This window comes from Bos taurus, chromosome 8, assembly GCF_002263795.3.
Source record: "Bos taurus isolate L1 Dominette 01449 registration number 42190680 breed Hereford chromosome 8, ARS-UCD2.0, whole genome shotgun sequence".
NCBI classification, from domain to species: domain Eukaryota; kingdom Metazoa; phylum Chordata; class Mammalia; order Artiodactyla; family Bovidae; genus Bos; species Bos taurus.
This window is the reverse complement of record NC_037335.1, coordinates 22,579,262-22,651,350: the sequence shown is the minus strand read 5'-3', so window position 1 is coordinate 22,651,350 and position 72,089 is coordinate 22,579,262. Positions and strand designations below refer to the sequence as shown.

Genomic DNA, 72,089 nt, shown 5'->3' with positions numbered 1-72,089 from the left:
CCTAAAATAAACATGAAAGAAATAAGTTTTTCAATGATTCTAAGCAGCTTTGAATGACTTTTATATATGTCTATACTTTGGTGTTATTATAAAATATTTATCTAAATTTTACTTGAATATGTAATTTGATAATTCCTACTTATATAAGTAAATATGTTACATCAAAAGTCACTCTGAAAACTTAGTTTTAAAGTTAAATTAAAATTCAGTAGCTCTCAGATTTAAGTTATAGCTGAAATTTTAACTTTGCACTGAATTTAAAGAGTAAGATTTGCACTTTCTTTTTCTATCTATAGAGTAGAGATATCCATAGGTTACATAAATACATACACAATATATCAGTGTTATCAAAATTTCATGGGGTGGGAAGGAATTAGGAAAAAAAATATCTAAAAAGGCTTTGTGGGCAGAAGAAATAAGGGTAACATGAAAAAAAAAAAAAGGTTGAGAAATTCTGCCCTAACCCACTTGGAGAGTACAAAATGAAAAGCAAAGAGAGAAGTGGGAAGTAAGAGGGAACTTTCATAATATGGAACCCATGGGCTCCTATTTAAGACAGGCCTGAAGGAAGGTTTTCAGGGAACCTAGAAAGCAGGTTCACAGTCACCCACCTCCCCAGGCCACAAGCATCTGCAAGGTCCCCGATGGCCCCAGCCTGGTCCCTCCTCCTGGCCCTGCTGCTGCTCAACTGCAACGCCATCTGCTCTCTGGGCTGCCACCTGCCTCACACCCACAGCCTGGCCAACAGGAGGGTCCTGACGCTCCTGCGACAGCTGAGGAGGGTCTCCCCTTCCTCCTGCCTGCAGGACAGAAATGACTTCTCATTCCCCCAGGAGGCGCTGGGTGGCAGCCAGTTGCAGAAGGCTCAAGCCATCTCTGTGCTCCACGAGATGACCCAGCACACCTTCCATCTCTTCAGCACAGAGGGCTCTGACACCACGTGGGATGAGAGCCTCCTGGACAAGCTCTGCGCTGCACTGGATCAGCAACTCACTGACCTAAAAGCCTGTCTGAGGCAGAAGGAGGGGCTGCGAGGGGCTCCCCTGCTCAAGGAGGACTCCAGTCTGGCTGTGAGGAAATACTTCCACACAATCACTCTCTATCTGCAAGAGAAGAGACACAGCCCTTGTGCCTGGGAGGTTGTCAGAGCAGAAGTCATGAGAGCCTTCTCTTCCTCAACAAACTTGCAGGAGAGATTCAGGAGAAAGGACTAGCACACACCTGGTTCAACACGGAAATGATTCTCACGGACCAACAGACCACACTTCCTCCTTCGCTGCCATGTCAAGGACTCTCATTTCTGCTGTCATTGCGCCCCGAAATAAATCAGGTTGTCAAATGTTTTCAAGAAGTTTAAGCTACATCATGTTCTATTCTACAGGCACTAGGCCCTCACAAATGCCCAAGCTGATCTATTTATCTATTTATCTACCTATTTATAAAGATTTAAATAACTTTTGTTCATATAATAATATGTGAATCTTTACACAGTGGTTTCAGAAAAAAAAAATACATACTTTGTATTTAGTCAATTTATTATTTTCTTTGTTCATTAAATTTTTGGGGTATAGAAAATTTCTATTTTTTATTATTATTATTTTTAATTACATTGTGTCATATATATATAGGGGGTTCCCTGGTGGGTCAGCTGGTAAAGAATATGCCTACAATGCAGGAGACCCTGGTTTGATTCCTGGGTTGGGAAGATCCCCTGGAGGAGGGCATGGCAACCCACTCCCGTATTCTTGCCTGGAGAATCCCCATGGATAGAGGAGCCTGGCGGGCTCCATGGGGTCGTAAAGAGTCGGACACGACTGAGCCACCACCACTTTCACACAGGGCTAAACTCTCCAGTGGCTCTGGAAGCACAGATGCCTTTGGTGACTTTAGTAAGATCCGGTTTGGCAGAAAAGTAGGGCAGAAACTAGACTGGTGTAGATTGAGGGATGACTAATACTAGTGTGGTAAATTGTTTCCTCTTTTTAGTTAGATCAGTCTGGTTAGAGTTCTATAATTTATTAAACTTTTTCTTTAAACAAATTCTTGCTTTTTCTTATTTTCTTTATAGATTTCCTATTTCCTTGACTTTTGCTATTCTCCTTTTATTTATTTTATGTTTAATTGTTATTGTGACTTTGTTCTCTTAATTTCCTGCCCTCTCTTGGATTGTGGGTATTGTGTGTGTTAGTTGCTCAGTCATGTCTAACTCTCTGTGACCCCATGGACTGTAGCTTACCAGGCTCCTCTGTCCATGGAAATCTCCAGGCAAGGATACTGGAATAGCTGTTCCCTTCACTAGGGCATCTTCCCAAGCCAGGGATTGAACTTAATTCTCCCTCATCACAGGCCAATTCCTTACTATCTGAGCCAGCAGGGAAGCCCCCTCTCTTGAATTAATTGACCTTAAATATGATTCTATTTTCTGTTTTATCTCCATTGGCTTAATAGTTGTTATCTTTTGTCTCAATTTTAGTATTCTTTATCAGTTCAGTTCAGTTGCTCAATCGTGTCTGACTCTGTGATCCCATGGACGACAGCATGCCAGGCTTCCTTGTCCATCACCAACGCTTGCTCAAACTCATATCCATCGAGGTGGTGATGCCATCCAACCATCTCATCCTCTGTCGTGCCCCTCTACTCCTGTCTTCAATCTTTCCCAGCATCAGGGTCTTTTCCAAGGAGTTAGTTCTTCGTATCAGGTGACCATCAGGTGACTGAGCTTCAGCTTCAGCATCAGTCCTTCCAATGAATATTCAGGACTGATTTCCTTTAGGATCGACTGGTTTGATCTCCTCTAGTCCAGAGACTCTCAAGAGTCTTCTACAGCACCACAGTTCAAAAACATCAAGTCTTCGGCGCTCAGCTTTCTTTATGGTCCAACTCTCACACCCATACATGAATGCTGGAAAAACCATAACTTTGTCTAGATGAACCTTTGTCAGTAAAGTAATTTCTCTGCTTTTTAATATGCTGTCTAGGTTGGTCATAGCTTTTCTTCTAAGGAGCAAGTGTCTTTTAATTTCATGGCTGCAGTCACCATCTTCAATGATCCTGAAGCCCAAGAAAATAAAGTCTCTCACTGTTTGCATTGTTTCCCCATCTATTTGCCATGAAGTGATGGGACCACATGCCATGATCTTAGTTTTTTGAATGTTGAGTTTTAAGCCAGCTTTTCACTCTCATCTTTCACTTTCATCAAGAGGCTCTTTAGTTTCTCTTCACTTTCTGCCATAAGGGTGGTGTCATCTGTGTATCTGAGGTTTTTAATATTTCTCCTGGCAATCTCGATTCCATCTTGGGCTTCAAGCACTGGTACAGAGACCAGCCTCCTAAAGGAAAGTTGAAAAAAAAAAATATATATGTAAAAATAATATATAGTATATAATGTTTGATGGCATGCATTACTGTATAGAACATATTAAAATATATATCTATTTGCAATAAACAATTCTGAAACCTGCCTTACTTCCCCTTTTCCTCTCTGTTTTCCTGGATCCCATTCTTTCACTCCGTTTCATAATTGCTTCCTTCCTCCCAGTGAAGAAAGGCCCTGTGTGCTCTCCTCACTCACTCTGCAGTAACCTGTAATATCCTTTCATACAGCTGTTTCCTATTCCCTTGTGGTTTCTTGCTGTCTATTTTGAAAGTGAAAGTCGCTCAGTCGTGTCCAACTCTTTGGAGATCCCATGGGCTATACAGTCCATGGAATTCTCCAGGCCAGAATACTGGAGCGGGTAGCCTGTTCCTTCTCCAGGGGCTCTTCCCAACTGCGGGATTGAACCCAGGTCTCTGACATTGCAGGCAGATTCTTTACCAGCTGAGCCACAAGGGATGCCCAAGAATACTGGAGTGGGTAGCCTATTTCTTGTCCAGCAGATTTTCCCTACCCAGGACTTGAACTGGGGTCTCCCTGCATTGCTAGAGAAGGAAATGGCAACTCACTCCAGTATTCTTGTCTGAAGAATCCCATGGACAGAGGAGCCTGGCAGGCTACAGACCATGGGGTCGCAAAGAATCAGACCCGACTGAGTGACTAACAACAACTCCTGCATTGCAGGCAGATGCTTTACCAACTGAGCCATCAAGGAAGCCCGCTGTCTATTTTACTTGAGCATAAAATCTCTAACTGAAATAAAAAATTGTGTGAAAGTTCTAGGTTTCTCAGAAACTCTCACGTGACAGGAATTTTTCTTTTCTTTTTCTCATGATGAATATTTTTGGAAGTGAGTGAATGTTACAATGATGTAATGGTAGCTGTAGGAAAAAGGAAATAGAAAGCAGGATCCATTTCACTTAGACTATTTATAAGGGAGGAATGCCACCTATTGGCCAAGATAGATAATGTCATCGACCAATGTGAAAACCTGGTTTCTGTTCTAGGCAAAAGTCTTGTCCTCTAGCAGGAGATTTTTCTTCAGAGTTAAAAAGGTGTTTTCTTGGAAAGAGCTATCTGTAATAGTCGAGGAAGCCTACTTTCCTAGTTTTTAAATATTATTTTTGATAACGGATCTTTTTAAAAAGTAATTTCTATTGGCGTATAGTTGATTTACAATGCTGTGTTTCTGCTGTACAGCAAAGTAAATCAGTTGCTGCTTCTGCCGCTAAGTCGCTTCAGTCGTGTCCGACTCTTGGCGACCCCATGGACCGGAGCCTGCCAGGCTCCTCTGCCATGGGATTTCCCAGGCAAGAATACTGGAGTGGGTTGCCATGTCAGATATATACACATACAGGAGGTGAAGGGGACAACAGAGGATGAGATGATTGGATGGCATCACTGACTCAATGGACATGAGTTTGAGTAAGCTACAGGACATAGTAAAGGACAGGGAAGTCTGACATGCTAGTCCCTCAAACATGCCCAAGACAATCTTTTTATTTATTTATCTACTTAAGTATTTATCTTTAAAAAAATATTTATTTGACTATTTAAAAGAATTAAAGTACTTTTATTTATATATTTGTGTACCTTTACACTGTAATAAAAATGTGTCCATAATTAGCTTATTGTCCTTCTGTTTATTAAATTTTTATTATAGAAAACTTCTTATATTTTTGATTTTTGAAGGAAAAGAAATTTAAAAATAGCAATCATACTTAATGCAATAATGGGCTTCCCAGGTGGCTCAGTGGTAAAGAATCTGCCTGGTAATGCAGGAGATGGAGGCTTGATCCTTGGGTCAGGAAGAGCCCTTGGAGTAGGAAATGACAACCTGTTTCAGTATGCTTGCCTGGAAAATCCCACGGACAGAGGAGTCTTGTGGGCTTGCAAAAAAGTCCATGGGGTTGCAAAAAAGTCGCACATGACTCAGCAACTAAACAAAAATAATAACAACGAATGCAATAATAAGAAGAAGGAAAAACAAATGAATTCTCTCAGTAAGAGCAAGAATGGAGAATGTCAGGAAACAAAAGCAAAAGCAGTAGATACCCTCTCTAGTTGACTGGCAGACATTTATATGCAAATATCATTTGCTAGTTAATTGGATGTGTGCGTTTGTAATTTAAAAGGATGTGATGGATTCTGAAATAACAAAAATTATACTGAATATAAAGACTGAGACTTTCTTCAAAAAGGAAAGTGGGAAACTGGATCAGGCAACCTCTTTCTCAAAACTTCAGGTAAAGGAAAAGAAAATGGTCAAAATCAGCTCAAAAACAACATGAACCATCAAAATCTGTAGAGCGAGAGAGTGTTGTGTTTAAATCAGGAGTAAGAACAGATTTAACAATTGGAACAGAAATCCAGAATACAAAGCTCACAGAATCACCCATAACTCACAATAAGGCATTTTTCACTGAAATTCCATTCTGTTTGGACACACGTGTGATGTTGAGAAACCCACTTAATCTAAGCCTCAGCTTTTCCATAAATAAAACGAGTTCAAAATATTTATAGAGTTTTTGTGAATATTAAATAAACTTAGGCATTTAAAGGCATTTAGCATCATATATTAGAGTAAGGAATTAAAATATGGTAGGTATTTTCCTGTTTTCCTTCAGACAGCTATATAAGTGAATATTATTTGTCTCTATAAAGTTCTCAGGAACTGTGACCTACTTTTCAGTAACTGACCTCCAAAGGAGGCAGCCTAAAAAAAGAATTCTATAATGAATTCTACAGAAGGCTGAAAAAAATGTCATTTTTTCCCCTCATTTCAAAGAAGTGTGTCATTTATGTTCAGAGGTGAAATGGTGGCTTACGTTAACATCTGAGAGAGGGGTACAAATATTTAGATAAAGGGCAGAAGAACACGTTATCTAAAGGTCTGGAGCCTGGTGCATTCTCTTCTCAGCATTCCAGGATACATTCCCATTTCACAATATTGCCTTCCCCTCCAAGGTAGAAATCCCCATACCACCCTTCTCATTCACTTTTTAACCTCTCCACCATTCACACAATTGCTTTCTGCTGTTTGGTTTCCACTTAAAGTTTTCCCCGAACAACACGAATAGAAGGCAAATATTAAATAAAATGTCTAGGCTTTGTAGAAACATTTGCAAGAGAGGTTTTCCTTAATTTCTGTTGAGTATGATGTCATAGTGAATGATGAATGAAAGTCACTCAGTCATGTCTGACTCTTTGCGACCCCATGGACTGTAGCCTGCCAGGTTCCTCTGTCCAAGGGATTCTCTAGGCAAGAATACTGGAGTGGGTTGCCATGTCCTCTTCTGTGGAATCTTCCTGACCCAGGGATCGCTGTGTCTCTTTACATCTCCTGCACTGGCAGGCAAATTCTTCACCACCAGTGCTGCCTGGGAAGGCCTCTCCTAACACTGTAGCTGTAGCTAAAGGGAAACAAAGTAGGACCCAGCTTTTGGGTGTAAGAGGAAAGTCCTTTCAGGGGAGACAGCCCTCTGGCAAGTGCAACAAGGGCAGTGACCAAAACCAGAGAACAAGCTTCTGAGCTATGCAGAAATCCTACCACTTTCTGGGGATGTCCCTTCATGGTACAAAATGGCTTTCTTGGCACTAATAGATTTTGATGCTATCATAAGCTGTTTCTTTATTCTTTGTCTGTTACTACCAGAAAGAGTCTCCAGAGTCTCTGGCTTCAGACAGGGCATGGACTCTTTGGGATGGAGTAGTTAAAGGCACAAAGATGTGTTCGTGGTCTACAAACTACTCTGCAGACCAGAGCCTCCCTTTGAATCACTCCCCTGTACTGCACAACAGGCAGAGCTGCCAACCCAGACATGGAGTTCAATAAGAACCAAGAACACCTCAGATTTACAGTGCATTAAACAATTCAGATGTTCAAGCTGGTTTTAGAAAAGTCAGAGGAACCAGAGATTGCCAACATCTGCTGGATCATTGAAAAAGCAAGAGAGTTCCAGAAAACCATCTATTTCTGCTTTATTGACTATGCCAAAGCCTTTGACTGTGTGAATCACAATAAGTTGTGGAAAATTCTGAAAGAGATGGGAATACCAGACCACCTGACCTGCCTCTTGAGAAACCTATATGCAGGTCAGGAAGCAACAGTTAGAACTGGACATGGAACAACAGACTGGTTCCAAATAGGAAAAGGAGTACATCAAGGCTGTATATTGTCACCCTGCTTATTTAACTTATATGCAGAGTACATCATGAGAAACGCTGGGCTAGAGGAAGCACAAGCTGGAATCAAGATTGCCGGGAGAAATATCAATAACCTCAGATATGCAGATGACACCACCCTTATGGCTGAAAGTGAAGAGGAACTAAAAAGCCTCTTGATGAAAGTGAAAGAGAAGAGTGAAAAAGTTGGCTTAAAGCTCAACATTCAGAAAACGAAAATCATGGCATCCGGTCCCATCATGGGAAATAGATAGGGAAACAGTGGAAAGTGTCAGACTTTATTTTTTGAGGCTCCAAAATCACTGCAGATGGTGACTGCAGCCATGAAATTAAAAGATGCTTACTCCTTGGAAGGAAAGTTATGACCAACCTAGATAGCATATTCAAAAGCAGAGACATTACGTTGCCAGCAAAGGTCCATCTAGTCAAGGCCATGGTTTTTCCAGTGGTCATGTATGGATGTGAGAGTTGGACTGTGAAGAAAGCTGAGTGCCAAAGAATTGATGCTTTTGAACTGTGGTGTTGGAGAAGACTCCTGAGAGTCCCTTGGACTACAAGGAGATCCCACCAGTCCATTCTAAAGGAGATCAGCCCTGGGTGTTCTTTGGAAGGACTGATGCTAAAGCTGAAACTCCAGCACTTTGGCCACCTCATGCGAAGAGTTGACTCATTGGAAAAGAGTCTGATGCTGGAAGGGATTGGGGGCAGGAGGAAAAGGGGACAACAGAGGATGAGATGGCTGGATGGCATCACCAACTTGATGGATGTTGAGTCTGAGTGAACTCCGGGAGATGGTGATGGACAGGGAGGCCTGGCGTGCTGCGATTCATGGGGTCGCAGAGAGTCAGACATGACTGAGTGACTGAACTGAACTGAAACAATTCTCAACAGTAAAATTTTAGTTTTACAGATTTATTACAAATATAAGGCTTCAACTATCATTAAATAGAAAAATGCTCTCATTGCTACTTTGAATAACAATCTTTTTTTAAATAAAAACCTCCCATGATAAGACATATTTATGCCTGAGCCTGCTGCATTAGATATGCATATATCATATTAATACCTCTCTATGAGTCAGCATACACACTTGCAACAATTCTGCATCCTCTGAGCATTTTGGAGTGATTTTTATAGGTATTATGAAAGTAAAAGTGAAGTTGCTCAGTCATGTCCAACTTTTTGTGACCCTATGAACTGTAGCCTACCAGGCTCCTCTGTCCATGGGATTTTCCAGGCAAGAGTACTGGAGTAGGTTGCCATTTCCTTCTCCAGGGGATCTTCCTGACCCAGGGATCAAACCCACTTTTCCCACATTGTAGGCAGATGCTTTACTCTCTGAGCCACCAGGGAAGTAAAATAGGTATTATAGTTAAAGTATAAATTCAATCAGTGCTTCATCATTTACCCATCCAAATGACAAACTAGGGAAAAACACAATCATAATTTTCTGACTTACAGTCAAGATGAATAATAATCTTGACATCTGTTTTACCCAGTAGTAAAAATCCTGCCCAGATAGCAAAAGAGAGATGTGTGATATAAGCTAAGGAGTGTGAATTAACAGTATCAGTTTTACTGGGAGCCTAGTGACATTTTCTTAATTCAAATGTATTAAATATGGTATAAGCTGAGAGCTTAGTGACATTTTCTTAATTCAAATGTATTAAATATGGTATAAGCTGAGAGGAATTTCTGTTATCAGTATTTTCAATGAGGTATTTCACTGGGAAGTGTGTGTGAATTGCTAAGGTAGCAGGGGCTGTAACTGGGTGTACGTGTGGTGGAGGGGCTGAGGGGTTGTCTCCAATCTTTTCCTGAGGTTACTCACTCAGCATCTGGATTTGCTGCTCTCCAGCTTGGGGCTGGCCAGCCACTGAGTAAAATTTCAACAGACTTCTGTCCTTTGCTGTCTTGCTCTCCCTTCTGGAGGAAGGGAGGATGGGGAAATTTAGTAGATGGAGAAGATTTGAAAACATTTGGCTTCCCAGCCTGTATTGGTCAGGGTTTTCCAGAAACAGAACCAGCAGGGACCAAAGAGAGAGAGTAATTTTAGGAATTTGCTTAGGTGACTATGGAGTCCTGGCAACTTCAAAATTTGCAGGGAAGGCCACAGGCTGGAAACCCAGGGAAGAGCTGTGCTGCTTGAGTCCAAAGGCAGTATCTGGAGGAATTTCTTCTTATTCCTGGGAGGGTCAATCTTTTTCTATTAAGGCCTTCAACTGATTGGATGAGGCCCACCCATAATATGGAAGATAATATGCACTACTCAAAGTGTACTGATTTAAATGTCAAATTCCCATAATCTCATGTAAAACCTACTTTCCAGAAACATCTAGAATAATGTTTGACTAAGTATCTTGGTACTGTGGCCTAGCCAAGTTGACATAAAATGAACTATTATACTATTCTTCCCTAATTCAAGACCGAATGCTTTTCAAATATTATTCCTCTCCTTTCTTTGATGGCTGCTTATGTATTTTGTATATTTTACTTAATTTTCCTTATTTTATTGGTTTCTGGGTGAGGAAATTCTGAGATCAGGCTTCATTCAGTCAACTTGCCAGATAAGTCTCTATAGCCATGTCCTTTATCATTTGAAGTTAAAAACTTATATATATTTTTTAAAAAACCAACTTTTTTTTTTTGGTTAGCTATTTCTCATGGTTACAATGTTACCCCTGATCCCCTCTCTCCTTTTTAAACCCAATCTCAATGCCAATTCTCCATTCCATCAAGATTTCACTGTCATATATGATATGTACTCTTATATGCAGAGTACATCATGTGAAATGCCAGGCTGGATGAAGCACAAGCTGGAATCAAGATCACAGGGAGAAATATCAATAACCTCAGATATACAGATGACACTACCCTTATGGCAGAAAGTGAAGAGAAACTGAAGAGCCTCTTGATGAAAGTGAAAGAGGAGAGTGAAAAAGCTGGCTTAAAATTCAACATTCAGAAAACTATGATCATGGCATCTGGTCACATCACTTCATGGCAAAGAGATGGAAACAATGGAAACAGTGACAGACTTTATTTTCTTGGGTTCCAAAATCTCTGCAGATGGTGACTGCAACCATGAAATTAAAAGACGCTTGCTCCTTGGAAGAAAAGTTATGACAAACCTAGACAGCATATTAAAAAGAGGAGACATTACTTTACCAACAAAGCTCTGTCTAGTCAAAGCTATGGTTTTTATAGTAGTCATGTATGATGTGAGAGTTGGACCATAAAGAAACCTGAGTGCCAAAGAATTGATGCTTTTGAACTGCGGTGCTGGTAGAAGACTCTTTAAAGTCTCTTGGACTGCAAGGAGATCAAACCAGTCAATTCTAAAGGAAATCAGTCCTGAATATTCACTGGAAGGACTGATGCTGAAACTCTAATGTTTTGGCCACCAGAGGTAAAGAACTGACTCCTTAGAAAAAGACCCCGAAGCTGGGAAAGATTGAAGGCAGGAGGAGAAGGGAACGACAGAGGATGAAATGGATGGCATCACTGACTTGATGGACATGAGTTTGAGCAAGCTCTGGGAGTTGGTGCTGGACAAGGAAGCCTGGCATGCTGCAGTCCATAGGGTCACAAAGAGTTGGACACAACTGAGCCACTGAACTGATATATGAGATGAGAAGAGTAGCTCAGATGGTCAAGAATCTGCCTGCAATGCAGTAGACCTAGGTTCAATCCCCGGGTTGGGAAGATCTCTTGGAGAAGGGCATGGCTACCCACTCCAGTATTCTTGCCTGGAGAATTTCATGGACAGAGGAGCCTGGTGAGCTACAGTCCATGGGGTCGCAAAAGTCAGACACGACTGAGTGACTAACACACACACTCAATTTCTAGATTACTAAGTATTCATCTTGAACCATCTACTGAAATTTTTTTTCATCATGTTAATAGATATATATTTTATCTTAAATCTAATTAATACAGATATTTCAATTTCAGAATTGAAATTTAATCATTTGTTCACCTAATTTCCCTTTATCACACTGTTTTTAGCATTACTACTATAATCTCATTTCATTTTCTAGAAAAGATAGGTATGCCAAGAATTTTTCTATTCCTAACATTATTTGCATTCTTCCTTATTAAGTTTATTTATTTCATCCTTAGTGTGGAGCATCAATTTTATGAAAATCACAAGCTCCTGGGTAAGCACAGATAACCAAATTACAATGATTATAATAGTCTGGGGTGATTCCTTCATAAGATGGAGGAGTACAACTGGATCAAGGAAGTTCTCTTTTACAAAACTAAAGGTAAACAATAGGTTAAAACAGCTATATATATTTATAATAGTATGCACCAATAAAAAGAACACAAGGAAACAAGACATTTATTTAATCTGGGGATCAAAGCTTATTTTAAAACTTGAATTCTAAATGAAACTGATGAATTCTAAAACTAAATGAATTCTAATTCTAAACTAAATGAATTCTAAAATGAAACTTTTAAAATTGCTTATAACAAGCAATATAGGGTTCTGTGTAGAATCATGATTCTGCCAGCAATTATGTGTGATCCTAGAAATTCACCTAACTTCTCTGAGCTTCAGGTTTCACAAATGTACAATAAGGTGAAAATGTTCTAAGAATTATCATACAAATGAACATTTAAAAACACTTCATAGGTTGTTTTCCACAGAGTTAGAGCTTAAATATGGTAAAGTGAAAGTGAAGTCACTCAGTCATGTCCAACTCTTTGCGACCCCATGGACTGTGGCCTTCCAGGCTCCTCTGTCCATGGGATTTTCCAGGCAAGAACACTGGAGTGGGTTGCCATTTCCTTCTGCAGGGGATCTTCCCCACCCAGGGATCAAACCTTCATCTCCCGCAACGCAGGCAGATTCTTTACTGTCTGAGCCACCAGGCAGGTATGGTGAGGCAGCTCTGCCTCAGTGGATTTCTTGGTTCCCCAAATACTGAGATTCTTGCACATGCCAGCAGACAGACTTTCCCATTCATCTGATTAGGCTGCTTGGAACTCAAGTCCCCAATTTCTGGAGAGAAAAGGCAGAGAGAAAAGAAAAATGTTTTAATTCTAGCATAGGGGTAGTTTCCCAAATTGCTATTAAGAACTGGAATATTTCCTGCCATATCAGTAAGCAAGGATATCATAGTCATCAGCAATTCCCCCCTCCAAATGTGAATTCCTGAGCCTTAAGGGCACTCAGAAAGGAGAAGAACACCTGTGATCTGGTTGCCATCAGGCTGGAGCCACTCGGTACGATGAGCCCTGAGGAACTCAGGATGTGGAAAACACAGGGTAGTGACCACAAGATAGCCAAGATGCACGAAAGGGATGGAGCCCAGGCGCTTCCATTTTCCCATATGCAGAAAAGTGCTGAATTCCTTAATTTGGGATATCTGGTGTTCTTTAATTCACAATAATCTCTTGATGTTCAGGCTACCCTTGTTCAGATAGCCTTTGTTGTAAAACTTCTATATAATACCTTCAACTTTGGGGTCTCATATGCTAGTGGATGCCCTGCACAACTTTCCACCCCCTATCCTGTATTTCCCGATATCTTGATACTCACAGGAGTTTCTGTGGTCTCCTGGCTGCTGCCACCAATTGTTAGGCTGTACACTGCAGGCTGTAAAGCCTGTTTGCTCAGCTTCAAGACAAAGAAAGAAACTGGTGTCAGCAACAGAGACATCACTAGCTTAATGGATGGGGGCACTTACACGTCTGAAGCAAGGTCCTGGAGTAACACTACACCATATGTGGTGCACTGGTGGCAGGAAGTACATGGTGGCCGGCTTTGTCCTGGGAGGGATGGGGGGACTGGGGACTAAGGGATGGGGAAGTGGGGATTGGAGGGATTTTGCCAGTTATAGGGGAGCTCATTCCCTGCTCTACTTACCAGGGAAAGCAGTAGAGGGGCACGCCCCTAACCACTCCTTTGAAAAGAAAGATCACCAGCTGGGACACAAGTACAGAGAAAAGCCAGTCATGTGCATAGGTATACTGCTGGGGTAGGGGATATACAGAGAGTAAGAGAACAGACAACAGAGAACTGACCATACATACAAACCTTAATTTAAAAAATACTTTATTGCTAAAAATCACCAATGATCATCTGGGCCTTCAGATGTTTTTGTTTGTGAAGGTTTGAACTATCCTAAGAATTACTACAGATACAGGGAGTGTGCAAGGGATGTTGGAAAACGGCATCAGTAGACTTGCTTGACACGGGGTTGTCACAAACTTTCAATTTGTTAAAATTGGAATTAATTGTGAAACAAGATAAAGCAAAGTATGCCTGTACTTCTACTCTAATGTAGAAATTCCCAGTGAGCTCTCCTCATTCACTCCATCTTCACATGCCCCAGCCATTCACACAGCTATATCCCGTTTCTTTGTGGTTCTGGTTAATAAGTTCCCCTTAAGAGTGCAAAGCCATCAATAAAAGTTTGAGTGAAAGTTCTAGATTTTTCAGAAATGCTTATATAAGAGGTTATTCTTTTTCTTGTGATGAATATTTTTGGGAATGAGAGAATGTCCTTGTTGTAATACCATAACAACACCTTTTGGCAAAAAAGAACTAGAAATCAGGATCCATTTTCCTCTGGAGGCTATGAAATAATTACACATGAAGAGTGCCATCTACTGGCCAAGATGGACTAGGACACTGACCAAGTCTGTAGAACAGGCATCTTGCTCCTCTAGGCAGAAGTCTGTCTTCTTCCATTAACATTTTCTTCAGAGCTAAAAGACGGTCTTTACTGGAAAGAACTGATGCCAGTAATTTGAATAAGCCTGCTTCCTTGGTTTTCATATGAGAGAGGGAAAATTCTTCCAGCTTCACTCAGGACATGTCTTTGGGCTAAGGAACCTATGCCAGATGAGCAGCCTGAAAGATCAGGATGTGCTTCTTGCTTCCAGGCTGCTCATCTGGCAAAGGTACCAGATTTCTCATTCACTTCACATACTTTAGAGACTTGGAGGCTTAGAATCTGGCATTCTGGTCTGGAAATGTAAGAGAAGTCAGAAGAAAAAGATCCTGATGAAAGGTGCATTAAATCTTTCTTAAGAATATATTGTCAGTTTTTAAATTCCATTCCCAGTATGAGATCCTGTTGCTTGAATTTATAATTAGGAGAAAACTCTCAATGTCCCTTTGAATAGTAACTGCACTTGCATCCCTTTGACTTTGACTCAGTAGTAAGAGAAAACACAGACACAAATAGATTTCAGAGAATACAACTGTTGTCTACCATTACCCTGGGGTTTTCCTCTTTGAGTAGAATTGAGAACTATTAAGGTAAATGGCTGTCTGGGGAGGCCTTACAAATAGCTGTGAAAAGAAGAGAAGTGAAAAGCAAAGGAGAAAAGGAAAGATATAAGCATCTGAATGCAGAGTTCCAAAGAATAGCAAAGAGAGATAAGAAAGCCTTCCTCAGCCATCAATGCAAAGAAATAGAGGAAAACAACAGAATGGGAAAGACTAGAGGATCTCTTCAAAAAATTAGAGACACCAAGGGAACATTTCATGCAAAGATGGGCTTGATAAAGGACAGAAATGGTATGGACCTAACAGAAGCAAAAGATGTTAAGAAGAGGTAGCAAGAATACATAGCAGAACTGCACAAAAATGATCTTCATGACCCAGATAATCACGACGATGTGATCACTCACCTAGAGCCAGACATCCTGGAATGTGAAGTCAAGTGGGCCTTAGAAAGTATCACTACGAACAAAATTAGTGGAGGTGATGGAATTCAAGTTGGACTATTTCAAATCCTGAAAGATGATGCTGTGAAAGTGCTGCACTCAATATGCCAGCAAATTTGGACAAATCAGCAGTGGCCACAGGACTGGAAAAGGTCAGTTTTCATTCCAATCCCAAAGAAAGTCAATGCCAAAGAATGCGTAAACTACTGCACAATTGCACTCATCTCACAGGCTAATAGAGTAATACTCAAAAATCTCCAAGCCAGGCTTCAGCAATATGTGAAACATGAACTTCCAGATGTTCAAGCTGGTTTTAGAAAAGGCAGAAGAACCAGAGATCAAATTGCCAACATCCACTGGATCATCGATAAAGCAAGAGAGTTCCAGAAAAACATCTATTTCTGCTTTATTGACTATGCCAAAGCCTTTGACTGTGTGGATCCCAATAAACTGTGGAAAATTCTGAAAGAGATGGGCATACCAGACCACCTGACCTGCCTCTTGAGAAACCTATATGCAGGCAGGAAGCAACAGTTAGAACTGGACATGGAACAACAGACTGGTTCCAAATAGGAAAAGGAGTACATCAAGGCTGTATATTGTCACCCTGCTTATTTAACTTATATGCAGAGTACATCATGAGAAAAGCTGGGCTAGAGGAAGCACAACCTGGAACCAAGATTGCCGGGAGAAATATCAATAACCTCAGATATGCAGATGACACCACCCTTATGGCTGAAAGTGAAGTGGAACTAAAAAGCCTCTTGATGAAAGTGAAAGAGAAGAGTGACAAAGTTGGCTTAAAGCTCAACATTCAGAAAACAAAGATCATGGAATCTGGTCCCATCACTTCATGGGAAATAAATGGGGAAACAGTGGAAACAGTGTCAGACTTTATTTTTGGGGGCTCCAAAATCACTGCAGATGGTGATTGCAGCCATGAAATTAAAAGACGCTTACTCCTTGGAAGGAAAGTTATGACCAACCTAGATAGCATATTCAAAGGAAGAGACATTACTTTGCCAACAAAGGTCCGTCTAGTCAAGGCTATGGTTTTTACAGTGGTCATGTATGGATGGGAGAGTTGGACTGTGAAGAAAGCTGAGTGCCAAAGAATCGATGCTTTTGAACTATGGTGTTGGAGAAGACTCTTGAGAGTCCCTTGGACTGCAAGGGGATCCAACCAGTCCATCCTAAAGGAGATCAGTCCTGGGTGTTCTTTGGAAGGAATGATGCTAAAGCTGAAACTCCAATTCTTGGCCACCTCACGTGAAGAGTTGACTCATTGGAAAAGAGTCTGATGCTGGAAGGGATTGGGGGCAGGAGGAGAAGGGGACGACAGAGGATGAGATGGCTGGATGGCATCACCAACTCTATGGACATGAGTTTGGGTGAAATCCAGGGGTTGGTGATGGACAGGGAGGCCTGATGTGCTGCGATTCATGGGGTCACAAAGAGTCGGATGCGACTCAGCGACTGAAATCAACTAAGCCCACAGGTGTATTCCCCCTCCCTGAGCGCCCTGGAGGGCTGGAAACTCTTGATGTCTCTGTCATCCTGGTTTACTGATATGGCGGGAAATACTCCACTTTCATGACCTTCTGGCCCCAGTGAAATGTAATCTCAGGAACCTGAATGAATGTTCTCAAAAGAACAGAAACAACTGAGTAGTTCATTCACCCTTAATTACAAGCTTATCCTCTGTGAGACAGAAAAGAAAATATAGAAATCAACATGGCCTTAGTGACTCTGCATTCCTATGTGTAAGATAAGGAGGGAAAAATGCAGTTAAGAATCAATGGAAAACTATGTTCCTGACATAAGATAAACAAAAGGAATGTTTACATATATTATACCTAAATTTGTACATAATAACTATGTACACATCTATAAGTCTTTGCATACTTACATAACTTCAGCCTTTATTTAGTTTCTCATTTAATTGATATACATTTATATTGACAAACCCAAATTTTATTGGGAAAATTAAACTTCTACTGTAAAAATTAGAGTTTAGATTGACTACATTTCCTAGGTCAAATAGAAAATATCTAAATGAAAACACAAACAGGAAGTGAGAGAGAAATTTTTGGATAATGAATACTGTCTTCCCTATTTAAAAGTCTTGCTTAGAACGATCATCATCAGAGAACCTACCTGAAGGTTCACCCAGACCCCATCTCAGCCAGCCCAGCAGCAGCCACATCTTCCCCATGGCTTTTGTGCTCTCTCTACTGATGGCCTTGGTGCTGGTCAGCTACAGCCCGGGACGATCTCTGGGTTGTTACCTGTCTGAGAACCACATGCTAGGTGCCAGGGAGAACCTCAGGCTCCTGGCCCAAATGAACAGACTCTCCACTCATTCCTGTCTGCAAGACAGAAAAGACTTTGGTCTTCCCTGGGAGATGGTGGAGGGTGACCAGCTCCAGAAGGACCAGGCTATCTCTGTGCTCCACGAGATGCTCCAGCAGTGCTTCAACCTCTTCCACACAGAGCACTCGTCTGCTGCCTGGAACACCACCCTCCTGGAGCAGCTCTGCACTGGACTCCATCAGCAGCTGGATGACCTGGATGCCTGCCTGGGGCAGGTGATGGAAGAGAAAGACTCTGCCCTGGGAAGGATGGGCCCCATTCTGACCGTGAAGAAGTACTTCCAGGGCATCCATGTGTACCTGAAAAAGAAGGAATACAGCGACTGCGCCTGGGAAATCGTCAGAGTGGAGATGATAAGAGCCCTCTCTTCATCAACCAGCTTGCAAGAAAGGTTAAGAAAGATAGGTGGAGATCTGAACTCATCTTGAGATGACTCTCACCGACTAAGATGCCACATCACCCTCGTACACTCACCTGTGTTCATTTCAGAAGACTCTGACTTCTGCTTCAGTCACTGAATTCATTGAATTACTTTAGCTGATACTTTGTCGGCAGTAATAAGCAAGTAGATATAAAAGTATTTAGCCTAGGGGTATGAGTCCTTAAGTGATGCCTCCCCTGATGTTATCTATTCCTGATTTATGTATTCCTTCTTGCATCTAACATACTTAAAATATTAGGAAATTTGTAAAGTTACATTTCATTTGTACATCTATTAAAATTTCTAAAACATGTTTATGATTTTGTGTTTTTCAATTTGTACTTTATTCTATTTATTAAATCAAAGAAAATGAGTTTCTTTGCTCAAAAGTGAAAATCCATGCCCCCATTTTAAAACTTTATTAAAGAATGGGTGGTTACATTTGTTTATTCATTCATTCCATTCATATTATGCATATACATTGAGTACCTACGTGACATACTGTGTAATTCTCACCAAGGAATACAAGTGAATAAAGCAAATGTAGTTCCTACTGCATGGAAACTCTCAGTCTTACAGAGAAGAGGACATAAAAACAGTATTATTTTATTTCAATTATACTAAAGACTGCAAAGAGAAGTAAAGGAAAAGAATGTCCTCACACAGGAAGCTTTAGATCCAAATGATGCTGGAGAGACAAATAATATTATATATCTTTCTAAGCTGCCTGCAGGGCTTCCCTGATAGCTCAGCTGGTAAAGTATGTACCTGCAGAGCTGAAAACTCCTGTTCGATTCCTGGGTCAGGAAGATCCCTCTGAGAAGGAATAGGCTGCCTACCCACTCCACTATACTTGGGCTTCCCTGCTTGTTCAGTTGGTAAAGAATCTGCAGTGCAGGAAACCTGGATTGGGAAGATCCCCTGGAGGAGGGCCGGGCTACCCATTCCAGTATTCTTGTCTGGAGAATCCCCGTGGCCAGAGGAGCCTGGAGGGCTGTAGCCCACGGGGTCCCAAAGAGTGCAACACAACTAAGCATACAGCACAGAAAGTCAATGAATTCTCTTAACTTAGTTTCAAGTTACCAAAATCCAGGGAGACGTTTTTAGATAGATGTTACCTAAACACAATTATTTCTGTAGAGTTTACCTAAAAGCACTTTTTCCTCTTTACTCTTGGAAATCACAGACCATTAGTTCCAGAGAGCCAGGTAGATCACTTACATGGCAAAGGCACAAGAGAAATACCAATTCCTTCCAGAAAGCTGGCTTAACCAATTACAAAAGGCTCACTTTGATACAGTAGCAGAGCTAGCAGAGGCCATTGTTCTCCAGATCTCTGGGCAGCCCCCATTCAACAAGGACAGCCCCCGAAAGGCCGCATGTCCTAGTGGACAGCCACCCAGGGATCTCCCTGGTGCTTCGGGGATTCCCCCTGCAACTCTTGGGCACCATATGGTAGTGGATGGCCACCTCAGGAGTACCCTACAGTTTGGGGATTACAGCCAGCAACTTTTGGGCCCCCTCGGTTAGTGGACAGCCACCTCAGGATCACCCAGCAACTTTTGGGCCCCACATGCTGGTGGATGCCCCCAATAACTTTCCATTTGCTGTCCTGAATCTTGCCGCTCACAGGAGTTTCTGCCATTTCCTGCCTGCCACCGATTGTTGGGTTGTACCCTGCAGTTTACAAGACCTATGTTTGCCCAGCTTCGAGACCAAAGAAAGAATCTGCCATCAAGAACAGAGACAGGGATGGTGTAATGGATGGGAGGCACTCACACGTCTGGAGCAACACCCCACCATGAGTGGTGCACTGGGGGTGGGAAGTACTAATACATGGTGACAGGCTTCATTCTGAGAGCAATGGAGGGGTGGGGAATAGAGGGTGGGGAAGTGGGGAATGGGGAAGGTTGGAGAGGGGGTTAGGGGAGGAGATTGCTAGTCCTAGTGGGAGTGAGATCAGGTGGGCTCATTAGTTATCATGGAAAGCAGTAGAGGGACACGCCCTTCACCACCCCTTTGATAAAAAAGATCAAATTTGGGGCCTGGGACAAGTACAGAGAAAAGCCAGTCATGTGCATAGGGTGTACTGGTAGGGCAGGGGATGTACAGAGAGTAAGAGAACAGTCATCCTGAGTGGCCTGATCATACATATATACCTTAATTTAAAAAATACTTTATTGCTAAAAATCACCAGTGATCAACTGGACCTTCAAATTCTTTTGTTGGTGAAAGTTTGAACTATCCTGAGAATTACTGCAGTGTGGCACAAAGACAGTGAGTGTGCAAGGGCTGTTGAAAGTGGCATTGATAGACTTGTTTGACATGGGGTTGTCACAAACCTTCAATGTGTAAATAATGCAATTATCTGGGAAATGGGATAAAACAAAGGATGCCGCTACTTCCTCACAATGTAGCAGTTCCCAGTGTGCTCTCCAGATTCACTGGTCCTTCCCCTGCACCAGCCATTCATACAGCTCTTTCCTGTTTCTTTCTGCTTCTGGCTATCAATTTTCCCTTAAGAGTGCAAAGTGTAGTTACTCAGTCTTGCCGACTCTTTGCCACCCCATGAACCACAGCCCACCAGGTTCCTCTGTCCATGGGATTCTCCAGGCAGAATACTGGAGTGGATTGCCATTTCCTTCTCCAGGGGATCACCCAGGGTTCAAACCTGGGTCTCCCACATTGGAGGTAGATTCTTTACTGTCTGAGCCACAAGGGAAGCCCTGACAGTGCAAAGCCACCACTTAAAAGTTTGAGGGAAAGTTCTAGGCTTTTAAGAAACTGTTAAATAAGTGGTTATTGTTTTTCTTGAGATGAATATTTTTGGGAATGAATGTCCTTGTTACAAGAGCTCAAGGAGGACCTTTCCTGGAAAGAGCTGACACCAATAACTTGAAAAAGCCTGCTTCCTTAGCTTTCGTATTTTAGAGAGGAAAATACTCCCAGCTTCAGGCAGGACATGTCTTGGGCTAAGGAAGCTGTGTGGAGTGAAATGTCAAGATATGTTTCTGGCTTCCAGGCTGCTCAGCTGGCCAAGGTTACATTCATTTGCTAATGATAATGATAATGATGATACATTATCATTTTCTTTACATACTTTAACACCCTTGGAGCCTTGATCATGGCATTCTGGGTAGGAAAATGCAAGGGAATCAGCGGAAAAAGCTCTTGTTTGAAGGTGCATTAACTGTTTCCTAAAGTGTACATTGTCAGTTGCTTGACTTCAGAAGAAAATTCTCAATGTCCCTTTGAATAATAAGTGCACTTGCATCCCATTCCACCTTGACTGAGTAGTAAGAGAGAGAGTGAAGTCACTCAGTCGTATCCGACTTATGTGACCTCATGGACTGTAGCCTCTGAGAATCCTGTCCATTGGATTCTCCAGGCAGAATACTGGAGTGGGTTGCCATTTCCTTCTCCAGGGGCTCTTCCCAACCCAGGTATCAAACCGGCGTCTCCTGCATTGTAAGCAGACGCCTTTACTGTCTGAGCCATCAGGAAAGTCTATAAGAGAACAAACAGACACAAATAAGGGGATTTCAGAGAATACAATTGTTGCCAATCAATAACCTGGGGTGTACCTACTTGGGTCCAATTGAGAACTAGTAAGGTAATCGCATACTGTAAATGAGGAAGTTAACCTGGAAGAGAGAGAGAGAGAGTGTGTGTATGGGTTTACTGATCAAGCAGCAGAGAAGGGCTTCAATATAGACTAGATCTCTCAAATCTCTGCTTCAGGTTACAGACTTCATCTTTAGATTGCTTCTCTGCAATTAATGGATGAGAGGGCTGACAGCTTACCATAAACGATGTCTTATTCCTGATTTCCAAAGAAGAAGATTTAGCTTCGGGACTGGGGACCAGGCTTGATCACTCAAGAGCTTTTGTATAGCAGGGTTTTATTAAAGCATAAAAAGGGAAAGAGAAAGCTTCAGACATAGACATCAGAAGGGGGACGGACAGTGGCCCACTCACTAGCCTTAGCGAGGGAGCTATATACTTTTTTAATTGGTTATTACAATAAATGAAAAGAAAGTCTCAAGGTTTACAGATCTTACTAGATCCACTCCCACAATATACATTTTAAGATAATGGGATGAGAACTAACAATAGAAAGATCTTATCACACCCACTCCTATAATGTACATCTTAAGATAAGTCAGCAGGTTGTTGTTAAGGAGAAACATGTCTTTGAGCAAGGTACCTTGTTCAATTGACTAAGACAAAGCAATATTGAAAAAAAGTTGTTTTTTTCTCCTCCTTGAGAACTCCAGACCCTATATCTTCCTGGAGAGCGCCAGACCCCTCTCTCGTCCTTGGGGACCCCAGACTTTTATCAATCTGCCTAGGAACTGACACTCTCAGACAGCTCTAATTTCTAGGTTAAATACATGTCAGTTGCTCAGTTGAGTACAACCCATTTGCAACTCCATGGGACTGTATCCTTTTCATACTGTTCATGTGATTCTCAAGGCAAGAATACTGAAGTGGTTTGCCATTGCCTTCTCCAGTGGACCACATTTGTCACTTACAACCAACCGAGACAGCATATTAAAAAGCAGAGGCATCACTATGCCAACAAAGGTCCATCTAGTCAAGGCTATGGTTTCTCCAGTAGTCACGTATGGATGTGAGAGTTGGACCATAAAGAAAGCTGAGCACTGAAGAATCGATGCTTTTCACTGTGGTGTTGGAAAAGACTCTTGAGAGTCCCAATGAATGCAAAGAGATCCAACCAGTCCATCCTAAAGGAAATCTGTCCTGAATATTCATTGGAAGGACTGATGCTGAAGCTCAAACTCCAATACTTTGGCTACCTGATGTGAAGAACTGATGCTTTGAAAACATCCTGATGCTGGGGAACATCGAAGGTGGGACAAGAAGGGGGTGACAGAAGATGAGATGGCTGGATGACTTTACCGACTCAATGGACATGAGTTTGAGTAAGTTCTGGGAGTTGGGGATGGACAGGGAGGCCTGGCATGCTACAGTCCATGGGGTTACAAGACTAAGACACGTCTGAGCAACTGAACTGAAATGGACTGTACCCCACAGGCTCTCGGTCCATGGAATTCTCCAGGCAAGAAAACTGGAGTGGATTGTCATTTCCTTCTCCTGTATATTAAGTAAGTTTTGAGTTATTTTCTCTCTTCCTTCAACACTTTGGGGAGACTCTGGGGGGCAAGACTACGTGGATAATTTTTGGACTCATCTGGCTGTCTTTGTGGGGCTTCCCAGGTGGCACTGGTGCTAAAGAACCCACCTGCCACTGTAGGAGACATAAGAGACCTGGGTTTGATCCCTGGGTCGGGAAGATCCCCTGGAGAAGGAAATGGAAACCCACTCCAGTATTCTTGCCTGGAGAATCCCATAGACAAGGGAGGCTGTTCTCTGGGTCCTAAAGAGTCAGACATGACTGAAGCGACTTTGCTCGCACACCAGCTTGTCTTTGTGACTGTTTAACATCCTTTAAATACTACAATTCTTCCACTGTTTGGCTGAGCTTTTTTTAGATTTAACTTGCACTTTGCCATTTGTCAGCAGAAATGTCACTTATCTTTCTTCACTTTCATGACATTCAGATATATATATATATGTTTTATTTTTGCCCACAAACACTACTGTTTTGCTTTCTAGGCAAGATCAAATGAGAGACAAAATATCCAGTCTTGAAAATCACAGAAAATGAGGTGAAGCCCCTCTGTCATTCTTTTATTTCCTTTGTATTAACACTAGGATGAAATGGAACGTAAGCCAGGAGGCGAGAGACAAACATTGACCAGCAAATCACTATAGAATTATAAGTTCTTAAATCTTTTATGGTTATTCAAATTTAAAACCAAATAGCATGAATAAGTAAAGAAACAAGGCTATTTCTCCCTGACACAGCCTGGCCTCATGGCTCTGCATTCTTAGCACAAAACAGAGATGGATGCACAAGTCAGCCCAATATTCGGATGTACCACATGAACAACTAAAGGTCACTGGTTTCTGTGATACAAGCTTCTAAGAATATATAACACCACCTCTGAATTCCCTATAGCCAACTCAGAAATTCTGAGGAAAACAAATGTTCAACAGTTTAAATAAAGGTTTGAATGATAGAAGCTGCAGTGGCAAAATAAAAATTGCCTAAAAGATGTAACTATTGCAATTGGATAATGCCTCCAGCTAAGTAGTATTCTTACCTGGAAAATCCCATAGACACAAGAGTCTGGCAGACTACAGTCCATAGGGATGCAAGGAATTGGACATGAATAAGTGACTAACACACACACACATAAAGAAAAACACACTTTAGCTCTTAGCTTCTTGGCTGCTGACCCTTGATAACTGAGGACACAGGTCAGAAGAGGAGGTCATTACTGAGAACTCGGGTCCTTCACAGAAACATTCCAGGGAGAGGGTAAGGATCCTGGAAGATGAATGATTTTGCAGAGAAAGAGACAGGCCCCTCCATAGTAGATCCTGAACTTCTCAGGATGAGGTAAGCCTGCCCTCACGAGTGAGTGTCAGAGAGTTTGGGCGAAGGACACTGTCATTCAGACGAATCATGCTATTAGAGGTGAAAACTACCTTGTGAGTGAGGCAGTGTTGGAAATATAATTTATTATCTTGGTTTAGAATCTTCACATTTAAGTGCACAGGAAAGAAACAGGATTCCTGGTCGGGGTATTAGCACAGCCTATTGAGGACTATGCTGCTGCTGCTGCTAAGTTGCTTCAGTCGTGTCCAACTCTGTGCAACCCCATAGACGGCAGCCCACCAGGCTCTGACATCCCTAGGATTCTCCAGGCAAGAACACTGGAGTGGGTTGCCATTTCCTTCTCCAGTACATAAAAGTGAAAAGTGAAAGTGAAAGTGAAGTCGCTCAGTCGTGTCCGACTGCTAGTGACCCCATGGACTGCAGCCTACCAGGCTCCTCTGTCCACAGGATTTGCCAGGCAAGAGTACTGGAGTGGGTTGCCATTGGACTATAGATCTAGTATAAAAAAATGGTGGAAAGAAACAGTGATGTCTAGTATGTTATTGCTGACTATCAACTTGAAGAAAAGTGCCACAACCTAAATGTTGAGAGTTATGTTTTATTTGGTGGGAATTCAGGAGACAGTATTTCAAGTCACCCTGAGAGAAGTGCTCCAAGGAGCTGGGGGGTGGGGGGAGAGGGGGAGTCAGGTTGTATAGAAGTTTGCAGTACAGGCAGGTAGTCGGAACCTCAAAAGTATTTTTGTGAAGTAGAGAAAACCAGATATCTCAAGTAAAGGTATTTAGCACTTTGCTATGTATAGGAAGATGCAAGAGTCTGTGCTCACTGAAATCATTCTTTTCATGCATCTCACCTATCCTGGGGCCATGCCCCTTGCATTTTTCACATCCTGAGTTCCCTTGGGCTCACCTTAGGGAGTGGCTCCAATCTGATAGCTGTCAGACCAGGGGTATATTCCTCCTTCCTGAGCACCCTGGAGGGCTGGAAACTGATGACTTTGTCATCCTGGTTTACTGATATGGCAGGAAACACTCCATTTCTCATGACCTGTGGTCCCAGTGAAATGTAACCTCAGGAACCTGAATGAATGTCCTCAAAAGAGCAGAAACAACTGATTAGCTCATGCACTCATAATTACAAGCCTCTGCTCTGATTAAAACAGTAAACAAAATACAGAAATCTAGAGGGGCTGAGGGACTCTGACCTCCTATGTATAAGGTAAGGAGAGAAAAATGCAGTACAGAGTCCAGGAAAAATTTTCTTCTTGACACAAAGAAAAGGAATCTTTATATGTATTAAAATGTGTACATAAGTATGTACATGTGTATAAGTCTTTACATCCCTTCATAACCTCAGCCTTTAACTAGTTTCTTATTTATTTGATATCCGTTTGGAGTGACAAATCCAAAGTTTAGTGGGAAAACAAAACACTTATTGTTAAAATTATAAGAATAGATTCATTAAATTTTCTGGGTCAAATAGAAAGTGTCTAAATGAAAACACAAAATGGATGTGAGAGAGAAAATTCATGACACTGAGTCCTGTCTTCCCTACTTAAAGCCTTGCTTTAGATTTATTATTCCCTTTTAATAATAACTGCACTCGCATCCCTTCCACATTGTCTCACTGTAAAATAGAACATAGCCACAAATAAAGGGATTTATTTCAGAGAAGACAACTATTGCCAACGAATAGCCTGGGGTGTTCCTATTTGGGTAGAATTGAGAACTATTAAGGTAATCCAATTTTAATTCAGGAATTAACAAGGATGTGTCCATGAGTGTGTGCATGCATGTGTGCATGGGTATGCCTGCGTGTGTGCCTGTGTGTTTGCCCAGTGAGTGGGGAAGGGCTTCAATTTAGCCTAGTCTATCAAATCTCTGCCTCAATTTACAGGCTTGTCTTTAGTTTGCTTCTCTCCAAATGACAAATGAGAGGGCGCTCTAATTCGTTTCTTGAATAAGTTTTGTTCCATTTCTTTCTTCCTTCAACACTTTGGGGTCCCTTTTGGGGGCAAGAATACATGTACAATTTTTGGTCTCACCTGGCCATCTTTGTGGAGGCTTCCCAGGTGACATCAGTGGTAAAGAACTCGCCTGCCAATCCAGGAGACATAAGAGTCCATGGTTTAACCCCTGGGTCAGGAAGATAACTGGAGGACATAGCAACCCACTCAGGTATTCTTGCCTGGAGAATCCCATGGACAGGGGAGCCTGTCCACAGGGTCACAAAGAGTCAGACATGACTGAAGCAATTTAGCACGTGCACATGACTGTCTTTGAGACTGTTTGACAACTTTCAAATATTATGATTCCTTCCATTTTTTCGTTGATCTTTCTTCAACTTACACTTGCCATACTGTCAGCAAAAAAGACATTTGCCTATATTCTCTTTCATGACATTCAAACTTATTTTTGTTTTATTTTTGTCCACAAACAACTATCAAGTTTTGCCTTCCAGGAGAGTTGAAGTGAAAAACAAAACAATCTCTAGTGTTTAAAATTACAGAAAATACGGTGACGCCCTCTGCCATTCTTTTCCTTACTTTTGTATTAACCCTAGGATGAAATGTTTAGGAATGCAGTAGGAGAGACAAACTAGCCAGGAAATCAATATGCAAAAAATAAGTTCTTAAATGTTTTCTTGCCGTTCTTTAAATATAAAACAAAACATCATGAGTAAGTAAAGAAACAAGGCTATTTCTCCCTGACACAGCCTGGCCTCACTGCTCTGCATTCTGACCACAAGACAGAGATGCATCGAAAAGTCAGCCCAACAGAAGGAGGTAGACTGAATGAACAACTGAAGGGCACTGAGTTCTGTGACAGAAGCTTTCAATACTACATAACACCATCAATTAATTCCATATAGCCAACTCAGAAATTCTGAGCAAAACAAATCTTGAACTCTTTAAATAAAAGAATTGAACGATAAAAGCTATAGTGGCAAAATAAAAATTGTCTACCAAAGGTGTAACAATTGCCATTGGATAATGCCTCCACCTACTTAGATCTCCACACTTTAGGTCTCAGCATCTGAGGGCTGCTAACACTTGATACCTGGGGACACGGAGCAGAAGAAAAGGAGGTCATCACTGAGAACTCCCCTCCTTCACACAAACATGCACTGGGAGAGGGTGGGGATCCTGGAAGATGAATGATTTTGCAAACAAAGAGACAAGTCCTTCCACAGTAGAATTCTGAAGTTCTCAGGATGTGGTTAGCCAGCCCTCACGGGTGAGGCCCAGAGAGGTTGGGTTGAGGACACTGTCATTCCAGAGGAAAAATGCTACTGGAGGTGATAACCACCTTGTGAGTGAGGTGGTGCTGGAAAGACAATTAATTATCTTGGAATTAGAATCTTCAGACCTACATGCACCAGAAAAGAAGCAGGATTCCTGGTGGGGATATTGGCACAGCCAGTGCAAGACTATAAAAGTGAAAGGGAAGTCTCTCAGTCATGTCTGACTCTTTGCAATCCCAAGGACTGTAGCCTACTAGGTTCCTCCAGACATGGGCTTTTCTAGGCAAGAATACTAGAGTAGGTTGCCATTTCTTTCTCCAATAGATCTACCATAAAAAGCAGGTTGAAAGAAACCGTCATGTCTTGTATATTGTTCCTGACTGTTGATCTGGAGCCTATTATACACAGTGAAGTAAGTCAGAAAGAAAAACACCAATACAGTATATTAACGCATATATATGGAATTTAGAAACATGGTAACGATGACCCTATATGTGAGACAGCAAAAGAGACACAGATGAAAAGAACAGAATTTTGGACTCCGTGTGAGAAGGTGAGGGTGGGATAATTTGAGAGAATAGCGTTGAAATATGTAATTTACCATATGTGAAGTAGATCACCAGTCCAGGTGCAATGAATGGGACACAGCGCTCAGGGCTGGTGCGCTGGGACCACACTCAGGGATGGGACAGGGAGGAAGGCGGGAGGGGTGTTCAGGATGGGGTACACATGTACATCCATGGGTGATTCATGTCAATGTATGAAAAAAACCACTACAATATTGTAAAGTAATTAGCTTCCAATTAAATAAGTTAATTTAAAAAATAAAGAAATAGTGACAACCTAAAAGTTGACAGTTATGCTTTATTTAGTGGGAATTCAGAAGACAGTATCTCAAGTCACCCTGAGGGAATTGCTCCAAGGAGCTGAGGGGAAGAGACAGGTTATAGAGGGGTTTGCAAGAAAGGGGAGGTAGTCTGAACATCAAAGTAGTTTTGTGAATTAAAGAAAACCAGCTATCTCAAGTTAAGGAATTTAGCACTTTTCCTTTGTATGGGAGGAGGCAAGTGTCTGGGCTCACTGAAAACATTCCTTTCCTGAATCTCAGCTCTTCTGGGTCACCTTTCCTTGCATTTTCTTGCATCTTGCATTTTTTCACTTCCTGCGTTGCCTTGGGCTCACCTTAGGGAGTAGCTGCAATTTGGTAGCTGTCAGTCCACAGGTGTATTCCCCCTTCCTGAGTGCCCTGGAGGGCTGGAAACTCTTGAGGACTGTGTCATCCTAGTTTACTGATATGGCAGGAGATACTCCACTCCTCAAGATCTTGTGGCCCCAGTGAAACGTAATCTCAGGAACCTGAATGAATGTTCTCAAAAGAACAGAACAACTGAGTAGTTCATTCACTCTTAATTACAAGCCTCTGCTCTGTGAAACAGAAAACAAACTACAGAAACCAATATGGCCTGAGTGACTCTGAATTCCTATGAGTAAGATAAGGGGGGGAAAATGCACTTAAGAATCAAGGAAAAATTTTGTTTTGACATAGCATGAACAAAAGGAATGTTTATATATATTATACTTAAATGTATACATAAGTATGTATACCTCTATAAGTCTTTACATACTTACATAATTTCAGCCTTTCTTTAATTTCTCATTTAACTGATACACATTTGCTTTGACAAATCCAAACTTTATTGGGAAAATTAACCTTCTACCATAAAAATTAAGAGTTTAGATTTTCTAGGTCAAATAGAAAATATTCTAAATGAAAACACACAGGGCAAGTGAGACAGAAATTTAAGACAATGAGTACTGTCTTCCCTACTTAAAAGCCTTGCTTAGAAAGATTATCATCAGACACCCTACCTCCAAGGTTGCACCAGACGCCATCTCAGCCAGCTGAGCAGCAGCCTCATCTTCCCCATGGATTTCGTGCTCTCTCTACTGATGGCCCTGGTGCTGGTCAGCTACAGCCCGGGAGGATCTCTGGGCTGTGATCTGTCTCAGAACCACGTGCTTGTTGGCAGGCAGAACCTCAGCCTCCTGGCCCGAATGAGCAGACTCTCCCCTCACTCCTGTCTGTAGGACAGAAAAGGCTTCGGTTTTCCCCAGCAGATGGTGGAGGGTGACCAGCTCCAGGAGGCCCAGGCCATTTCTGTGCTCCACGAGATGCTCCAGCAGAGCTTCAACCTCTTCCACACAGAGTGCTCATCTGCTGCCTGGAACACCACCCTCCTGGAGCAGCTCCGCTTGGACTCCAACAGCAACTGGACGACCTTGACGCCTGCCTGGGTCAGGTGATGGCACAGGAAGACTACTCTGCCCTGGGAAGGATAAGCCTCACTCTGCCCTTAAAGAGGTACCTCCACGGAATCCACGTCTACCTGAAAGAGAAAGAATACAGTGACTGTGCCTGAGAAATCATCAAGAGTGGAGATGATGGAGCCCTCTCTTCATCAAGCAGCTTGTAAAAGAGGTTAAGAAAGATGGATGGAGATCTCAACTCAGCTTGAGATGACTCTCACCGACAAAGATGCAACATCACCCTCGTACACTCACCTGTGTTCATTTCAGTCGACTGATTTCTGCTTTAGCCACCAAATTCATTGTATTACTTTAGCCAATACTTTGTCAGTAGTAATAAAAAGTAGATATAAAAGTATTTAGCTGTAGGGGCATGAGTCCTAAAGTCATGCCGGCCCTGATGTTATCGTTGCTGATTGACTTATTCCTTCCTGCACCTAATATACTTAAAATATTTCTAAAATTACAATTCCTCTATACATCATATTAAAATTTCTAAAACATGTTTACCATTTCATGTTATTAATTTGGTACTTTGTTCTATTTATTAAATTCTTATGAAAGAAAATGAGTTTCTTTACTCAAAAATTAAATCCAAACCTCCATTTAACATTTTATCAAACAATGCATGGTTACATTTTTTTATTCAGTCATTCCATTCATATTATACATATATATTGAGTCCCTAAGTGACAGACTGTGTAATTCTCACCAAGGAATACAAGTGAATAAAGCAAATGTAGTTCCTACTGCATGGAAACTCTCAGTCTTACAGAGAAGAGGACATAAAAACAGTATTATTTTATTTCAATTATACTAAAGACTGCAAAGAGAAGTAAAGGAAAGAATGTTCTCACATGGGAAGCATTAGGTACATATGATACTGGAATGACAAATAATATTATATATCTTTCTAAGCTGCCTGCAGGGCTTCCCTGATAACTCAGCTGGTAAAGAATCTACCTGCAGAGCAGGAGACCCTGGTTCAATTCCTGGGTCAGAAGATGGCTTGAGGAAGGGATAGGCTACCTACCCACTCCTGTATTCTTGGGCTTCCCTGGTGGTTCAGTCGCTAAAGAATCTGCCTGCAATGTAGGAGACCTAGGTTGGGATGATCCCCTGGAAGAGGGCTGGGCTACCCACTCCAGTATTCTAGTCTGGAGAATCCCCATGCACAGAGGAGCCTGGAGGGCTATAGCCCATGGGGTCCCAAAGAGGCCACCACAACGAACCACACAGTACAGAAAGTCAATGAATTCTCTTTACTTAGTTTCAAGTCACCAAAATCTGGGGAGACTATTTTAGATAGGTGTTACCTAAAACATAATTATTTCTATAGAGTTTACCTAAAAGCTCTTTTTTTCCCTTACTTTAAGAGATCAGAGAACATTAAAGTTCCAGAGAGCCAGGTAGAACACTTACATGGCAAAGGCACAAGAGAAATACCAATTCCTTCCAGAAAGCTGGCTTAACCAATTATAAAAGGCTCACTTTGATACAGTAGCAGAGCTAGCAGAGGCCATTGTTCTCCAGACCTCTGGGCAGCTCCCATTCAATGAGGACAGCCACCCAAAGGCCCCACATCCTAGTGGACAGCCACCCAGGGATTTCCCTGTTGCTTCTGGGATTCCCCCTGCAATTCTTGGGCACCGTATGGTAGTGGATGGCCACCTCAGGAGTACCTTACAGCTTGGGGATTGCAGCCAGCAACGTTTGGGCCCCCTCGGTTAGTGGACAGCCACCTCAGGATCACCCAGCAACTTTTGGGCCCCACGTGCTACTGGATGCCCCTAATAACTTTCCTTTCCCCATCCTGTCTCTGGGCACTCACAGGAGTTTCTGCCGTCTCCTGGCTGCCACCGATTGTTGGGTTGTACCCTGCAGGCTTACAAGACCTGTGTTTGCCCAGCTTTGAGACCAAAGAAAGAATCTGCCATCAAGAACAGAGGCAGGGATGGTTTAATGGATGGGAGGCACTTACATGTGCTGCCCCAGGACATGAAGCAAGGTGCTGGAGCAACACCCCACCATGTGTGGTGCACTGGGGGTGGGAAGTATTAATACATGGTGACAGGCTTCATTCTGAGAGCAATGGAGGGGTGGGGAGTAGAGGGTGGGGAAGTGGGGAATGGGGAAGGAGGGAGAGGCACATGTGGGAGGAGAGTGCTGGTCCTAGGGGTGAGATCAGTTTGGCCCATTAGTTATCATGGAAACCAGTAGAGGGACACGTCCCTCACCACCCCTTTGACAAAAGAGATCAAATCTGGGGACTGGGACAAGTGCAGAGAAAAGCCAGTCATGTGCATAGGGTGTACTGTGGGGCAGGGGATGTACAGATAGTAAGAAAACAGACATCCTGAGTGGCCTGACCATACATAATTTATTGCGAAAAATCACCAGTGATCATCTGGGCCTTCAGAGTATTTTGCTGGTAAAGGTTTGAACTATCCTGAGAATTACTGCAGTGTGGCACAAAGACAGTGAGTGTGCAAGGGCTTTTGAAAATGGCATTGATAGACTTGCCTGACACGGGGTTGTCACAAACTTTCAGTGTGTTAAAAATGCAATTATCTGGGAAATGGGATAAAACAAATGATGCCGCTACTTCCTCACAATGTGGCAATTCCCAGTATGCTCTCCAGATTCACTGGTCCTTCTCCTGCACCAGCCATTCATACAGCTCTTTCCTGTTTCTTTGTGCTTCTGGCTACCGATTTCCCCTTAAGAGTGCAAAGCATAGTGTCACAGTCGTGCCCACTCTTTGCCACCCCATGAACCATAGCCCACCAGGCTCCTCTGTTCATGGGATTCTCCAGGCAGAGTACTGGAGTGGATTGCCATTTCCTTCTCCAGGGGATCTTCCCCACCCAGGGATCAAACCTGGGTCTCCCACATTGGAGGCAGATTCTTTACTGTCTGAGCCACAAGGGAAGCCCTGACAGTGCAAAGCCACCACTTAAAAGTTTGAGTCAAAGTTCTAGGCTTTTCAGAAACTCTTATGTAAGAGGTTATTGTTTTTCTTGAGATGAATACTTTTGGGAATGAGAGAATGTCCTTGTTACAATACTGTAACAACAGCCTTGGCCAAAATGGACTAGAAAGCAGGATCCCTTTTCCTCTTGAGGCTACTAAAAATAATTACGGGGGAAGCGTGCCACCTACCGGCCCAGATGGACTAGGACACTGATCAAGTCTGTAGAACAGGCTTCTTGCTCTTCTAGGCAGAAGTCTGCCTTCTTATTAGCATTTTCTTCAGAACTAGGGGAAGATTATTTTTTCTGGAAATAACTGAACCAATAACTTGAAAAAGCCTGCTTCCTTAGCTTTCGTATTTTAGAGAGGAAAATACTCCCAGCTGCAGGCAGGACATGTCTTGGCCTAAGGAAGCTGCGTGCAGAGAAAGGTCAGGACGTGTTTCTCGCTTCCAGGCTGCTCATCTGGCCAAGGTTGCACATTCATCATTTGCTTTACCTACTTTAACACCCTTGGAGCCTTCACCATGGCATTCTAGGTAGGGAAATGCAAGGGGAATCAGAGGAAATAGCTCCTGTTTGAAGGCGCATTAACTCATTCCTAAACAGTACATTGTTCTTTGCTTGACTTCTGGAGAAAACTCTCAATGTCCCTTTGAATAATATCTGCACTTGCATCCACCTTCCACCTTCCACCTTGACTCAGTAGTAAGAGAGAACACAGACACCAATGAGGCTATTTCAGAAAATACAATCGTTGGCAACCAATAACCTGGGGTGCAGCTACTTGGGTAGAATTGAGAACTAGTAAGGTAATGAACTACAGTAATTGAGGAAGTAAACCAGGAAGAGAGAGCGAGAGTGTGTGTGTGTGAGTGTGTGTGTGTGTGTGTGTGTGTGTGTGTGTGCTGATCAAGTAGCAGGGAATGGCTTCAATATAGACTAGATCTCTCAAATCTCTGCTTCAGGTTACAGACTGCATCTTTAGATTGCTTCTCTCCAATTAAGGGATGGGAGAGCTGATAGCTTATGGTGAAGAATGTAGGATTCCTGATCTCTGAAGATTTAGCTCCGGAAGCAGCGACCATGCTGATCACTCAAGAGCTTTTGTATAGCAGAGTTTCATTAAAGTATAAAAAGAGAGAAAGCTTCTGACATAGACATCAGAAGGGGGATGGAGAGTGCCCCACTCCCTAGCCTTAGCGAGGGAGCTATATACTTTTTTAATTGCTTATTACAATACATCAAAAGAATGTCTCAAAGTTTAAAGATCTTACTAGACAAACTCCCACCAAATACATTTTAAGATAATGAGATTAGAACTAACAATAGAAAGATCTTACCAGACCCACTCCAATAACATACATCTTAAGATAAATTACAAGGTTCTAGTTACAGAGAAACATATCCTAGAGCAAGATACACTGTTCTATTGACTAAGACACAGCAATGTAGAAAAAAAGTTTGTTCTTTTCTTCTCCTTGAGAACTCCAGAACCCTATCTCCACCTGGAGAGCCCCAAACCGCTCTCTCGTCCTTGGGGACCCCAGACTTCCTATCAATCTGCCTGGGAATTGACACGTTCAGAGACCTTTAATTTCTAGGTGAAACACATGTCAGTTGCTCATTTGAGTATGACTCTCTTGCAACTCCGTGGACTATACAAAGGGAAAGTTTTTTCTCAAGGCAAGAATATTGAGGTGGTTTGCCAGTCCTTCTCCAGTGGACCACATTTCGTCACTTATGACCAACCTAGACAGCATTTCAAACAGCAGGGACATTACTTTGGCAACAAAAGTCTGTCTAGTCAAGGCTATGGTTTTTCCAGAGGTCAAGTATGGATGTGATAGTTAGACCATAAAGAAAGCTGAGTGCCAAAGAATTGATGCTTTTGAACTGGGCTATTGGAAAAAACTCTTGAGAGTCCCTTGGACTGCAAGGAGATTCAGCCAGTTTAACCTAAAGAAATCAATCCTGAATATTCATTGGAAGGACTGATGCTGAAGCTGAAACTCCAATACTTTGGCCACCTGATGCGAAGAACTGACTCCTTGGAAAAGATCCTGATGCTGGGAAAGATTGAAGGCAGGAGGAGAAGGGGATGACAGAGGATGAGATAGTTGGATGGCATCACCGATTCCATGGACATGAGTTTGAGTCAATTCTTGGAGTTGGTGATGGACAGGGAGGCCTGGCCTGCTGCAGTCCATGGGGTCGCAGTGAGTCAGACACGACTGAGTGACTGAACCGAAAAGGACTGTACCCGCTAAGCTCTTCCTTTCATGGAATTCTTCAGACAAGAAAACTGGAGCGGATTGTCATTTCCTTCTCCTGTATGTTAAGTAACTTTTGTTCTTTTTTTTTTTTTTCTTTCTTCAACACTCTGGGGACAATTTTCGGGCAAGACTACGTGGATAATTTTTGGACTCATCTGGCTGTCTTTGTGGGGGCTCCCCAGGTGGCACTGGTGCTAAAGAACTCACCTGCCACTGCAAGAGACATAAGAGACCTGGGTTTGATCCCTGGGTCATGAAGATCCTCTGGAGGAGGAAATGGCAACCCACTCCAGTACTCTTGCATGAAGAATCCCATGGACGGGGGAGGCTGTCCACTGGGTCTCAAAGAGTCAGACATGACTGAAGTAACTCAGCACGCACAGATGCCTGTCTTGTGACTGCTTAACATCCTTCAAATCCTATGATTCTTCCACTGTTTGGCTGAGCTTTTTTAGATTTAACTTACATGTTGCTATTTTGTCAGCTGAAAAGTCACTTATCTTTTTTCACTTCCATGACAGATATACATATGCTTTATGTTCAGATATACAAATGTTTTATTTTCTCCACAAACAACTATCGTTTTGCTTTCTAAGTAAGTTGAAAGGAGAAACAAAATATCTCAAGTCTTGAAGATCACAGAAAATGAGGTGAAGCCCCTCTGCCATTCTTTTATTTCCCTTTGTATTAACCCGAGGATGAAAATGCAACCCAGGAGGAGAGAAGCAAACACCGACCAGCAAATCACTATGTAAAATATAAGTCCTAAATCTTTTGTTGTTATTTAAATTTAATATGAAACATCATGAGTTTGTAAAGAAACAAAGCTATTTCTCCCTGACACAGCCTGGGCCTCATGGCTCTGCATTCTGAGCATGAGACAGAGATGGATAGACAAGTCAGCCCAACAGATGGATGTACCGCATGAACAAGTAAAGGTCACTTTTTTCCATCACTTTTATGCTTCTATTAATACATAACACCATCACTGAATTCCCTATAGCCAACTCAGAAATTCTGAGATAAACAAATGTTCAACACTTTAAGTAAAAGAGTTGAGCGATAAAAGCTGTAGTGGCAAAATAAAAATTGTCTACTAAAGGTGTAACTATGGCAATTGGATCATGCCTCCACCTACATAGACAGAAACACACTTTATCTCTCAGTATCGGAGGGCTGCTGACCCTTGATACCTGGGGACACAGGTCAGAAGAGGTCATCACTGAGAACTCGGGTCCTTCACAGGAACACTCTAGGGAGAGAGTAGGGACCCTGGAAAATGAATGATTTTGCAAACAAAGAGACAAGCCCCCTCCACAGTAGAATTCTGAAGTTCAGGATGTGTTAAGCCTGCTCACATGAGTGATCCCAGAAAGTTTGGGCTGAGGACACTGTCATTCCAGATGAAAAGTGCTATTAGAGGTGAAAACTATACCTTGTGAGTGAGGCAGTGTTGGAAATACAATTATCTTTGTTTAGAATCTTCACATTTAAGTGCACTAGAAAGGGGCTGAGGGACTCTGACCTCCTATGTACAAGGTAAGGAGAGAAAAAATGCAGTTCAGAGTCAAGGAAAAATTTTGTTCCTGACACAAAGAAAAGGAATCTTTACATATTTTAAAACATGTACATAAGTATGTACATGTGTGTAAGTCTTTACATACCTAGATAATGTCAGCCTTTATTTAATTTCTCATGTATATGGTATCCATTTGGAGTGACAAATACAAGGTTTAAGGGGAAAACTGAACTTCTATTGTAAAAATTAAAACTATAGATTCATTACATTTTCTGGGTCAAATAGAAAATGTCTAAATGAAAACACAAAATGGACGTGAGAAAACATTTTCAGAAAACTTCTGAAAATGAGTACTGTCTTCCCTATTGAAAGCCTTGCTTTAAGTTTACTATTCCCTTTGAATAATAACTGCTCTTGCATCCCTTCCATTATCCTCGGGAGTAAGAGAGAACACAGACACAAATAAGGGAATTTCAGAGAACACAACTGTTGCCAACCAATAGCCTGGGATGTGTCTATTTAGGCAGAATTGAGAACTATTAAAGAAATCTAATTGTAATTCAGGAATTAACCACGATGTGTATGTGCGTGTGTGTGCGTGCATGTGTGTGTGTGTGCGTTTGCTTAGACAGTGGGGAAGGGCTTCAGTTTAGCCTAGATCTATCAAATCTCTGCCTCAATTTACAGACTTGTCTTTACATTGCTTCTCTCCAACTGACAAATGAGAGGGCTCTCTAATTCATATGTGAAAGAAGTTTTGTTCCTTTTCTTCTTCCTTCAGCATTTGGGGCCCCTTTTGGGGGCACGACTACATGTACAATTTTTGGTCTCACCTGGCCATCTTTGTGGAGGCTTCCCAAGTGACACCAGTGGTAAAGAACCTGCCTGCCAAACCAGGAGACATAAAGACCAGGGTGTGATGCCTGGGTCAGGAAGATTCCCTGGAAGAGGAAATGGTAACCCACTCCAGTATTCTTGCCTGGAGAATCCCATGGGCAGACAGACGTGACAGAAGCGACTTAGCACGTGCACATGGCTGTCTTTGAGACTGTTGGACAACTTTCAAATATTATGATTCCTTCCATTTTTTGGTTGACCTTCTTTAGATTTAACTTACACTTTGCCATAGCGTCAGCAAAAGAGGCATTTGTCTATATTCTCTTTCATGGACTTCAAAGTTATATTTGTTTTATTTTTGTCCACAAACAGCCATCAAGTTTTGTCTTTCAGGAAAGTTGACATGAGAAACAAAAAATCTCTCATCTTAAAAATCACAGAAAATATGGTGACGCCCTCTGCCATTCTTTTCCTTCCTTTTTCATTAACCCTAGGATGAAATGTAAAGGAACACAGCAGGAGAGAGACAAACTGGCCAGTAAATCAATATGCAGAAAATAAGTTCTTAAATTTTTTTTGCTGTTCTTTAAATTTAAAACAAAACATCAAGAATAAGTATAGAAACAAGGCTATGTCTCCCTGACACAGCCTGGGCCTCACTGCTCTGCATTCTGAGCATGAGACAGAGATGGATCAACAAGACAGCCCAACAGAAAGATGTAGACTGAATGAACAACCGAAGTGCACTGATTTCTGTGACAGAAGCTTTTGATATTACATTACATCATCACTGAATTCCCTATACCCGACGCAGAAATTCTGAGCAAAACAAATCTTGAACACTTTAAGTAAAAGACTTGAACGATAAAAGCTGTAGTGGCCAAATAAAAATTGTCTACCAAAGGTGTAACAATTTCCATTGGACAATGCCTCCACGTACTTAGCTCTCCGCACTTTATCTCTCAGCATTTGAGGGCTGCTGACACTTGATACCTGGGGACATGGATCAGGAGAAGAGGAGGTCATCACTGAGAACTCCCCTCCTTCACACAAACACTGCATGGGAGAGGGTGGGGATGCTGGAAGATGAATGATTTTGCAAACAAAGAGACAAGTCCCTCCACAGTAGAATTCTGAAGTTCTCAGGATGCAGTTAGCCTGCCCTCATGGGTGAGGCCCAGAGAGTTTGGTTGAGGACACTGTCATTCCAGAGGAAAAGTGCTACTAGAGGTGATAACCACCTTGTGAGTGAGGTGGTGCTGGAAAGACAATTAATTACCTTGGAATTAGAATCTTCACACCTACATGCACCAGAAAAGAAGCAGGGTTCCTGGTGGGGATATTGGCACAGCCAGTGCAAGACTATAAAAGTGAAAGTGAAGTCTCTCAGTCATGTCCGACTCTTTGCAACTCCAAGGACTGTAGCCTACTACGTTCCTCCGTACATGGGCTTTTCTAGGCAAGAATACTAGAGTGGGTTGCCATTTTCTTCTCCAATAGATCTACCATAAAAAGCAGGTTGAAAGAAACCGTCATGTCTTGTATATTGTTCCTGACTGTTGATCTGGAGCCTATTATACACAGTGAAGTAAGTCAGAAAAAAACAGCAAAAGAGACATAGATGCAAGGAACAGAATTTTGGACTCCATGTGAGAAGGTGAGGGTGGGATGATTTGAGAGAATAGCATTGAAATATGTAATATACCGTATGTGACGTAGATCGCCAGTCCTGGTGTTATGAATGTGACACGGCGCTCAGGGTTGGTGCGCTGGGACCACACTGAGGGAATGGGACAGGGAGGGTGGCAGGAGGGGTGTTCAGGATAGGGGACACATGTACGCCCATGGGTGATTCATGTCAGTGTATGGCAAAAACCACTACAATATTGTAAAGTAAGTAGCCTCCAATTAAAATAAATAAGTTAATATAAAAAACATAAAGAAATAATGACAACCTAAAAGTTGAAAGTTATGCTTTATTTGATGGGAATTCGGCAGGCAGTATATCAATTCACCCTGAGAGATTGCTCCAAGGAGGAGAGGGGAAGAGTCAGGTTATATAGGAGTTTGCAAGAAAGGGGAGGTAGTCTGAACATCAAAGTAGTTTTGCGAATTAAAGAAAACCAGCTATCTCAAGTTAAGGAATTTAGCACTTTTCCTTTGTATGGGAAGAGGCAAGTGTCTGGGCTCACTGAAAACATTCCTTTCCTCAATCTCAGCTCTCCTGGGGCACCTTTCCTTGCATTTTCTTGCATCTTGCATTTTTTCACTTCCTGAGTTGCCTTGGGCTCACCTTAGGGAGTAGCTGCAATTTGGTAGCTGTTGAAAAGGCAGAGGAACCAGAGATCAAATGGCCAACAATCAAATTCCCATCATGGAAAAAGGAAGAGAGTTCCAGAAAAACAATCTATTTCTGCTTTATTGACTATGACAAAGCCTTTGACTGTCTGGATCACAATAAACTCTAGAATATTCTGAAAGAGATGGGAAAACTAGAACACCTGACCTGCCTCTTTAGAAACCTATATGCAGGTCAGGAAGCAACAGTTAGAACTGGACATGGAAAAACAGACTGGTTCCAAATAGGAAAAGGAGTACATCAAGGCTGTATGTTGTCACCCTGCTTATTTATCTTATATGCAGAGGACAGCGTGAGAAATGCTGGGCTGGAAGAAGCACAAGCTGGATTCAAGAATCCTGGGAGAAATATCAATAACCTCAGATATGCAGATGACACCAACCCTTATGGCAGAAAGTGAAGAGGAACTAAAAAGCCTCTTGATGAAAGTGAAGAGGAGAGTGAAAACGTTGGCTTAAAGCTCAACATTCAGAAAACGAAGATCATGGCATCTGGTCCCATCACTTCATGGGAAATAGATGGGGAAACAGTGTCAGACTTTATTTTTTGGGGCTCCAAAATCACTGCAGATGGTGATTGCAGCCATGAAATTAAAAGACGCTTACTCCTTGGAAGGAAAGTTATGACCAACCCAGATAGCATAGTAAAAAGCAGAGACATTACTTGGCCAATAAAAGTCCGTCTAGTCAAGGCTATGGTTTTTCCTGTGGTCATGTATGGATTTGAGTGTTGGATTGTGAAGAAAGCTGAGCGCCAAAGAATTGATGCTTTTGAACTGCGGCGTTGGAGAAGACTCTTGAGAGTTTCTTGGACTACAAGGAGATCCAAGTCCATCCTAAAGGAGATCAGTCTTGGGTGTTCTTTGGAAGGACTGATACCAAAGCTGAAACTCCAATACTTTGGCCACCACATGTGAAGAGTTGACTCACTGGAAAAGACTCTGATGCTGGGAGGGATTGGGAGCAGGAGGAAAAGGGGACAACAGAGGATGAGATGGCTGGATGGCATCACCGACTTGATGCACGTGAGGTTGGGTGAACTCTGGGAGTTGGTGATGGACAAGGAGGCCTAATATGCTGCAATTCATGGGGTCACAAAATTGGGACAAAACTGAGAGACTGAACTGAACTGAGCCCACAGGTGTATTCCCCCTCCCTGAGCGCCCTGGAGGGCTGGAAACTCTTGATGACTGTGTCATCCTGGTTTACTGATATGGCGGGAAATACTCCACTCTCGTGATCTTGTGGCCCCAGTGAAATGTAATCTCAGGAACCTGAATGAATGTTCTCAAAAGAACAGAAACAACTGAGTAGTTCATTCACCCTTAATTACAAGCTTATCCTCTGTGAGACAGAAAAGAAAATACAAACATCAATATGGCCTGAGTGACTCTGCATTCCTATGTGTAAGATAAGGAGGGAAAAATGCAGTTAAGAATCAATGGAAAATTATATTCCTGACATAAGATAAACAAAAGGAATGTTTATATATATTATACCTAAATTTGTACATAATAACTATGTACACATCTATAAGTCTTTGCATACTTACATAACTTCAGCCTTTATTTAGTTTCTCATTTAATTGATATACATTTACATTGACAAACCCAAATTTTATTGGGAAAATTAAATTTCTACTGTAAAAATTAAGAGTTTAGATTGACTACATTTCCTAGGTCAAACAGAAAATATCTAACTGAAAACACAAACAGGAAGTGAGAGAGAAATTTTCGGATAATGAGTACCGTCTTCCCTATTTAAAAGCCTTGCTTAGAACGATCATCATCAGAGAACCTACCTGAAGGTTCACCCAGACCCCATCTCAGCCAGCCCAGCAGCAGCCACATCTTCCCCATGGCCTTCGTGCTCTCTCTACTGATGGCCCTGGTGCTGGTCAGCTACGGCCCGGGACGATCTCTGGGTTGTTACCTGTCTGAGGACCACATGCTAGGTGCCAGGGAGAACCTCAGGCTCCTGGCCCGAATGAACAGACTCTCTCCTCATCCCTGTCTGCAGGACAGAAAAGACTTTGGTCTTCCTCAGGAGATGGTGGAGGGCAACCAGCTCCAGAAGGATCAGGCTATCTCTGTGCTCCATGAGATGCTCCAGCAGTGCCTCAACCTCTTCTACACAGAGCACTCGTCTGCTGCCTGGAACACCACCCTCCTGGAGCAGCTCTGCACTGGGCTCCAACAGCAGCTGGAGGACCTGGACGCCTGCCTGGGCCCAGTGATGGGAGAGAAAGACTCTGACATGGGAAGGATGGGCCCCATTCTGACTGTGAAGAAGTACTTCCAGGGTATCCATGTCTACCTGAAAGAAAAAGAATACAGTGACTGCGCCTGGGAAATCATCAGAGTGGAGATGATGAGAGCCCTCTCTTCATCAACCACCTTGCAAAAAAGGTTAAGAAAGATGGGTGGAGATCTGAACTCACTTTGAGATGACTCTCGCTGACTAAGATGCCACATCACCTTCGTACACTCACCTGTGTTCATTTCAGAAGACTCTGATTTCTGCTTCAGCCACCGAAATCATTGAATTACTTTAACTGATACTTTGTCAGCAGTAATAAGCAAGTAGATATAAAAGTACTCAGCTGTAGGGGCATGAGTCCTTAAGTGATGCCTGCCCTGATGTTATCTGTTGTTGATTTATGTATTCCTTCTTGCATCTAACATACTTAAAATATTAGGAAATTTGTAAAGTTACATTTCATTTGTACATCTATTAAAATTTCTAAAACATGTTTACCATTTTGTGTTATTAAATTTGTCCTTTGTTCTATTTATTAAATCAAAGAAAATGAGTTTCTTTACTCAAAAACTTTATTATTATTATTATTATTAAAACTTTATTAAAGAATGGGTGGTTACATTTGTTTATTCATTCATTCCATTCATATTATGCATATACATTGAGTACCTACGTGACAGACTGTGTAATTCTCACCAAGGAATACAAGTGAATAAAGCAAATGTAGTTCCTACTGCATGGAAACTCTCAGTCTTTCAGAGAAGAGGACATAAAAACAGTATTATTTTATTTCAATTATACTAAGGACTGCAAAGAGAAGTAAAGGAAAAGAATGTCCTCACACAGGAGGTTTTAGGTCCAAATGATGCTGAAAAGACAAATAATATTATATATCTTTCTAAACTGCCTCAGGGCTTCCCTGGTAACTCAGCTAGTAAAGAATGCGCCTGCAGAACTGAAGACCCCTGTTCGATTCCTGGTTCAGGAAGATCCCTTTTAGAAGGGATGGGCTATCTAACCACTCAAGTATTCTTGGGCTTCCCTGGTGGTTCAATTGGTAAAGAATCTGCGTGCAATGCCGGAGACCTGGGTTGGCAAGATCCCCTGGAGGAGGGTTAAGCAACCCACTCCAGTATTCTTGTCTGGAGGATCCCCATGGCCAGAGGAGCCTGGAGGGCTGTAGCCCATGGGTTCCCAAAGAGTGCAACACAATGAGGCACATGGCACAGAAAGGCAATGAGTTCTCTTAACTTAGTTTCAAGTTACCAAAATCCAGGGTAACGTTCTTAGATAGATGTTACCTAAACATAATTATACCTATAGTTTACCTAAAAGCACTTTTTTCTCCTTACTCTTAAAAATCACAGATGATTAGTTCCAGAGAGCCCAGGTAGATCATTTACAATGGCCAAAGGCAAAGGTAAACTGCCTCAGGGCTTCCCTGGTAACTCAGCTAGTAAAGAATGCGCCTGCAGAACTGAAGACCCCTGTTCGATTCCTGGTTCAGGAAGATCCCTTTTAGAAGGGATGGGCTATCTAACCACTCAAGTTCTTGGGCTTCCCTGGTGGTTCAATTGGTAAAGAATCTTGTGTGCAATGCCGGAGACCTGGTTGGCAAGATCCCTGGAGGAGGGTTAAGCAACCCACTCCAGTATCTTGTCTGGAAATCCCCATGGCCAGAGGAGCCTGGAGGGCTGTAGCCCATGGGTTCCCAAAGAGTGCAACACAGTGAGCACACGGCACAGAAAGGCAATGAGTTCTCTTAACTTAGTTTCAAGTTACCAAAATCCAGGGTGACGTTCTTAGATAGATGTTACCTAAACATAATTATATCTATAGTTTACCTAAAGCACTTTTTTCTCCTTACTCTTAAAAATCACAGATGATTTAGTTCCAGAGAGCCAGGTAGATCATTTACATGGCAAAGGCACAAGAGAAACACCAATTCCTTCCAGAAAGCTGGCTTAACCAATTACAAAAGGCTCACTTTGAAACAGTAGCAGAGCTAGCAGAGGCCATTGTTCTCCAGATCTCTGGGCAGCCCCCATTCAACAAGGACAGCCCCTGAAAGGCTGCATGTCCTAGTGGACAGCCACCCAGGGATTTCCCTGCTGCTGCTGGGATTCCCTCTGCAATTCTTGGGCACCATATGGTAGTGGATGGCCACCTCAGGAGTACCCTACAGCTTGGGGATTACAGCCAGCAACTTTTGGGCCCCCTCGGTTAGTGGACAGCCACCTCAGGATCATCCAGCAACTTTTGGGCCCCACATGCTAGTGGATGCCCCCAATAACTTTCCATCCCCCCATCCTTTATCTTGGCACTCACAGGAGTTTCTCCCAATCCTGCCTGTCACCAATTGTTGGGTTGTACCCTGCAGGCTTACAAGACCTATGTTGGCCCAGCTTCGAGACCAAAGAAAGAATCTCCCGTCAAGAACAGAGACAGGGATACTTTAATGGATGGGAGGCGCTCACATGTCTGAAGCAAGGTCCTGGAGCAACAACCCCACCATGAGTGGTGCACTGGGGGTGGGAAGTACTAATACATGGTGACAGGCTTCATTCTGAGAGCAATGGAGGGGTGGGGAGTAGAGGGTGGGGAAGTGGGGAATGGGGAAAGAGGGAGAGGCACGTGGGTGAGGAGAGTGCTGGTCCTAGGGGTGAGATCAGGTGGGCTCATTAGTTATCATGGAAAGCAGTAGAGGGACACGCTCCTCACTACCCCTTTGATAAAAAAGATCAAATTTGGGGCCTGGGACAGGTACAGAGAAAAGCCAGTCATGTGCATAGGGTGTACTGGTGGGGCAGGGGATGTACAGAGAGTAAGAGAACAGTCATCCTGAGTGGCCTGACCATACATATATACCTTAATTTAAAAAATACTTTATTGCTAAATTTCGCCAGTGATCAACTGGACCTTCAAATTGTTTTGTTGGTGAACATTTGAACTATCCTGAGAATTACTGCAGTGTGGCACAAAGACAGTGAGTGTGCAAGGGCTGTTGAAAGTGGCATTGATAGACTTGCTTGACACGGGGTTGTCAGAAACCTTCAATGTATAAAAAATGCAATTACTGGGAAATGGGATAAAACAAAGTATGCCAGTACTTCCTCACAGTGTGGCAATTCCCAGTATGCTCCCCAGATTCACTGGTCCTTCCCCTGCACCAGCCATTCATACAGCTCTTTCCTGTTTGTGGTTCTGGCCACCGATTTTCCCTTAAGAGTGCAAAGCATAGTCACTCAGTCGTGCCAACTCTTTGCCACCCCATGAACCACAGCCCACCAGGCTCCTCTGTCCATGGGATTCTCCAGGCAGAATACTGGAGTGGATTGCCATTTCCTTCTCCAGGGAACCTTCCCCACCCAGGGATCAAACCTGGGTCTCCCACATTGGAGGCAGATTCTTTACTGTCTGAGCCACAAGGGAAGCCCTGACAGTGCAAAGCTACCACTTACAAGTTTGAGGGAAAGTTCTAGGCTTTTAAGAAACTGTTAAATAAGTGGTTATTGTTTTTCTTGAGATGAATATTTTTGGGAATGAATGTCCTTGTTACAAGAGCTCAAGGAGGACCTTTCCTGGAAAGAACTGACACCAATAACTTGAAAAAGCCTGCTTCCTAAGCTTTTGTATTTTAGAGAGGAAAATACTCCCAGCTTCAGGCAGGACATGTCTTGGCCTAAGGAAGCTGCATGGAGAGAAAGGTCAGGATGTGTTTCTCGCTTCCAGGCTGCTTATCTGGCCAAGGTTGCACGTTCATCATTTGCTTTACCTACTTTAACACCCTTGAGCCTTGACCATGGCATTCTGGCTAGGAAAATACAAGGGAAATCAGCGGAAATAGCTCCTGTTTGAAGGTGCATTAACTCTTTCCTAAAATGTACATTGTCAGTTCCTTGACTTCAGTTGAAAATTCTCAATGTCCCTTTGAATAATAACTGCACTTGCATCCTTTCCCACCTTGAGTCAGTAGTATGAGAGAGAAGTCACTCAGTTGTGTCCGACTTATGTGATCTCATGGACTGTAGCCTCCGAGGCTCCTCCGTCCATGGGATTCTCCAAGCAGAATACTGGAGTGGGTTGCCATTTCCTTCTCCAAGGATCTTCCCATCCCAGGTATCAAACCGGCATCTCCTATATTGTAGGCAGATGCCTTTACCATCTGAGCCATCAGAGAAGTCTATAAGAGACCAAACAGAAACAAATAAGGGGATTTCAGAGAATACAATTATTGCCAACCAATAACCTGTGGTGTACCTACTTGAGTCCAATTGAGAACTAGTAAGGTAATGGCATACTGTAAATGAGGAAGTTAACCTGGAAGAGAGAGAGAGAGTGTGTGTGTATGGGTTTACTGATCAAGCAGCGGGGAAGGGCTTCAATATAGACTAGATCTCTCAAATCTCTGCTTCAGGTTACAGACTTCATCTTTAGATTGCTTCTCTGCAATTAATGGATGAGAGGGCTGACAGCTTACCGTAAAGGATGTCGGATATCTGATCTCAAAAGAAGATTTAGCTTTGGGACCGGGGACCAGGCTTGATCACTCAAGAGCTTTTGTATAGCAGGGTTTTATTAAAGCATAAAAAGGGACAGAGAAAGCTTCTGACATAGACACCAGAAGGGGGACGGACAGGGCCCCACTCACTAGCCTTAGCAAGGGAGCTATATACTTTTTAATTGGTTATTACAGTAAATCAAGAGAATGTTTCAAGGTTTACAGATCTTACTAGATCCACTCCCACAATATACATTTTAAGATAATGGGATGAGAATTAACAATAGAAAGATCTTATCACACCCACTCCTATAATGTACATCTCAAGATAAGTCAGCAGGTTCTTGCTAAGGAGAAACACATCCTCGAGCAAGATACCTTGTTCTATTAACTAAGACAAAGCGATCATGAAAAAAAGTTTATTTTTTTCTCCTCCTTGAGAACTCCAGACCCTATATCCTCCTGGAGAGTGCCAGACCCCTCTCTCGTCCTTGGGGACCCCAGACTTCTTATCAATTTGCCTAGGAACTGACACTCTCAGACAGCTCTAATTTCTAGGTTAAATACATGTCAGTTGCTCAGTTGAGTACAACCCAGTTGCAACTCCATGGACTGTATCCTTTTCATACTGTTCATGTGATTCTCAAGGCAAGAATACTGAAGTGGTTTGCCATTCCCTTCTCCAGTGGACCACATTTGTCACTTACAACCAACCTAGACAGCATATTAAAAAGCAGAGGCATCACTATGTCAACAAAGGTCCATCTAGTCAAGGCTATGGTTTCTCCAGTAGTCACGTATGGATGTGAGAGTTGGACCATAAAGAAAGCTGAGCACTGAAGAATCGATGCTTTTCAACTGTGGTGTTGGAGAAGACTCTTGAGAGTCTCACTGAATGCAAAGAGATCCAACCAGTCCATCCTAAAGGAAATCTGTCCTGAATATTCATTGGAAGGACTGATGCTGAAGCTCAAACTCCAATACTTTGGCTACCTGATGTGAAGAACTGATGCTTTGAAAACATCCTGATGCTGGGGAATATCAAAGGCGGGACAAGAAGGGGGTGACAGAAGATGAGATGGCTGGATGACTTTACCGACTCAATGGACATGAGTTTGAGTAAGTTCTGGGAGTTGGGGATGGACAGGGAGGCCTGGCATGCTACAGTCCATGGGGTTACAAGACTAAGACACGTCTGAGCAACTGAACTGAAATGGACTGTACCCCACAGGCTCTCGGTCCATGGAATTCTCCAGGCAAGAAAACTGGAGTGGATTGTCATTTCCTTCTCCTGTATATTAAGTAAGTTTTGAGTTATTTTCTCTCTTCCTTCAACACTTTGGGGACACTTTGGGGGGCAAGACTACGTGGATATTTTTGGACTCATCTGGCTGTCTTTGTGGGGCTTCCCAGGTGGCACTGGTGCTAAAGAACCCACCTGCCACTGTAGGAGACATAAGAGACCTGGGTTTGATCCCTGGGTCGGGAAGATCCCCTGGAGAAGGAAATGGAAACCCACTCCAGTATTCTTGCCTGGAGAATCCCATAGACAAGGGAGGATGTTCACTGGGTCCTAAAGAGTCAGACATGACTGAAGCGACTTTGCTCGCACACCAGCTTGTCTTTGTGACTGTTTAACATCCTTTAAATACTACAATTCTTCCACTGTTTGGCTGAGCTTTTTTTAGATTTAACTTGCACTTTGCCATTTGTCAGCAGAAATGTCACTTATCTTTCTTCACTTTCATGACATTCAGAGAGACAGAGAGAGAGAGAGAGAGAGAGAGATATGTTTTATTTTGCCCACAAACACTACTGTTTTGCTTTCTAGGCAAGATCAAATGAGAGACAAAATATCCAGTCTTGAAAATCACAGAAAATGCGGTGAAGCCCCTCTGCCATTCTTTTATTTCCCTTTGTATTAACCCTAGGATGAAATGGAACGTAAGCCAGGAGGAGAGAGACAAACATCGACCAGCAAATCACTATAGAATTATAAGTTCTTAAATCTTTTGTTGTTATTTAAATTTAAAACCAAACATCATGAGTAAGTAATGAAGCAAGGCTATTTCTCCCTGACACAGCCTGGCCTCATGGGTCCACATTCTCAGCACAAAACAGAGATGGATACACAAGTCAGCCCATTCGGATGTATCCCATGAACAACTAAAGGTCACTGGTTTCTGTGATACAAGCTTCTAAGAATATATAACACCACCTCTGAATTCCCTATAGCCAACTCAGAAATTCTGAGGAAAACAAATGTTCAACAGTTTAAATAAAGGTTTGAATAATAGAAGCTGTAGTGGCAAAATAGAAATTGCCTACTAAAGATGTAACTATTACAACTGGATAATGCCTCCACCTAAGTAGTATTCTTACCTGGAAAATCCCATAGACATAAGAGTCTGGAGGACTACAGTCCATAGGGACGCAAAGAATCAGACACAACTGAGCGACTAACACGCACACACATAGACAAAAATACACTTTAGCTCTCAGCATCTTGGTTGCTGACCCTTGATACCAGGGGACACAGGTCAGAAGAGGAGGTCACCACTGAGAACTCGGGTCCTTCACAGAAACACTCCAGGGAGAGGGTGGGGATCCTGGAAGATGAATGATTTTGCAGAGAAAGAGACAGGCCCCTCCATAGTAGATCCTGAACTTCTCAGGATGAGGTAAGCCTACCCTCACGAATGAGTGTCAGAGAGTTTGGGTGAAGGACACTGTCATTCAGACGAATCATGCTATTAGAGGTGAAAACTACCTTGTGAGTGAGGCAGTGTTGGAAATATAATTTATTATCTTGGTTTAGAATCTTCACATTTAAGTGCACAGGAAAGAAACAGGATTCCTGGTCGGGGTATTAGCACAGCCTGTCGAGGACTATGCTGCTGCTGCTGCTAAGTCACTTCAGTCGTGTCCAACACTGTGCAACCTCATAGACAGCAGCCCACCAGGCTCTGACATCCCTAGGATTCTCCAGGCAAGAACACTGGAGTGGGTTGCCATTTCCTTCTCCAGTACATAAAAGTGAAAAGTGAAAGTGAAGTTGCTCAGTCGTGTCCGACTCCTAGGGACCCCATGGACTGCAACCTACCAGGCTCCTCTGTCCACAGGATTTGCCAGGCAAGAGTACTGGAGTGGGTTGCCATTGGACTATAGATCTAGTATAAAAAAATGGTGGAAAGAAACAGTGATGTCTAGTATGTTATTGCTGACTATCAACTTGAAGAAAAGTGCCACAACCTAAATGTTGAGAGTTATGTTTTATTTGGTGGGAATTCAGGAGACAGTATTTCAAGTCACCCTGAGAGAAGTGCTCCAAGGAGCTGGGGGGTGGGGGGAGAGGGGGAGTCAGGTTGTATAGAAGTTTGCAGTACAGGCAGGTAGTCGGAACCTCAAAAGTATTTTTGTGAAGTAGAGAAAACCAGATATCTCAAGTAAAGGAATTTAGCACTTTGCTATGTATGGGAAGATGCAAGAGTGTGTGCTCACTGAAATCATTCTTTTCATGCATCTCACCTATCCTGGGGCCATGAGCCTTGCATTTTTCACATCCTGAGTTCCCTTGGGCTCACCTTAGGGAGTGGCTCCAATCTGATAGCTGTCAGACCAGGGGTATATTCCTCCTTCCTGAGCACCCTGGAGGGCTGGAAACTGATGACTTTGTCATCCTGGTTTACTGATATGGCAGGAAACACTCCATTTCTCATGACCTGTGGTCCCAGTGAAATGTAACCTCAGGAACCTGAATGAATGTCCTCAAAAGAGCAGAAACAACTGATTAGCTCATGCACTCATAATTACAAGCCTCTGCTCTGATTAAAACAGTAAACAAAATACAGAAATCTAGAGGGGCTGAGGGACTCTGACCTCCTATGTATAAGGTAAGGAGAGAAAAATGCAGTACAGAGTCCAGGAAAAATTTTCTTCTTGACACAAAGAAAAGGAATCTTTATATGTATTAAAATGTGTACATAAGTATGTACATGTGTATAAGTCTTTACATCCCTTCATAACCTCAGCCTTTAATTAGTTTCTCATTTATTTGATATCCATTTGGAGTGACAAATCCAAAGTTTAGTGGGAAAACAAAACACTTATTGTTAAAATTATAAGAATAGACTGATTACATTTTCTGGGTCAAATAGAAAGTGTCTAAATGAAAACACAAAATGGATGTGAGAGAGAAAATTCATGACACTGAGTCCTGTCTTCCCTACTTAAAGCCTTGCTTTAGATTTATTATTCCCTTTGATAATAACTGCACTGGCATCCCTTCCACATTGTCTCATTGTAAAATAGAACACAGCCACAAACAAAGGGATTTCAGAGAAGACAACTGTTGGCAACGAGTAGCCTGGGGTGTTCCTATTTGGGTAGAATTGAGAACTATTAAGGTAATCCAATTTTAATTCAGGAATTAACAAAGATGTGTCCATGAGTGTGTGCGTGCATGTGTGCATGGGTATGCCTGCATGTGTGCACGTGTGTTTGTTCAACGAGTCGGGAGGGTTTCAATTTAGCCTAGATCTATCAAATCTCTGCCTCAGTTTACAGGCTTGTCTTTAGTTTGCTTCTCTCCAAATGACAAATGAGAGGGTGCTCTAATTCGTTTCTTGAATAAGTTTTATTCCATTTCTTTCTTCCTTCAACACTTTGGGGCCCCTTTTGGGGGCAAGAATACATATAAAATTTTTGGTCTCACCTGGCCATCTTTGTGGAGGCTTCCCAGGTGACATCAGTGGTAAAGAACTTGCCTGCCAATCCAGGAGACATAAGAGTCCACGGTTTAACCCCTGGGACGGGAAGATAATTGGAGGAGGAAATAGCAACCCACTCAGGTATTCTTGCCTGGAGAATCCCATGGACAGGGGAGCCTGTCCACAGGGTCACAAAGTCAGACATGACTGAAGCAACTTAGCACATGCACATGGCTGTCTTTGAGACTGTTTGACAACTTTCAAATAGTATGTTTCCTTCCATTTTTTCGTTGACCTTTCTTCAACTTACACTTGCCATACTGTCAGCAAAAAAGACATTTGTCTATATTCTCTTTCATGACATTCAAAATTATTTTTGTTTTATTTTTGTCCACAAACAACTATCAAGTTTTGCCTTCCAGGAAAGTTGACATGAAAAACAAAACAATCTCTAGTGTTGAAAATCACAGAAAATATGGTGAGGCCCCTCTGCCATTCTTTTCCTTCCTTTTGTATTAACCCTAGGATGAAATGTTTAGGAATGCAGTAGGAGAGACAAACTAGCCAGGAAATCAATATGCAAAAAATAAGTTCTTAAATGTTTTCTTGCTGTTCTTTAAATATAAAACAAAACATCATGAGTAAGTAAAGAAACAAGGCTATTTCTCCCTGACACAGCCTGGGCCTCACTGCTCTGCATTCTGACCACAAGACAGAGATGCATCGAAAAGTCAGCCCAACAGAAGGAGGTAGACTGAATGAACAACTGAAGGGCACTGATTTCTGTGACAGAAGCTTTCAACACTACATAACACCATCAATTAATTCCATATAGCCAACTCAGAAATTCTGAGCAAAACAAATCTTGAACTCTTTAAGTAAAAGAATTGAACGATAAAAGCTATAGTGGCAAAATAAAAATTGTCTACCAAAGGTGTAACAATTGCCATTGGATAATGCCTCCACCTACTTAGATCTCCACACTTTAGGTCTCAGCATCTGAGGGCTGCTAACACTTGATACCTGGGGACACGGAGCAGAAGAAAAGGAGGTCATCACTGAGAACTCCCCTCCTTCACACAAACATGCACTGGGAGAGGGTGGGGATCCTGGAAGATGAATGATTTTGCAAACAAAGAGACAAGTCCCTCCACAGTAGAATTCTGAAGTTCTCAGGATGTGGTTAGCCAGCCCTCACGGGTGAGGCCCAGAGAGGTTGGGTTGAGGACACTGTCATTCCAGAGGAAAAGTGCTACTGGAGGTGATAACCACCTTGTGAGTGAGGTGGTGCTGGAAAGACAATTAATTACCTTGGAATTAGAATCTTCAGACCTACATGCACCAGAAAAGAAGCAGGGTTCCTGGTGGGGATATTGGCACAGCCAGTGCAAGACTATAAAAGTGAAAGGGAAGTCTCTCAGTCATGTCTGACTCTTTGCAATCCCAAGCACTGTAGCCTACTAGGTTCCTCCGTACATGGGCTTTTCTAGGCAAGAATGCTAGAGTAGGTTGCCATTTCTTTCTCCAATAGATCTACCATAAAAAGCAGGTTGAAAGAAACCATCATGTCTTGTTTATTGTTCCTGACTGTTGATCTGGAGCCTATTATACACAGTGAAGTAAGTCAGAAAGAAAAACACCAATACAATATATTAATGCATATATATGGAATTTAGAAACACGGTAACGATGACCCTATATGTGAGACAGCAAAAGAGACACAGATGAAAAGAACAGAATTTTGGACTCCGTGTGAGAAGGTGAGGGTGGGATAATTTGAGAGAATAGCGTTGAAATATGTAATTTACCATATGTGAAGTAGATCACCAGTCCAGGTGCAATGAATGGGACACAGCGCTCAGGGCTGGTGCGCTGGGACCACACTGAGGGATGGGACAGGGAGGGAGGTGGGAGGGGAGTTCAGGATGGGGACACATGTACATCCATGGGTGATTCATGTCAATGTATGACAAAAACCACTACAATATTGTAAAGTAATTAGCTTCCAATTAAATAAGTTAATTTAAAAAATAAAGAAATAGTGACAACCTAAAAGTTGACAGTTATGCTTTATTTAGTGGGAATTCAGAAGACAGTATCTCAAGTCACCCTGAGGGAATTGCTCCAAGGAGCTGAGGGGAAGAGACAGGTTATAGAGGGGTTTGCAAGAAAGGGGAGGTAGTCTGAACATCAAAGTAGTTTTGTGAATTAAAGAAAACCAGCTATCTCAAGTTAAGGAATTTAGCACTTTTCCTTTGTATGGGAGGAGGCAAGTGTCTGGGCTCACTGACAACATTCCTTTCCTGAATCTCAGCTCTTCTGGGGCATCTTTCCTTGCATTTTCTTGCATCTTGCATTTTTTCACTTCCTGAGTTGCCTTGGGCTCACCTTAGGGAGTAGCTGCAATTTGGTAGCTGTCAGCCCACAGGTGTATTCCCCCTTCCTGAGCGCCCTGGAGGGCTGGAAACTCTTGAGGACTGTGTCATCCTAGTTTACTGATATGGCAGGAGATATTCCACTCCTCAAGATCTTGTGGCCCCAGTGAAATGTAATCTCAGGAACCTGAATGAATGTTCTCAAAAGAACAGAACAACTGAGTAGTTCATTCACTCTTAATTACAAGCCTCTGCTCTGTGAAACAGAAAACAAACTACAGAAACCAATATGGCCTGAGTGACTCTGAATTCCTATGAGTAAGATAAGGGGGGAAAAATGCTCTTAAGAATCAAGGAAAAATTTTGTTTTGACATAGCACGAACAAAAGGAATGTTTATATATATTATACTTAAATGTATACATAAGTATGTATACCTCTATAAGTCTTTACATACTTACATAATTTCAGCCTTTCTTTAATTTCTCATTTAACTGATATACATTTGCTTTGACAAATCCAAACTTTATTGGGAAAATTAACCTTCTACCATAAAAATTAAGAGTTTAGATTGACTACATTTTCTAGGTCAAATAGAAAATATTCTAAATGAAAACACACAGGGCAAGTGAGACAGAAATTTAAGACAATGAGTACTGTCTTCCCTACTTAAAAGCCTTGCTTAGAAAGATTATCATCAGACACCCTACCTCCAAGGTTGCACCAGACGCCATCTCAGCCAGCTGAGCAGCAGCCTCATCTTCCCCATGGATTTCGTGCTCTCTCTACTGATGGCCCTGGTGCTGGTCAGCTACAGCCCGGGAGGATCTCTGGGCTGTGATCTGTCTCAGAACCACGTGCTTGTTGGCAGGCAGAACCTCAGCCTCCTGGCCCGAATGAGCAGACTCTCCCCTCACTCCTGTCTGTAGGACAGAAAAGGCTTCGGTTTTCCCCAGCAGATGGTGGAGGGTGACCAGCTCCAGGAGGCCCAGGCCATTTCTGTGCTCCACGAGATGCTCCAGCAGAGCTTCAACCTCTTCCACACAGAGTGCTCATCTGCTGCCTGGAACACCACCCTCCTGGAGCAGCTCCGCTTGGACTCCAACAGCAACTGGATGACCTTGACGCCTGCCTGGGTCAGGTGGTGGCACAGGAAGACTACTCTGCCCTGGGAAGGATAAGCCTCACTCTGCCCTTGAAGAGGTACCTCCACGGAATCCATGTCTACCTGAAAGAGAAAGATACAGTGACTGCACCTGGGAAATCGTCAAGAGTGGAGATGATGGAGCCCTCACTTCATCAAGCAGCTTGTAAAAAAGGTTAAGAAAGATGGATGGAGATCTCAACTCCGCTTGAGATGACTCTCACCGACAAAGATGCAACATCACCCTCGTACACTCACCTGTGTTCATTTCAGTCGACTGATTTCTGCTTTAGCCACCAAATTCATTGTATTACTTTAGCCAATACTTTGTCAGTAGTAATAAAAAGTAGATATAAAAGTATTTAGCTGTAGGGGCATGAGTCCTAAAGTCATGCCGGCCCTGATGTTATCGTTGCTGATTGACTTATTCCTTCCTGCACCTAATATACTTAAAATATTTCTAAAATTACAATTCCTCTATACATCATATTAAAATTTCTAAAACATGTTTACCATTTCATGTTATTAATTTGGTACTTTGTTCTATTTATTAAATTCTTATGAAAGAAAATGAGTTTCTTTACTCAAAAATTAAATCCAAACCTCCATTTAACATTTTATCAAACAATGCATGGTTACATTTTTTTATTCAGTCATTCCATTCATATTATACATATATATTGAGTCCCTAAGTGACAGACTGTGTAATTCTCACCAAGGAATACAAGTGAATAAAGCAAATGTAGTTCCTACTGCATGGAAACTCTCAGTCTTACAGAGAAGAGGACATAAAAACAGTATTATTTTATTTCAATTATACTAAAGACTGCAAAGAGAAGTAAAGGAAAGAATGTTCTCACATGGGAAGCATTAGGTACATATGATACTGGAATGACAAATAATATTATATATCTTTCTAAGCTGCCTGCAGGGCTTCCCTGATAGCTCAGCTGGTAAAGAATCCACCTGCAGAGCAGGAGACCCTGGTTCAATTCCTGGGTCAGAAGATTGCCTGAGGAAGGGATAGGCTACCTACCCACTCCTGTATTCTTGGGCTTCCCTGGTGGTTCAGTCGCTAAAGAATCTGCCTGCAATGTAGGAGACTTAGGTTGGGATGATCCCCTGGAAGAGGGCTGGGCTACCCACTACAGTATTCTAGTCTGGAGAATCCCCATGCACAGAGGAGCCTGGAGGGCTATAGCCCATGAGGTCCCAAAGAGGCCACCACAACGAGCCACACAGTACAGAAGTCAATGAATTCTCTTTACTTAGTTTCAAGTTACCAAAACCTGGGGAGACTATTTTAGATAGATGTTACCTAAAACATAATTATTTCTAAAGTTTACCTAAAAGCTCTTTTTTTCCCTTACTTTAAGAGATCAGAGAACATTAAAGTTCCAGAGAGCCAGGTAGAACACTTACATGGCAAAGGCACAAGAGAAATACCAATTCCTTCCAGAAAGCTGGCTTAACCAATTATAAAAGGCTCACTTTGATACAGTAGCAGAGCTAGCAGAGGCCATTGTTCTCCAGACCTCTGGGCAGCTCCCATTCAATGAGGACAGCCACCCAAAGGCCCCACATCCTAGTGGACAGCCACCCAGGGATTTCCCTGTTGCTTCTGGGATTCCCCCTGCAATTCTTGGGCACCGTATGGTAGTGGATGGCCACCTCAGGAGTACCTTACAGCTTGGGGATTGCAGCCAGCAACGTTTGGGCCCCCTCGGTTAGTGGACAGCCACCTCAGGATCACCCAGCAACTTTTGGGCCCCACGTGCTACTGGATGCCCCTAATAACTTTCCTTTCCCCATCCTGTCTCTGGGCACTCACAGGAGTTTCTGCCGTCTCCTGGCTGCCACCGATTGTTGGGTTGTACCCTGCAGGCTTACAAGACTTATGTTTGCCCAGCTTTGAGACCAAAGGAAGAATCTGCCATCAAGAACAGAGGCAGGGATGGTTTAATGGATGGGAGGCACTTACATGTGCTGCCCCAGGACATGAAGCAAGGTGCTGGAGCAACACCCCACCATGTGTGGTGCACTGGGGGTGGGAAGTATTAATACATGGTGACAGGCTTCATTCTGAGAGCAATGGAGGGGTGGGGAGTAGAGGGTGGGGAAGTGGGGAATGGGGAAGGAGGGAGAGGCACATGTGGGAGGAGAGTGCTGGTCCTACGGGTGAGATCAGTTGGGCCCATTAGTTATCATGGAAACCAGTAGAGGGACATGTCCCTCACCACCCCTTTGACAAAAGAGATCAAATCTGGGGACTGGGACAAGTGCAGAGAAAAGCCAGTCATGTGCATAGGGTGTACTAGTCGGGCAGGGGATGTACAGATAGTAAGAGAACAGACATCCTGAGTGGCCTGACCATGTATAATTTATTGTGAAAAATCACCAGTGATCATCTGGGCCTTCAGAGTTTTTTGCTGGTGAAGGTTTGAACTATCCTGAGAATTACTGCAGTGTGGCACAAAGACAGTGAGTGTGCAAGGGCTTTTGAAAATGGCATTGATAGACTTGCCTGACACGGGGCTGTCACAAAGCTTCAATGTGTTAAAAATGCAATTATCTGGGAAATGGGATAAAACAAATGATGCCGCTACTTCCTCACAATGTGGCAATTCCCAGTATGCTCTCCAGATTCACTGGTCCTTCTCCTGCACCAGCCATTCATACAGCTCTTTCCTGTTTCTTTCTGCTTCTGGCTACCGATTTCCCCTTAAGAGTGCAAAGCATAGTGTCTCAGTTGTGCCCACTCTTTGCCACCCCATGAACCATAGCCCACCAGGCTCCTCTGTCCATGGGATTCTCCAGGCAGAATACTGGAGTGGATTGCCATTTCCTTCTCCAGGGGATCTTCCCCACCCAGGGATCAAACCTGGGTCTCCCACATTGGAGGCAGATTCTTTACTGTCTGAGCTGCAAGGGAAGCCCTGACAGTGCAAAGCCACCACTTAAAAGTTTGAGTCAAAGTTCTAGGCTTTTCAGAAACTCTTATGTAAGAGGTTATTGTTTTTCTTGAGATGAATACTTTTGGGAATGAGAGAATGTCCTTGTTACAATACTGTAACAACAGCCTTGGCCAAAATGGACTAGAAAGCAGGATCCCTTTTCCTCTTGAGGCTACTAAAAATAATTACGGGGGAAGCGTGCCACCTACCGGCTCAGATGGACTAGGACACTGATCAAGTCTGTAGAACAGGCTTCTTGCTCTTCTAGGCAGAAGTCTGCCTTCTTATTAGCATTTTCTTCAGAACTAGGGGAAGATTATTTTTTCTGGAAATAACTAAACCAATAACTTGAAAAAGCCTGCTTCCTTAGCTTTCATATTGTAGAGAGGAAAATACTCCCAGCTTCAGGCAGGACATGTCTTGGCCTAAGGAAGCTGCGTGCAGAGAAAGGTCAGGACGTGTTTCTCGCTTCCAGGCTGCTCATCTGGCCAAGGTTACACATTCGTCATTTGCTTTACCTACTTTAACACCCTTGGAGCCTTCACCATGGCATTCTAGGTAGGGAAATGCAAGGGGAATCAGAGGAAATAGCTCCTGTTTGAAGGCGCATTAACTCATTCCTAAACAGTACATTGTTCTTTGCTTGACTTCTGGAGAAAACTCTCAATGTCCCTTTGAATAATATCTGCACTTGCATCCACCTTCCACCTTCCACCTTGACTCAGTAGTAAGAGAGAACACAGACACCAATGAGGCTATTTCAGAAAATACAATCGTTGGCAACCAATAACCTGGGGTGCAGCTACTTGGGTAGAATTGAGAACTAGTAAGGTAATGAACTACAGTAATTGAGGAAGTAAACCAGGAAGAGAGAGCGAGAGTGTGTGTGTGTGTGTGTGTGTGTGTGTGTGTGTGTGTACTGATCAAGTAGCAGGGAATGTCTTCAATATAGACTAGATCTCTCAAATCTCTGCTTCAGGTTACAGACTGCATCTTTACATTGCTTCTCTCCAATTAAGGGATGGGAGAGCTGATAGCTTATGGTGAAGAATGTAGGATTCCTGATCTCCGAAGATTTAGCTCCAGAAGCAGCAACCATGCTGATCACTCAAGAGCTTTTGTATAGCAGAGTTTCATTAAAGTATAAAAAGAGAGAAAGCTTCTGACATAGACATCAGAAGGGGGATGGAGAGTGCCCCACTCCCTAGCCTTAGCGAGGGAGCTATATACTTTTTTAATTGCTTATTACAATACATCAAAAGAATGTCTCAAAGTTTAAAGATCTTACTAGACAAACTCCCACCAAATACATTTTAAGATAATGAGATTAGAACTAACAATAGAAAGATCTTACCAGACCCACTCCAATAAAATACATCTTAAGATAAATCACAAGGTTCTAGTTACAGAGAAACATATCCTAGAGCAAGATACACTGTTCTATTGACTAAGACACAGCAATGTACAAAAAAAGTTTGTTCTTTTCTCCTCCTTGAGAACTCCAGAACCCTATCTCCACCTGGAGAGCCCCAAACCACTCTCTCGTCCTTGGGGACCCCAGACTTCCTATCAATCTGCCTGGGAATTGACACGTTCAGAGACCTTTAATTTCTAGGTGAAACACATGTCAGTTGCTCATTTGAGTATGACTCTCTTGCAACTCCGTGGACTATACAAAGGGAAAGTTTATTCTCAAGGCAAGAATATTGAGGTGGTTTGCCACTCCTTCTCCAGTGGACCACATTTCGTCACTTATGACCAACCTAGACAGCATTTCAAACAGCAGGGACATTACTTTGGCAACAAAAGTCCGTCTAGTCAAGGCTATGGTTTTTCCAGAGGTCAAGTATGGATGTGATAGTTAGACCATAAAGAAAGCTGAGTGCCGAAGAATTGATGCTTTTGAACTGGGCTATTGGAGAAAACTCTTGAGAGTCCCTTGGACTGCAAGGAGATTCAGCCAGTTTAACCTAAAGAAATCAATCCTGAATATTCATTGGAAGGACTGATGCTGAAGCTGAAACTCCAATACTTTGGCCACCTGATGCGAAGAACTGACTCCTTGGAAAAGATCCTGATGCTGGGAAAGATTGAAGGCAGGAGGAGAAGGGGATGACAGAGGATGAGATAGTTGGATGGCATCACCGATTCCATGGACATGAGTTTGAGTCAATTCTTGGAGTTGGTGATGGACAGGGAGGCCTGGCCTGCTGCAGTCCATGGGGTCGCAGTGCGTCAGACACAACTGAGTGACTGAATCGAAAGGGACTGTACCCGCTAAGCTCTTCCTTTCATGGAATTCTTCAGACAAGAAAACTGGAGCGGATTGTCATTTCCTTCTCCTGTATGTTAAGTAACTTTTGTTCTTTTTTTTTTTCTTTCTTCAACACTCTGGGGACAATTTTCGGGCAAGACTACGTGGATAATTTTTGGACTCATCTGGCTGTCTTTGTGGGGGCTCCCCAGGTGGCACTGGTGCTAAAGAACTCACCTGCCACTGCAAGAGACATAAGAGACCTGGGTTTGATCCCTGGGTCATGAAGATCCTCTGGAGGAGGAAATGGCAACCCACTCCAGTACTCTTGCATGAAGAATCCCATGGACGGGGGAGGCTGTCCACTGGGTCTCAAAGAGTCAGAAATGACTGAAGCAACTCAGCACGCACAGATGCCTGTCTTGTGACTGTTTAACATCCTTCAAATCCTATGATTCTTCCACTGTTTGGCTGAGCTTTTTTAGATTTAACTTACATGTTGCTATTTTGTCAGCTGAAAAGTCACTTATCTTTCTTCACTTCCATGACAGATATACATATATTTTATGTTCAGATATACAAATGTTTCATTTTCTTCACAAACAACTATCGTTTTGCTTTCTAAGTAAGTTGAAAGGAGAAACAAAATATCTCAAGTCTTCAAGATCACAGAAAATGAGGTGAAGCCCCTCTGCCATTCTTTTATTTCCCTTTGTATTAACCCGAGGATGAAATGGAACGCAACCCAGGAGGAGAGAAGCAAACACCGACCAGCAAATCACTATGTAAAATATAAGTCCTAAATCTTTTGTTGTTATTTAAATTTAAAATGAAACATCATGAGTTTGTAAAGAAACAAAGCTATTTCTCCCTGACACAGCCTGGGCCTCATGGCTCTGCATTCTGAGCATGAGACAGAGATGGATAGACAAGTCAGCCCAACAGATGGATGTACCGCATGAACAAGTAAAGGTCACTTTTTTCCATCACTTTTATGCTTCTATTAATACATAACACCATCACTGAATTCCCTATAGCCAACTCAGAAATTCTGAGATAAACAAATGTTCAACACTTTAAGTAAAAGAGTTGAGCGATAAAAGCTGTAGTGGCAAAATAAAAATTGTCTACTAAAGGTGTAACTATGGCAATTGGATCATGCCTCCACCTACATAGACAGAAACACACTTTATCTCTCAGTATCGGAGGGCTGCTGACCCTTGATACCTGGGGACACAGGTCAGAAGAGGTCATCACTGAGAACTCGGGTCCTTCACAGGAACACTCTAGGGAGAGAGTAGGGACCCTGGAAAATGAATGATTTTGCAAACAAAGAGACAAGCCCCCTCCACAGTAGAATTCTGAAGTTCAGGATGTGGTAAGCCTGCCCACACGAGTGAGTCCCAGTGAGTTTGGGCTGAGGACACTGTCATTCCAGATGAAAAGTGCTATTAGAGGTGAAAACTATACCTTGTGAGTGAGGCAGTGTTGGAAATACAATTACCTTTGTTTAGAATCTTCACATTTAAGTGCACTAGAAAGAACTAGGATTCCTGGTGGGGGTAGTGGCACAGTCTGTAGAGGACTATAGATCTACCATAAAAAAAAAGGTGGAAAAAAACAGAGATGTCTAGTATATTATTCCTGACTGTCAACTTGAAGAAAAAAGTCACAACCTAAAAGTTGAGAGTTACGTTTTATTTGGTAGGAATTCAGGGGACAGTATTTCAAGTCACCTGGAGAGAAGTGCTCCAAGGAACTGGGGGTAGAGGCCAGGTTATATAGAAGTTTGCAAGAATGGGCAGGTAGCTTGAACCTCAAAGGTATTTTTGTGAAGTAGAGAAAACCAGATATCTCAAGGTAAGGAATTAGCACTTTGCTCTGTATGGGAAGATGCAAGAGTCTGAGTTCACTGAAATCATTCTGTTCATGCATCTCACCTATCCTGGGGCCATGAGCCTTCCATTTTTCACATCCTGAGTTCCCTTGGGTTCATCTTAGGGAGTGGCTCCAATCTGATAGCTGTCAGACCAGGGGTATATTCCTCCTTCCTGAGCACCATGCTAAGTCGCTTTAGTCGTGTCTGACTCTGTGTGACCCCATAGACAGCAGCCCACCAGGCTCCTCCGTCCCTGGGATTCTCCAGGCATGAACACTGAAGTGGGTTGCCATTTGCATCTCCAATGCATGAAAGTGAAAGGTGAAAGTGACATCGCTCAGTCGTGTCCGACTCCTAGCGACCCCATGGGCTGCAGCCCACCAGGCTCCTCCATCCCTGGGATTTTCCAGGCAAGAGTACTGGAGTGGGTTGCCAGTGCGGCTGGAAACTCTGATGACTGTGTCATCCTGGTTTACTGATATGGCGGGAAACACCCCATTCCTCATGACCTGTGGTCCCATGAAATGAAACCTCAGGAACCTGAATGAATGTTCTCAAAAGAACAGAAACACCCGATTAGCTCATGCACTAATACTCACAAGCCTCTGCTCTGATTAAAACAGAAAACAAAATACAGAAACCTATAGGGGCTGAGGGACTCTGACCTCCTATGTACAAGGTAAGGAGAGAAAAAATGCAGTCCAGAGTCAAGGAAAAATTTTGTTCCTGACACAAAGAAAAGGAATCTTTACATATTTTAAAACATGTACATAAGTATGTACATGTGTATACGTCTTTACATCCCTAGATAATGTCAGCCTTTATTTAGTTTCTCATGTATATGATATCCATTTGGAGTGACAAATCCAAGGTTTAAGGGGAAAACTGAACTTCTATTGTAAAAATTAAAACTATAGATTCATTACATTTTCTGGGTCAAATAGAAAATGTCTAAATGAAAACAAAATGGACGTGAGAAAACATTTTCAGAAAACTTCTGAAAATGAGTACTGTCTTCCCTATTGAAAGCCTTGCTTTAAGTTTACTATTCCCTTTGAATAATAACTGCACTTGCATCCCTTCCATTATCCTCGGGAGTAAGAGAGAACACAGACACAAATAAAGGGATTTCAGAGAACACAACTGTTGCCAACCAACAGCCTGGGATGTGTCTATTTAGGCAGAATTGAGAACTATTAAAGAAATCTAATTGTAATTCAGGAATTAACCATGATGTGTATGTGCGTGTGTGTGCGTGCATGTGTGTGTGTGTGTGCGTTTCCTTAGACAGTGGGGAAGGGCTTCAGTTTTGCCTAGATCCATCAAATCTCTGCCTCAATTTACAGACTTGTCTTTACATTGCTTCTCTCCAACTGACAAATGAGAGGGCTCTCTAATTCATATGTGAAAGAAGTTTTGTTCCTTTTCTTCTTCCTTCAGCATCTGGGGCCCCTTTTGGGGGCACGACTACATGTACAATTTTTGGTCTCACCTGGCCATCTTTGTGGAGGCTTCCCAAGTGACACCAGTGGTAAAGAACCTGCCTGCCAAACCAGGAGACATAAAGACCAGGGTGTGATGCCTGGGTCAGGAAGATTCCCTGGAAGAGGAAATGGTAACCCACTCCAGTATTCTTGCCTGGAGAATCCCATGGGCAGACAGATGTGACAGAAGCGACTTAGCACGTGCACATGGCTGTCTTTGAGACTGTTGGACAACTTTCAAATATTATGATTCCTTCCATTTTTTGGTTGACCTTCTTTAGATTTAACTTACACTTTGCCATAGCGTCAGCAAAAAAGGCATTTGTCTATATTCTCTTTCATGGACTTCAAAGTTATATTTGTTTTATTTTTGTCCACAAACAGCCATCAAGTTTTGTCTTTCAGGAAAGTTGACATGAGAAACAAAAAATCTCTCATCTTAAAAATCACAGAAAATATGGTGACGCCCTCTGCCATTCTTTTCCTTCCTTTTTCATTAACCCTAGGATGAAATGTAAAGGAACACAGCAGGAGAGAGACAAACTGGCCAGTAAATCAATATGCAGAAAATAAGTTCTTAAATTTTTTTTGCTGTTCTTTAAATTTAAAACAAAGCATCAAGAATAAGTATAGAAACAAGGCTATGTCTCCCTGACACAGCCTGGGCCTCACTGCTCTGCATTCTGAGCACGAGACAGAGATGGATCAACAAGACAGCCCAACAGAAAGATGTAGGCTGAATGAACAACCGAAGGGCACTGATTTCTGTGACAGAAGCTTTTGATATTACATTACATCATCACTGAATTCCCTATACCCAATGCAGAAATTCTGAGCAAAACAAATCTTGAACACTTTAAGTAAAAGACTTGAACGATAAAAGCTGTAGTGGCCAAATAAAAATTGTCTACCGAAGGTGTAACAATTGCCATTGGATAATGCCTCCACGTACTTAGCTCTCCGCACTTTATCTCTCAGCATTTGAGGGCTGCTGACACTTGATACCTGGGGACATGGATCAGGAGAAGAGGAGGTCATCACTGAGAACTCCCCTCCTTCACACAAACACTGCACAGGAGAGGGTGGGGATGCTGGAAGATGAATGATTTTGCAAACAAAGAGACAAGTCTCTCCACAGTAGAATTCTGAAGTTCTCAGGATGCAGTTAGCCTGCCCTCATGGGTGAGGCCCAGAGAGTTTGGTTGAGGACACTGTCATTCCAGAGGAAAAGTGCTACTAGAGGTGATAGCCACCTTGTGAGTGAGGTGGTGCTGGAAAGACAATTAATTACCTTGGAATTAGAATCTTCACACCTACATGCACCAGAAAAGAAGCAGGATTACTGGTGGGGATATTGGCACAGCCTGTGCAAGACTATAAAAGTGAAAGTGAAGTCTCTCAGTCATGTCCGACTCTTTGCAACTCCAAGGACTGTAGCCTACTACGTTCCTCCGTACATGGGCTTTTCTAGGCAAGAATACTAGAGTGGGTTGCCATTTTCTTCTCCAATAGATCTACCATAAAAAGCAGGTTGAAAGAAACCGTCATGTCTTGTATATTGTTCCTGACTGTTGATCTGGAGCCTATTATACACAGTGAAGTAAGTCAGAGAGAAAACAGCAAAAGAGACATAGATGCAAGGAACAGAATTTTGGACTCCGTGTGAGAAGGTGAGGGTGGGATGATTTGAGAGAATAGCATTGAAATATGTAATATACCGTATGTGACGTAGATCGCCAGTCCCGGTGTTATGAATGTGACACGGCGCTCAGGGTTGGTGCGCTGGGACCACACTGAGGGAATGGGACAGGGAGGGTGGCGAGAGGGGTGTTCAGGATGGGGGACACATGTACGCCCATGGGTGATTCATGTCAGTGTATGGCAAAACCCACTACAATATTATAAAGTAAGTAGCCTCCAATTAAAATAAATAAGTTAATTTAAAAAACATAAAGAAATAATGACAACCTAAAAGTTGAAAGTTATGCTTTATTTGATGGGAATTCGGCAGGCAGTATGTCAATTCACCCTGAGAGATTGCTCCAAGGAGGAGAAGGGAAGAGTCAGGTTATATAGGAGTTTGCAAGAAAGGGGAGGTAGTCTGAACATCAAAGTAGTTTTGCGAATTAAAGAAAACCAGCTATCTCAAGTTAAGGAATTTAGCACTTTTCCTTTGTATGGGAAGAGGCAAGTGTCTGGGCTCACTGAAAACATTCCTTTCCTCAATCTCAGCTCTCCTGGGGCACCTTTCCTTGCATTTTCTTGCATCTTGCATTTTTTCACTTCCTGAGTTGCCTTGGGCTCACCTTAGGGAGTAGCTGCAATTTGGTAGCTGTTGAAAAGGCAGAGGAACCAGAGATCAAATGGCCAACAATCAAATTCCCATCATGGAAAAAGGAAGAGAGTTCCAGAAAAACAATCTATTTCTGCTTTATTGACTATGACAAAGCCTTTGACTGTGTGGATCACAATAAACTCTAGAATATTCTGAAAGAGATGGGAAAACTAGACCACCTGAATTGCCTCTTTAGAAACCTATATGCAGGTCAGGAAGCAACAGTTAGAACTGGACATGGAACAACAGACTGGTTCCAAATAGGAAAAGGAGTACATCAAGGCTGTATGTTGTCACGCTGCTTATTTATCTTATATGCAGAGGACAGCGTGAGAAATGCTGGGCTGGAAGAAGCACAAGCTGGATTCAAGAATCCTGGGAGAGATATCAATAACCTCAGATATGCAGATGACACCAACCCTTATGGCAGAAAGTGAAGAGGAACTAAAAAGCCTCTTGATGAAAGTGAAGAGGAGAGTGAAAACGTTGGCTTAAAGCTCAACATTCAGAAAACGAAGATCATGGCATCTGGTCCCATCACTTCATGGGAAATAGATGGGGAAACAGTGTCAGACTTTATTTTTTGGGGCTCCAAAATCACTGCAGATGGTGATTGCAGCCATGAAATTAAAAGACGCTTACTCCTTGGAAGGAAAGTTATGACCAACCCAGATAGCATAGTAAAAAGCAGAGACATTACTTGGCCAATAAAAGTCCGTCTAGTCAAGGCTATGGTTTTTCCTGTGGTCATGTATGGATTTGAGTGTTGGATTGTGAAGAAAGCTGAGCGCCAAAGAATTGATGCTTTTGAACTGCGGTGTTGGAGAAGACTCTTGAGAGTTTCTTGGACTACAAGGAGATCCAAGTCCATCCTAAAGGAGATCAGTCTTGGGTGTTCTTTGGAAGGACTGATGCCAAAGCTGAAACTCCAATACTTTGGCCACCACATGTGAAGAGTTGACTCACTGGAAAAGACTCTGATGCTGGGAGGGATTGGGAGCAGGAGGAAAAGGGGACAACAGAGGATGAGATGGCTGGATGGCATCACCGACTTGATGCACGTGAGGTTGGGTGAACTCTGGGAGTTGGTGATGGACAAGGAGGCCTAGTGTGCTGCAATTCATGGGGTCACAAAATTGGGACACGACTGAGAGACTGAACTGAACTGAGCCCACAGGTGTATTCCCCCTCCCTGAGCGCCCTGGAGGGCTGGAAACTCTTGATGACTGTGTCATCCTGGTTTACTGATATGGCGGGAAATACTTCACCCTCGGCATCTTGTGGCCCCAGTGAAATGTAATCTCAGGAACCTGAATGAATGTTCTCAAAAGAACAGAAACAACTGAGTAGTTCATTCACCCTTAATTGCAAGCTTATCCTCTGTGAGACAGAAAAGAAAATACAAACATCAATATGGCCTGAGTGACTCTGCATTCCTATGTGTAAGATAAGGAGGGAAAAATGCAGTTAAGAATCAACGGAAAATTATATTCCTGAGATAAGATAAACAAAAGGAATGTTTATATATATTATACCTAAATTTGTACATAATAACTATGTACACATCTATAAGTCTTTGCATACTTACATAACTTCAGCCTTTATTTAGTTTCTCATTTAATTGATATACATTTACATTGACAAACCCAAATTTTATTGGGAAAATTAAACTTCTACTGTAAAAATTAAGAGTTTAGATTGACTACATTTCCTAGGTCAAATAGAAAATATCTAACTGAAAACACAAACAGGAAGTGAGAGAGAAATTTTCGGATAATGAGTACCGTCTTCCCTATTTAAAAGCCTTGCTTAGAACGATCATCATCAGAGAACCTACCTGAAGGTTCACCCAGACCCCATCTCAGCCAGCCCAGCAGCAGCCACATCTTCCCCATGGCCTTCGTGCTCTCTCTACTGATGGCCCTGGTGCTGGTCAGCTACGGCCCGGGACGATCTCTGGGTTGTTACCTGTCTGAGGACCACATGCTAGGTGCCAGGGAGAACCTCAGGCTCCTGGCCCGAATGAACAGACTCTCTCCTCATCCCTGTCTGCAGGACAGAAAAGACTTTGGTCTTCCTCAGGAGATGGTGGAGGGCAGCCAGCTCCAGAAGGATCAGGCTATCTCTGTGCTCCACGAGATGCTCCAGCAGTGCTTCAACCTCTTCCACATAGAGCACTCGTCTGCTGCCTGGAACACCACCCTCCTGGAGCAGCTCTGCACTGGGCTCCAACAGCAGCTGGAGGACCTGGACGCCTGCCTGGGCCCAGTGATGGGAGAGAAGGACTCTGACATGGGAAGGATGGGCCCCATTCTGACTGTGAAGAAGTACTTCCAGGACATCCATGTCTACCTGAAAGAAAAGGAATACAGTGACTGCGCCTGGGAAATCATCAGAGTGGAGATGATGAGAGCCCTCTCTTCATCAACCACCTTGCAAAAAAGGTTAAGAAAGATGGGTGGAGATCTGAACTCACTTTGAGATGACTCTCGCTGACTAAGATGCCACATCACCTTCGTACACTCACCTGTGTTCATTTCAGAAGACTCTGATTTCTGCTTCAGCCACCGAATTCATTGAATTACTTTAGCCGATACTTTGTCAGCAGTAATAAGCAAGTAGATATAAAAGTACTCAGCTGTAGGGGCATGAGTCCTTAAGTGATGCCTGCCCTGATGTTATCTGTTGTTGATTTATGTATTCCTTCTTGCATCTAACATACTTAAAATATTAGGATATTTGTAAAGTTACATTTCATTTGTACATCTATTAAAATTTCTAAAACATGTTTACCATTTTGTGTTATTAAATTTGTCCTTTGTTCTATTTATTAAATCAAAGAAAATGAGTTTCTTTACTCAAAAACTTTATTATTATTATTAAAACTTTATTAAAGAATGGGTGGTTACATTTGTTTATTCATTCATTCCATTCATATTATGCATATACATTGAGTACCTACGTGACAGACTGTGTAATTCTCACCAAGGAATACAAGTGAATAAAGCAAATGTAGTTCCTACTGCATGGAAACTCTCAGTCTTTCAGAGAAGAGGACATAAAAACAGTATTATTTTATTTCAATTATACTAAGGACTGCAAAGAGAAGTAAAGGAAAAGAATGTCCTCACACAGGAGGTTTTAGGTCCAAATGTTGCTGAAAAGACAAATAATATTATATATCTTTCTAAACTGCCTCAGGGCTTCCCTGGTAACTCAGCTAGTAAAGAATGCGCCTGCAGAACTGAAGACCCCTGTTCGATTCCTGGTTCAGGAAGATCCCTTTTAGAAGGGATGGGCTATCTAACCACTCAAGTATTCTTGGGCTTCCCTGGTGGTTCAATTGGTAAAGAATCTGTGTGCAATGCCGGAGACCTGGGTTGGCAAGATCCCCTGGAGGAGGGTTAAGCAACCCACTCCAGTATTCTTGTCTGGAAAATCCCCATGGCCAGAGGAGCCTGGAGGGCTGTAGCCCATGGGTTCCCAAAGAGTGCAACACAGTGAGGCACACGGCACAGAAAGGCAATGAGTTCTCTTAACTTAGTTTCAAGTTACCAAAATCCAGGGTGACGTTCTTAGATAGATGTTACCTAAACATAATTATATCTATAGTTTACCTAAAAGCACTTTTTTCTCCTTACTCTTAAAAATCACAGATGATTAGTTCCAGAGAGCCCAGGTAGATCATTTACATGGCAAAGGCACAAGAGAAACACCAATTCCTTCCAGAAAGCTGGCTTAACCAATTACAAAAGGCTCACTTTGAAACAGTAGCAGAGCTAGCAGAGGCCATTGTTCTCCAGATCTCTGGGCAGCCCCCATTCAACAAGGACAGCCCCTGAAAGGCTGCATGTCCTAGTGGACAGCCACCCAGGGATTTCCCTGCTGCTGCTGGATTCCCTCTGCAATTCTTGGGCACCATATGGTAGTGGATGGCCACCTCAGGAGTACCCTACAGCTTGGGGATTACAGCCAGCAACTTTTGGGCCCCCTCGGTTAGTGGACAGCCACCTCAGGATCATCCAGCAACTTTTGGGCCCCACATGCTAGTGGATGCCCCCAATAACTTTCCATCCCCCCATCCTTTATCTTGGCACTCACAGGAGTTTCTCCCAATCCTGCCTGTCACCAATTGTTGGGTTGTACCCTGCAGGCTTACAAGACCTATGTTGGCCCAGCTTCGAGACCAAAGAAAGAATCTCCCGTCAAGAACAGAGACAGGGATACTTTAATGGATGGGAGGCGCTCACATGTCTGAAGCAAGGTCCTGGAGCAACAACCCCACCATGAGTGGTGCACTGGGGGTGGGAAGTACTAATACATGGTGACAGGCTTCATTCTGAGAGCAATGGAGGGGTGGGGAGTAGAGGGTGGGGAAGTGGGGAATGGGGAAAGAGGGAGAGGCACGTGGGTGAGGAGAGTGCTGGTCCTAGGGGTGAGATCAGGTGGGCTCATTAGTTATCATGGAAAGCAGTAGAGGGACACGCTCCTCACCACCCCTTTGATAAAAAAGATCAAATTTGGGGCCTGGGACAGGTACAGAGAAAAGCCAGTCATGTGCATAGGGTGTACTGGTGGGGCAGGGGATGTACAGAGAGTAAGAGAACAGTCATCCTGAGTGGCCTGACCATACATATATACCTTAATTTAAAAAATACTTTACTGCTAAATTTCACCATTGATCAACTGGACCTTCGAAATGTTTCGTTGGTGAACATTTGAACTATCCTGAGAATTACTGCAGTGTGGCACAAAGACAGTGAGTGTGCAAGGGCTGTTGAAAGTGGCATTGATAGACTTGCTTGACATGGGGTTGTCAGAAACCTTCAATGTATAAAAAATGCAATTACTGGGAAATGGGATAAAACAAAGTATGCCAGTACTTCCTCACAGTGTGGCAATTCCCAGTATGCTCCCCAGATTCACTGGTCCTTCCCCTGCACCAGCCATTCATACAGCTCTTTCCTGTTTGTGGTTCTGGCCACCGATTTTCCCTTAAGAGTGCAAAGCATAGTCACTCAGTCGTGCCAACTCTTTGCCACCCCATGAACCACAGCCCACCAGGTTCCTCTGTCCATGGGATTCTCCAGGCAGAATACTGGAGTGGATTGCCATTTCCTTCTCCAGGGAACCTTCCCCACCCAGGGATCAAACCTGGGTCTCCCACATTGGAGGCAGATTCTTTACTGTCTGAGCCACAAGGGAAGCCCTGACAGTGCAAAGCTACCACTTACAAGTTTGAGGGAAAGTTCTAGGCTTTTAAGAAACTGTTAAATAAGTGGTTATTGTTTTTCTTGAGATGAATATTTTTGGGAATGAATGTCCTTGTTACAAGAGCTCAAGGAGGACCTTTCCTGGAAAGAACTGACACCAATAACTTGAAAAAGCCTGCTTCCTAAGCTTTTGTATTTTAGAGAGGAAAATACTCCCAGCTTCAGGTAGGACATGTCTTGGCCTAAGGAGGCTGCATGGAGAGAAAGGTCAGGATGTGTTTCTCGCTTCCAGGCTGCTTATCTGGCCAAGGTTGCACGTTCATCATTTGCTTTACCTACTTTAACACCCTTGAGCCTTGACCATGGCATTCTGGCTAGGAAAATACAAGGGAAATCAGCGGAAATAGCTCCTGTTTGAAGGTGCATTAACTCTTTCCTAAAATGTACATTGTCAGTTCCTTGACTTCAGTTGAAAATTCTCAATGTCCCTTTTGATAATAACTGCACTTGCATCCTTTCCACCTTGAGTCAGTAGTATGAGAGAGAAGTCACTCAGTTGTGTCCGACTTATGTGATCTCATGGACTGTAGCCTCCGAGGCTCCTCCGTCCATGGGATTCTCCAAGCAGAATACTGGAGTGGGTTGCCATTTCATTCTCCAAGGATCTTCCCATCCCAGGTATCAAACCGGCATCTCCTATATTGTAGGCAGATGCCTTTACCATCTGAGCCATCAGAGAAGTCTATAAGAGACCAAACAGAAACAAATAAGGGGATTTCAGAGAATACAATTATTGCCAACCAATAACCTGTGGTGTACCTACTTGAGTCCAATTGAGAACTAGTAAGGTAATGGCATACTGTAAATGAGGAAGTTAACCTGGAAGAGAGAGAGAGAGTGTGTGTGTATGGGTTTACTGATCAAGCAGCGGGGAAGGGCTTCA

General features: G+C 42.7%; 4 protein-coding genes and 2 pseudogenes across 4 annotated transcripts; all 6 read left to right on the top strand.

Moving 5' to 3' along the window:
• The first annotated feature begins 372 nt into the window (after positions 1-372).
• Positions 373-1,500, top strand: LOC523244 (interferon alpha-B-like). Its single transcript, XM_010807760.4, has one exon. The coding sequence runs from the start codon at positions 645-647 to the stop codon at positions 1,212-1,214; it is 570 nt and encodes a 189-aa protein (XP_010806062.1). The 5' UTR covers positions 373-644; the 3' UTR covers positions 1,215-1,500.
• Positions 1,501-17,457: 15,957 nt separating this feature from the next.
• IFN-tau-c1 (interferon tau c1) lies at positions 17,458-18,045 on the top strand. Its single transcript, NM_001031765.1, is given in 1 exon segment — positions 17,458-18,045. A coding segment is annotated over 1 exon segment (588 nt).
• Positions 18,046-29,697: 11,652 nt separating this feature from the next.
• Positions 29,698-30,356, top strand: LOC112447781 (interferon tau-like; annotated as a pseudogene).
• Positions 30,357-41,604: 11,248 nt separating this feature from the next.
• IFNT2 (interferon tau) lies at positions 41,605-42,917 on the top strand. Its single transcript, NM_001015511.4, has one exon. It carries the CDS (start codon positions 41,898-41,900, stop codon positions 42,483-42,485), a length of 588 nt encoding a protein of 195 aa, NP_001015511.3. The 5' UTR covers positions 41,605-41,897; the 3' UTR covers positions 42,486-42,917.
• A 9,178-nt stretch (positions 42,918-52,095) lies between these two features.
• Positions 52,096-55,536, top strand: LOC132345929 (interferon tau-like; annotated as a pseudogene).
• A 12,234-nt stretch (positions 55,537-67,770) lies between these two features.
• Positions 67,771-68,831, top strand: IFNT3 (interferon tau-3). Its single transcript, NM_001168275.1, has one exon. The coding sequence runs from the start codon at positions 67,827-67,829 to the stop codon at positions 68,412-68,414; it is 588 nt and encodes a 195-aa protein (NP_001161747.1). The 5' UTR covers positions 67,771-67,826; the 3' UTR covers positions 68,415-68,831.
• The last annotated feature ends 3,258 nt before the right edge of the window (positions 68,832-72,089 follow it).

What these genes read in the sequence shown, in the direction of transcription:
- LOC523244 (XM_010807760.4), top strand. Translation starts at nt 645, where the DNA reads ATGGCCCCAGCCTGGTCCCTCCTCCTGGCCCTGCTGCTGCTCAACTGC.
- IFNT2 (NM_001015511.4), top strand. Translation starts at nt 41,898, where the DNA reads ATGGCCTTCGTGCTCTCTCTACTGATGGCCCTGGTGCTGGTCAGCTAC.
- IFNT3 (NM_001168275.1), top strand. Translation starts at nt 67,827, where the DNA reads ATGGCCTTCGTGCTCTCTCTACTGATGGCCCTGGTGCTGGTCAGCTAC.